The sequence below is a fragment of the Pelobates fuscus genome, chromosome 7, assembly GCF_036172605.1.
Source record: "Pelobates fuscus isolate aPelFus1 chromosome 7, aPelFus1.pri, whole genome shotgun sequence".
NCBI lineage: Eukaryota > Metazoa > Chordata > Amphibia > Anura > Pelobatidae > Pelobates > Pelobates fuscus.
In genome coordinates, this window is record NC_086323.1 from 194,036,865 (window position 1) to 194,108,953 (window position 72,089).

Below are 72,089 nucleotides of genomic sequence, written 5' to 3' on the forward strand. Positions count from 1 at the left end.
TAATTAATTTTGCAAATGCTGCATCCTTTCCGAATTGTAATTCGGTAACATTTCCGCCACTGTCTGCTTATACCGGGGGTCTAGTAGCGTGGACACCCAGAACAGGTCGTTCTCCTTCAGCCTTTTTATACGAGGGTCCCTCAACAGGCACGACAGCATGAAAGACCCCATTTGCACAAGGTTGGATGCTGAGCTACTCATTTCCCGTTCCTCCTCCTCACACAGAGCAGAATAGAGACTGTTCCCCCTACATAGGGTCACTTGGCAGATATGGATTGACACCTGTCCTCAAAACCCCTGATACACACTGACACAGAGCAGAATAGGGACTGTTCCCCTTACATAGGGTCACTTGGCAGGTATGGATTGACACCTGTCCTCAAAGCCCCTGATACACACTGGCAAAGAGCAGAATAGAGACTGTTCCCCCTACATAGGGTCACTTGGAAGATATGGATTGACACCTGTCCTAAGGATCCATGATACACACTGACACACAGCAGAATAGAGACTGTTCCCCCTACATAGGGTCACTTGGCAGGTATGGATTGACACCTATCCTAAGGATCCATGATACACACTGACACAGAGCAGAATAGGGACTCTTCCCCCTACATAGGGTCACTTGGAAGATATGGATTGACACCTGTCCTCAAAACCCCTGATACACACTGACACAGAGCAGAATAGGTACTGTTCCCCCTACATAGGGTCACTTGGAAGATATGGATTGACACCTGTCCTAAGGATCCCTGTATTGATGAACATTGTCGCCCAAACTAATTTATATGCCCATCAATTCTGAAAATCCGGACTTTTGTTTGGCAAAGATACACACTGTGCCAGAAGTTAAAAAATTCTGGGCATTGACTATGCTGATGGGCATCATAAAGAAGCCCTCCATCCGCTCCTACTGGAGCAGTAGCCCCATCTGCTCTACCCCCATTTACTCCTAATGGATGTCGAGGAAGAGGTATGAAATGATTCTGCATTTCATGCACTTCAGCGACAACAGTCTGTGTCCCCCTAGGGAGCATCCCCAGTTTGACAGGCTGTATAAACTCCGCCCCCTGATTACCCACTTTGCTGCCAGGTTTGCAGAGGCTTATACACCTGGAAGGAATATATGCGTGGATGAATCCCTGATGAAGTATAAGGAAAGGCTGGGATTCAAGCAGTATGTTCCTTCCAAGTGCTCTAGGTATGGTGTAAAGATGTATAAGCTCTGTGATAGCGAGACTGGGTATACTCAGGCCTTCCGGGTGTATGAGGAAAAGGATAGCCACCTTGACCCTCCAGGTTGCCCAGAACATATGGGAACCAGTGGCAAGATTGTCTGGGACCTGATATTCCCCCTGATGAACAAAGGGTACCACTTGTATACTGACAATTTTTATACAAGTGTCCCTTTGTTCAAGCTACTGTACTGTTTTGATACAGTAGCTTGCGGCACAATTAAAAAGAACAGCACAGGTTTCCCAGGACAACTTGCACGCACCCGGCTACGAAGGGGGGAGACCTCAGCTCGGCGCCAAGAGGAGCTGTTGGCAGTTAAGTACAGAGACAAGAAGGACGTCCTGTACGCCTGTGTACTTATGCACAAAGCGTTGTACGATCAGATTACAAACATGTGCCATGCACGGCACATGTGTCAACTTGCCCAACTTCAATGCCGCTATCAAATTTTTTACGTTGTCACACACCACTTTGCCGATATCCAGTTGCTGCGGAGTCAGCCACTTTTCCACCTGTGCGTTCAGGGCGGACAGGAGTGCTTGTCCGGTGTGACTCTCTGCTTTCAAGCAAGTCAAACCCAAGACGGTGTGACACTGCCGTATCCGGGATGTGGAATAGTACCTGGGGAGCTGGGGGGGTGCCGTTGATGTGGAGCAAGACGCAGCAGCACAAGAGGACTCAGCCGAGGAGGTTATGGAAGAGGATGGAGTAGGAGGAGTAGAGGAGGTGGCAGCAGGACTGCCTGCAAGTCGTGGCGGTGTCACCGACTCCTCTGCAATGCCACGCATTCCATGCTTGTCAGCCGTCAGCAGGTTTACCCAATGCGCAGTGTAGGTGATATACCTGCCCTGACCATGCTTTGCAGACCAGGTATCAGTGGTCAGATGGACCCTTGCCCCAACACTGTGTGCCAGACATGCCATTACTTCCTTTTGCACAATCGAGCACAGGTTGGGGATTGCCTTTTGTGAAAAGAAATTCCGGCCGGCTACCTTCCACTGCGGTGTCCCAATAGCTACACATTTTTTGAACACCTCGGACTCCACCAGATTGTATGGTAAAAGCTGGCGGGCTAATAGTTCGGACAAGCCAGCTGTCAGACGCTGGGCAAGGGGGTGACTTGGTGACATTGGCTTCTTACGCTCAAACATGTCCTTGACAGACACATGACTGTGGGCAGATGAGCGGGAACTGCTCAAGGCAGGAGACGGAGTGGCGGATGGTTGAGAGGGGGCAAGGAGGACATCAGTGGTTGACGTGGCTGAAGATGCTGGACCAGGAGGAGGATGGCGGCTTAGAGTAGGCGTGCTGCTTGTACTCATGTGTTGATCCCATAGGCGTTTGTGATGTGAGATCGTGTGCCTACGCAAAGCAGTTGTACCTAGGTGGGTGTTGGACCTCCCACGACTCAGTTTCCTTTGGCACAGGTTGCAAATGGCATCGCTGTTGTCAGAGGCAGACACACAAAAAAAATTCCACACTGCTGAGCTCTGCAATGACGGCATTCTGGTGGTGTACACAGCATGCGTTGATTGGCGTGCTGTCGGGCTGACCCCGGGTGCCGATGCATGCTGTCTGACTGTGCCACTAGCTCCTTGCGACGACCCCCCATGCTTCCAACTCGTCTCCTCCTCCTCTCTGTCTCCCCATTTGAACTTTCGCCCTGTTCTTTTTCTTGCCGAGCGGGCACCCACGTGACATCCATGGACGCATCGTCATCATCAACCGCTTCACTTGTATCTGACAACTAAGAAAAGGAAGCAGCAGCGGGTACAACATCATCATCATCATCACACCGTACCTCCATGTGTTTAATTCTGCCTGCCTGAGACATATCCCTGTTATCTACATCCTCTGTCAATAATGGTTGCGCATCACTCATTTCTTCAAACGGATGTGTGAATAACTCCTCTGACATACCAAGTAAAGCGTCTGTGGTGCTAGTTTTGGTGGTGGCGGCAGGCGGGTGAGTGGTATCTTGAGAGGTGCCTGAAGCTAAGCTGGAGGAGGATGGTGCGTCAAGGTTCCGAGCGGAGGCTGTAGAAGATTGGGTGTCCTGTGTTAGCCAGTCAACTATGTCCTCGGAACTTTTCAAGTTCAGGGTACGTGGCTTCTGAAAACTGGGCATTATTCTAGGGCAAAAGGGAATCACTGCACCACGACCACGACGGCCCCTGCGGGGTGGCCTGCCTCTGCCTGTCATTTTTTGGGGGATTAGTGGTACTATGCGTGCAAGCTACTGTGAGACCAGATATGAGTGGCAATGTGCAATGGCAGAGGTCTGCAGAGTACACGCTATAGGCCTGACACACCCGCTTGAAAACAAGTAACTGCTATTCAATCTATAACAGTGGAAAAAGTCTTTTGGTTTTAAATGCACGCTATTGTGACACCAGATATGAGTGGCAATGTGCACTGGCACATTTCTGCAGAGCACACACTGTAGGCCTGACAGAGCCGCTTGAAGGACACTGACTGGCTGCTATTAGCTTACACTAAAAACCTTTTTTCTTTGTAAAAGCACGCTATAGAGACACCAGATATGATTGGCAATGTGCACTGGAACAGTTCTGGAGAGCACACACTGTAGGCCTGACAGAGCCGCTTGAAGGACACTGACTGGCTGCTATTAGCTTACACTGGAAACCTTTTTTCTTTGTAAAAGCACGCTATAGAGACACCAGATATGATTGGCAATGTGCACTGGAACAGTTCTGGAGAGCACACACTGTAGGCCTGACAGAGCCGCTTGAAGGACACTGACTGGCTGCTATTAGCTTACACTGGAAAACGTTTTTCTTTGTAAAAGCACGCTATAGAGATGCCAGATATGATAGGCAATGTGCACTGGAACAGTTCTGCAGAGCACACACTGTAGGCCTGACAGAGCCGCTTGAAGGACATTGACTGGCTGCTATTAGCTTACACTGGAAACCTTTTTTCTTTGTAAAAGCACGCTATAGAGATACCAGATATGATTGGCAATGTGCACTGGAACAGTTCTGGAGAGCACACACTGTAGGCCTGACGGAGCCGCTTGAAGGACACTGACTGGCTGCTATTAGCTTACACTGGAAAACTTTTTTCTTTGTAAAAGCACGCTATAGAGATGCCAGATATGATTGGCAATGTGCACTGGAACAGTTCTGCAGAGCACACACTGTAGGCCTGACAGAGCCGCTTGAAGGACACTGACTGGCTGCTATTAGCTTACACTGGAAACCTTTTTTCTTTGAAAAATCACATTATAGAGACACCAGATATGAGTGGCAATGTGCACTGTAACAGTTCTGGAGAGCACACGCTGAAGGAAGGACTGACAGAGCCGCTTGAAGGACACTGATTGGCTGCTATTAGTTACACTGGAAACCTTTTTTCTTTGTTAAAGCATGCTATAGAGACACCAGATATGATTGGCAATGTGCACTGGAACAGTTCTGGAGAGCACACACTGTAGGCCTGACAGAGCCGCTTGAAGGACATTGACTGGCTGCTATTAGCTTACACTGGAAACCTTTTTTCTTTGTAAAAGCACGCTATAGAGATACCAGATATGATTGGCAATGTGCACTGGAACAGTTCTGCAGAGCACACACTGTAGGCCTGACAGAGCCGCTTGAAGGACACTGACTGGCTGCTATTAGCTTACACTGGAAAACTTTTTTCTTTGTAAAAGCACAATATAGAGACACCAGATATGATTGGCAATGTGCACTGGAACAGTTCTGGAGAGCACACACTGTAGGCCTGACAGAGCCGCTTGAAGGACACTGACTGGCTGCTATTAGCTTACACTGGAAACCTTTTTTCTTTGTAAAAGCAGGCTATAGAGACACCAGATATGAGTGGCAATGTGCACTGTAACAGTTCTGGAGAGCACACGCTGAAGGAAGGACTGACAGAGCCGTTTGAAGGACACTGACTGGCTGCTATTAGCTTACACTGGAAACCTTTTTTCTTTGTAAAAGCACGCTATAGAGACACCAGATATGATTGGCAATGTGCACTGGAACAGTTCTGGAGAGCACACACTGTAGGCCTGACAGAGCCGCTTGAAGGACACTGACTGGCTGCTATTAGCTTACACTGGAAACCTTTTTTCTTTGTAAAAGCACGTTATAGAGACACCAGATATGAGTGGCAATGTGCACTGTAACAGTTCTGGAGAGCACACACTGTAGGCCTGACAGAGCCGCTTGAAGGACACTGACTGGCTGATATTAGCTTACACTGGAAACCTTTTTTCTTTGTAAAAGCACGTTATAGAGACACCAGATATGAGTGGCAATGTGCACTGTAACAGTTCTGGAGAGCACACGCTGAAGGAAGGACTAACAGAGCCGCTTGAAGGACACTGACTGGCTGTTATTAGCTTACACTGGAAACCTTTTTTCTTTGTAAAAGCACTCTATAGAGATACCAGATATGATTGGCAATGTGCACTGGAACAGTTCTGGAGAGCACACACTGTAGGCCTGACAGAGCCGCTTGAAGGACACTGACTGGCTGCTATTAGCTTACACTGGAAACCTTTTTTCTTTGTAAAAGCACGCAATAGAGACACCAGATATGAGTGGCAATGTGCACTGTAACAATTCTGGAGAGCACACGCTGAAGGAAGGACTGACAGAGCCGCTTGAAGGACACTGACTGGCTGCTATTAGCTTACACTGGAAAACTTTTTTCTTTGTAAAAGCACGCTATAGAGATGCCAGATATGATTGGCAATGTGCACTGGAACAGTTCTGCAGAGCACACACTGTAGGCCTGACAGAGCCGCTTGAAGGACACTGACTGGCTGCTATTAGCTTACACTGGAAACCTTTTTTCTTTGTAAAAGCAGGCTATAGAGACACCAGATATGAGTGGCAATGTGCACTGTAACAGTTCTGGAGAGCACACGCTGAAGGAAGGACTGACAGAGCCGCTTGAAGGACACTGACTGGCTGCTATTAGCTTACACTGGAAACCTTTTTTCTTTGTTAAAGCATGCTATAGAGACACCAGATATGATTGGCAATGTGCACTGGAACAGTTCTGGAGAGCACACACTGTAGGCCTGACAGAGCCGCTTGAAGGACATTGACTGGCTGCTATTAGCTTACACTGGAAACCTTTTTTCTTTGTAAAAGCACGCTATAGAGATACCAGATATGATTGGCAATGTGCACTGGAACAGGTCTGCAGAGCACACACTGTAGGCCTGACAGAGCCGCTTGAAGGACACTGACTGGCTGCTATTAGCTTACACTGGAAACCTTTTTTCTTTGTAAAAGCAGGCTATAGAGACACCAGATATGAGTGGCAATGTGCACTGTAACAGTTCTGGAGAGCACACGCTAAAGGAAGGACTGACAGAGCCGCTTGAAGGACACTGACTGGCTGCTATTAGCTTACACTGTAAACCTTTTTTCTTTGTAAAAGCACGCTATAGAGACACCAGATATGATTGGCAATGTGCACTGGAACAGTTCTGGAGAGCACACACTGTAGGCCTGACAGAGCCGCTTGAAGGACACTGGCTGGCTGCTATTAGCTTACACTGGAAACCTTTTTTCTTTGTAAAAGCGCGTTATAGAGACACCAGATATGAGTGGCAATGTGCACTGTAACAGTTCTGGAGAGCACACACTGAAGGAAGGACTGACAGAGCCGCTTGAAGGACACTGACTGGCTGCTATTAGCTTACACTGGAAACCTTTTTTCTTTGTAAAAGCACGCTATAGAGACACCAGATATGATTGGCAATGTGCACTGGAACAGTTCTGGAGAGCACACACTGTAGGCCTGACAGAGCCGCTTGAAGGACACTGACTGGCTGCTATTAGCTTACACTGGAAACCTTTTTTCTTTGTAAAAGCACGCTATAGAGACACCAGATATGATTGGCAATGTGCACTGGAACAGTTCTGGAGAGCACACACTGTAGGCCTGACAGAGCCGCTTGAAGGACACTGACTGGCTGCTATTAGCTTACACTGGAAACCTTTTTTCTTTGTAAAAGCACGCTATAGAGACACCAGATATGATTGGAAATGTGCACTGTAACAGTTCTGGAGAGCACACGCTGAAGGAAGGACTGACAGAGCCGCTTGAAGGACACTGACTGGCTGCTATTAGCTTACACTGGAAACCTTTTTTCTTTGTAAAAGCACGCTATAGAGACACCAGATATGATTGGCAATGTGCACTGGAACAGTTCTGGAGAGCACACACTGTAGGCCTGACAGAGCCGCTTGAAGGACACTGACTGGCTGCTATTAGCTTACACTGGAAACCTTTTTTCTTTGTAAAAGCACGCTATAGAGACACCAGATATAATTGGCAATGTGCACTGGAACAGTTCTGGAGAGCACACACTGTAGGCCTGACAGAGCCGCTTGAAGGACACTGACTGGCTGCTATTAGCTTACACTGGAAACCTTTTTTCTTTGTAAAAGCACGCAATAGAGACACCAGATATGATTGGCAATGTGCACTGTAACAGTTCTGGAGAGCACACGCTGAAGGAAGGACTGACAGAGCCGCTTGAAGTACACTGACTGGCTGCTATTAGCTTACACTGGAAACCTTTTTTCTTTGTAAAAGCACGCTATAGAGACACCAGATATGATTGGCAATGTGCACTGGAACAGTTCTGGAGAGCACACACTGTAGGCCAGACAGAGCCGCTTGAAGGACACTGACTGGCTGCTATTAGCTTACACTGGAAACCTTTTTTCTTTGTAAAAGCACGCAATAGAGACACCAGATATGATTGGCAATGTGCACTGGAACAGTTCTGGAGAGCACACACTGTAGGCCTGACAGAGCCGCTTGAAGGACACTGACTGGCTGCTATTAGCTTACACTGGAAACCTTTTTTCTTTGTAAAAGCACGCTATAGAGACACCAGATATGATTGGAAATGTGCACTGTAACAGTTCTGGAGAGCACACGCTGAAGGAAGGACTGACAGAGCCGCTTGAAGGACACTGACTGGCTGCTATTAGCTTACACTGGAAACCTTTTTTCTTTGTAAAAGCACACTATAGAGACACCAGATATGATTGGCAATGTGCACTGGAACAGTTCTGGAGAGCACACACTGTAGGCCAGACAGAGCCGCTTGAAGGACACTGACTGGCTGCTATTAGCTTACCCTGGAAAACTTTTTTCTTTGTAAAAGCACGCTATAGAGATACCAGATATAATTGGCAATGTGCACTGGAACAGTTCTGGAGAGCACACACTGTAGGCCTGACAGAGCCGCTTGAAGGACACTGACTGGCTGCTATTAGCTTACACTGGAAACCTTTTTTCTTTGTAAAAGCACGCAATAGAGACACCAGATATGATTGGCAATGTGCACTGTAACAGTTCTGGAGAGCACACGCTGAAGGAAGGACTGACAGAGCCGCTTGAAGTACACTGACTGGCTGCTATTAGCTTACACTGGAAACCTTTTTTCTTTGTAAAAGCACGCTATAGAGATACCAGATATGAGTGGCAATGTGCACTGTAACAGTTCTGGAGAGCACACGCTGAAGGAAGGACTGACAGAGCCGCTTGAAGGACACTGACTGGCTGCTATTAGCTTACACTGGAAACCTTTTTTATTTGTAAAAGCACGCTATAGAGACACCAGATATGATTGGCAATGTGCACTGTAACAGTTCTGGAGAGCACACGCTGTAGACCTGACAGAGCCGCTTGAAGGACACTGACTGGCTGCTATTAGCTTACACTGGAAACCTTTTTTCTTTGTAAAAGCACACTATAGAGACACCAGATATGATTGGCAATGTGCACTGGAACAGTTCTGGAGAGCACACACTGTAGGCCTGACAGAGCCGCTTGAAGGACAGACTGGCTGCTATTAGCTTACACTGGAAACCTTTTTTCTTTGTAAAAGCACACTATAGAGACACCAGATATGATTGGCAATGTGCACTGGAACAGTTCTGCAGAGCACACACTGTAGGCCTGACAGAGCCGCTTGAAGGACACTGACTGGCTGCTATTAGCTTACACTGGAAACCTTTTTTCTTTGTAAAAGCACACTATAGAGACACCAGATATGAGTGGCAATGCGCACTGGAAAAGTTCTGGAGAGCACACACTGTAGGCCTGACAGAGCCGCTTGAAGGACACTGACTGGCTGCTATTAGCTTACACTGGAAACCTTTTTTCTTTGTAAAAGCACGCTACAGAGACACCAGATATGAATGGCAACTGTCAAAGTACGCTGGCACAGGTCTGCAGAGCACACGCTGAAGGAGGCCTGACACCCAGACGCTTGCAGACAACTAACTGCTCTTCTATTACAGTGAAAAAAATATATATTTTTTTAAATATAAAGCTTAAGCTATTGTCACAACAGATATGAGTGGTGGCACTGACTGTGCAAATGGGCACAGCATACAGCCTGACACAGAAGATGGCAGGCAGGCAACTGCTCTTCTATTACAGTGACAAAAATATATTTTTTTTAAATCTAAAGCTTAAGCTATTGTAAAAACAGATATGAGTGGTGGCACTGACTGTGCAAATGGGCACAGCATACAGCCTGAAAAATGGATACAAGGTGTATTAAACAACAATTATTAGGGGCTGGCAGCTACATACATTCACAAGCGTCTAAAATTGAGTGGTAGCTCAAAAGAATATAAAAAGTATGTGCGCTCAGGAATAAATATGTGGAAAAATATGACTATTGTAATTATTGAGATACAACTCCTATACAATAAATATATTTATTTAAAAGAAACATTAAATAAATAATGCCTGTAATAGAAGAGCAGTTGCCAGCCTGACACAGAAGATGGCAGGCAGGCAACTGCTCTTCTATTACAGTGAAAAAAAATATATTTTTTTAAATCTAAAGCTTAAGCTATTGTAAAAACAGATATGAGTGGTGGCACTGGGCAAGTGAGCACAGTATCCACTGTGAGCCTCACACAGAAGCTGGCAGGCAGGCACCTGCAATTACATTACACAGAAAATAAAAAAAAAAAGCAGCCTGATGTTCTAGCCCTAAAAAGGGCTTTTTGGGGTGCTGTCCTTACAGCAGAGATCAGATGAGTCCTTCAGGATTGTAGTGGACACTGAATACCCTAGCCTAGCTATCAATTTCCCTATCTAATCAGCAGCAGCTAAACTTTCCCTCCTCTCACTAAGCATGCAGCTTCAGAATGAATCGAAAATGGATGCTGGGAGGGAGGTTGGAGGGTGTGGAAGGGAGGGAGTGCTGCTGATTGGCTCAAATGTGTCTGCTGACCGAGAGGCACAGGGTCAAAGTTTGCTCAATGATGACGAATAGGGGGCGGATCGAACCGCGCATGTGTCCACCCGCCGCGGCGAACGCGAACACGCTAAGTTCGCCAGGAACTATTCGCCGGCGAACAGTTCGGTACATCACTAGTTCTCAAGGCTGAGAACACAGATTACCAAACAAAAGACAAAACCTAAAAGTAAAAGAAGCTTCACTTAGGAGGTTAAACGATTAAAAGAAAAATATATATCCTCTAATGGGAGGAAAAGAAACCCCATTTAACACCAAACTTGGACTTTAAGGGTAGACAGACTAAAACCCTGAGAAAAACCACCTCAACCCGGATAGTAACGATAGGAAAAGCACGTCCAAATTCTTTAGTAGACAGAAGAGGCAGAGTACCTGGTAGAATTTAACAGTAACTGAAACCTCACAACTTTAATGCCTCTACCATGTAGAATAAGTTAAGCCAAAGCCAAGCCGTCAACCTGAACATGTTAAATAAAAACCAAGAACCAGTTGTGGTTTAGTCAGTACGGCACTATGGCCAGCATCCGAGCTCAAGCTGATGTCCCCTTCTGCAGACCCTTGGGACAAGGTTCACCAGGAAAAAACTGAAAGCAAGGTGAAATACCCTCAGTATCGAAAGACCGTCCATTACCCTAAGCTCGTCTACCTTGAAGAGGGAGGCAAACGACCCTACCTTTGCATATGATCAACTTGCCATAAGGTATAAGACTGGCAGATTGAATCTCCTCACCGCCAAGCGAAAAAATTACTAGATCGAGGGACAACTTGTTCTGGGACCACTCTGAACTGCTGAAATTGTCCGCTACAACGTTGTCTATACCTCTAAAGGGAATGGCGGCAATGAAGTCCCGATGACTTCGAGCCCAGGACACAAACCTTGAGCCAAGGAAATAAAATATTACAACCTCTGTACCGCCTTGTACGTTTTAGGTAGGAGACCGTAGTCTGAATGCCTAACCACAGCTTTACCGCCTTCCCTACAAAGAAAAACTGTGAACTACTGAAAAGCATAGAGAACCGACAACAATCTTTGGAATAATGAAGATTATTCTGTATCCTTTTATGACCCAACACCCTGTCATAAGCGATACAGGCAACCCGTATTTGAAGAGACTGTAGAAATCACAATCCAAGAGCCGTGACATATTGCATGAGCTGATATACTCATTAAAGAATAGAAGTCTTCTAACTTCCTAGACTATAGGACAACATTTTTCATTGTAAGAGACTCAAATTTGCTCAGGCCCAATCAACCGCTGGGATTGTAGAGGTCAGTTGACCTAAAACCTGCAAGGCTTTCTCACCGAACCTACAGACAGCCGAAGAAGGTGCATCAACAAACCTCATCTTCATACACTTTCTCATGTGAGATGAACCTACCGAGTCCCTGACTCGATCAAAACCCAAGAAACAGGACAGACCTCGTAGGGGCAAGGTGAGATTTTACTAGGTGATAAACCAAACATATTCTTCCAGGATTTCTAGCGTATAGATTTTATAGCGCCTCTATACTGTGACTCCTAGTAACTTAAAAACAAACTGTCAAAAGAGTGAGGACCTAAAAAAAAAAAAACCTGGGTGCTGAAGCTAGCCCGAATAAAAGGTCTCTGAATTGTAAGAAAATGAACCCTTTTCACCTTCCTCATAGCAAACCTCAGGTAAAATATAGACTTCACATAGGAAAAGGCAGGTAGGCATCTTTATATCTAAAGTTGCCCTGAAGTATCCCTTTTTTAAGGAAATAAACGACAGACGCCATATTCTCCATTTCGACATGTTGGTGAAAAAACGAGTTCGTTCAGGATTTTTAGATCCAAGATTGGTTGAAAAAAACACATCCGGGTTGGGACTAGGAACAACCGGGAGAAAAACCCTTTAATATACTCGGGAAGATGGAATCCTTCCTACCACACCTTCCTCAATAGGGAGACCCAGTAGAAACAAAGGTATGGTTTTATAACCTTACAACCTTCCGCCCCCTCTGGCGACATCTTTGAACTGGAAATTCCTATACCTACATTTCCAGGCATATATTTCTGCCATGCATCTTTACTTATGATGCAGTGTCTGCTGTCCAGGTTTCAAACTACAGTGCCCCTTTGGGCCACAGAAGTACAAACCACGCAATGAGCCGAAAAAATCACCACCGTGAGGAAAAACATAAAAACTCTATAGACAATCTGAATTCCAGAAGGGTTCTTCCAATTTCTGAATATAAAAACCAGCATTACTTGTTGGACTGGAGGTGCTTTACCCCTGGTATACCAACCATTATAAAAGAAAGGAGAACATAAACCTCTTTATTCTTCAATAAACTTTCTCAACTCATTTAAAACAAGGGTCAACTCAATGCACCCTCTTGTTGAGCTAGGAAGGGACCACCGTCCAATTCTACAAGTCACATTTTAGTATTTAACCAGGAAAGGTACATTCAGAATACACTGGTTTCCAGATACGTCCTGGGGATGTTACTATCCCCCATTTAATGGTACTCATTTTATCTACCTCGGAAGGATGAAGGGCTGTTAACCTTGCCGGGATTTGAACCTGCGACCCAAGGGTTAGAACAGATTCTGCTGATGCAGTAGCCCACTGAGCTATTTCACCGGCCTTAATCTGATGGGATTGAATCAGTGTCAGCATAGACTGGTCTCCCATACCAGTTTAAGCCATAGCCAGGTCTGCTAGCTTAGTATATTTGACATGGACAGTGCATATCATGCTAGAGTAGTCTCAGCTCAACCTTTGTAATAGAAACATCGATAGAGGATTCTGAACAAGGAAAAGAACAGTGTGAACTAGACGGAGTTCATCTCCATTTAGACTTCTGTTTAGTAGCATATACCGGAGAAGAAAGAGCAGGCTATTAAAAGACTCAAACGTCTGTGTCAAATATCCTGAAACCAAGGCAAAAGCGATTACATTCCTTGTAGCCAGGATTTTACTAGCATCAAAGTAGGAGCAATTCGACTCATATTTAATGAATTCAGGTTAAATATATTTAATGAATTATATTTATATTTAATGAATTCAGGTGATATACCTGCCCTGACCATGCTTTGCAGACCAGGTATCAGTGGTCAGATGGACCCTTGCCCCAACACTGTGTGCCAGACATGCCATGACTTCCTTTTGCACAATCGAGTACAAGTTGGGGATTGCCTTTTGTGAAAAGAAATTCCGGCCGGGTACCTTCCACTGCGGTGTCCCAATAGCTACAAATTTTTTGAACACCTCAGACTCAACCAGATTGTATGGTAAAAGCTGGCGGGCTAATAGTTCGGACAAGCCAGCTGTCAGACGCTGGGCATGGGGGTGACTTGGTGACATTGGCTTCTTACGCTCAAACATGTCCTTGACAGACACATGACTGTGGGCAGATGAGCGGGAACTGCTCAAGGCGGGAGACGGAGTGGCGGATGGTTGAGAGGGGGCAAGAAGGACAGCAGTGGTTGACGTGGCTGAAGATGCTAGACCAGGAGGAGGATGGCGACTTAGAGTAGGCGTGCTGCTTGTACTCATGTGTTGATCCCATAGGCGTTTGTGATGTGAGATCATGTGCCTACGCAAAGCAGTTGTACCTAGGTGGGTGTTGGACCTCCCACGACTCAGTTTCCTTTGGCACAGGTTGCAAATGGCATCGCTGTTGTCCGAGGCAGACACACAAAAAAATGCCACACTGCTGAGCTCTGCAATGACGGCATTCTGGTGGTGGACACAGCATGCGTTGATTGGCGTGCTGTCGGGCTGACCCCGGGTGCCAATGCATGCTGTCTGACTGTGCCACTAGCTCCTTGCGACGACCCCCCCCTGCTTCCAACTAGTCTCCTCCTCCTCTCTGTCTCCCCATCTGAACTTTCGCCCTGTTCTTCTTCTTGCCGAGCGGGCACCCGCGTGACATCCATGGACGCATCGTCATCATCAACCGCTTCGCTTGTATCTGACAACTCAGAAAAGGAAGCAGCAGCGGGTACAACATCATCATCATCACACCGTACCTCCATGTGTTTAATGCTGCCTGCCTGAGACATATCCCTGTTATCTACATCCTCTAGCAATAATGGTTGCGCATCACTCATTTCTTCAAACGGGTGTGTGAATACACAGAAAAGGAGACCCTTGGAACAAGGGGATCCTGAGAAGCAGCTCTGGACACAGAAAAGGCACTTGAATGCCAGGTAACAGGAAAGGAAGAGAGAATAATAGGTAGGGGAAAGAGAAAGGATAAAAAATAACCCTGTACAGTCCCCCAACCTCCTTGATACACAGCTTCTTACGGAGTAGAAGTAATCAGTTGCCCATCATAGGCAATATTAGAAAGGAGGATCCCAACTCTCAAAATGCCGCCTAAGTAATACTGCTCGTGGATAACACCCACCAGGACCATGGCCGGCTGTCCTAAAAATCTGAATACACTGGATAACTCAAGAATCACCACATACTAACTGCCTAAGTGTTACCTAAACAAAGTGAAAAATAAACATAAAAAAGAAAAGTAAACGCTCAACGCGCGTTTCAGCGTGGATACACGCCGTCGTCACGCCTGCCTGAGACATATCCCTGTTATCTACATCCTCTGTCAATAATGGTTGCGCATCACTGATTTCTTCAAACGGATGTGTGAATAACTCCTCTGACATACCAAGTAAAGCGGCTGTGGTGCTAGTTTTGGTGGTGGCGGCAGGCGGGTGAGTGGTATCTTGAGAGGTGCCTGAAGCTAAGCTGGAGGAGGATGGTGCGTCAAGGTTCCAAACGGAGGCTGTACAAGATTGGGTGTCCTGTGTTAGCCAGTCAATTATGTCCTCAGAACTTTTCAAGTTCAGGGTACGTTGGCTTCTGAAAACTGGGCATTATTCTAGGGCAAAAGGGAATCACAGGGAATCACAGCACCATGACCACGACGGCCCCTGCGGGGTGGCCTGCCTCTGCCTGTCATTTTTTGGGGGATTAGTGGTACTATGCGTGCAAGCTACTGTGAGACCAGATATGATTGGCAATGTGAACTGTAACAGTTCTGCAGAGCACACACTGTAGGCCTGACACACCCGCTTGAAGACAAGTAACTGCTATTCAATCTATAACAGTGAAAAACAAATTTGGGTTTTAAAAGCACGCTATAGAGACACCAGATATGATTGGCAACTGTCAAAGCACGCTGGCACAGGTCTGCAGAGCACACGCTGAAGGAAGGACTGACAGAGCCGCTTGAGGACACTGACTGGCTGCTATTAGCTTACACTAGAAACCTTTTTTCTTTGTAAAAGCACGCTATAAAGACACCAGATATGATTGGCAATGTGCACTGGAACAGTTCTGGAGAGCACACGCTGAAGGAAGGACTGACAGAGCCGCTTGAAGGACACTGACTGGCTGCTATTAGCTTACACTAGAAACCTTTTTTCTTTGTAAAAGCACGCTATAGAGACACCAGATATGATTGGCAATGTGCACTTGAACAGTTCTGCAGAGAACACACTGTAGGCCTGACACACCCGCTTGAAGACAAGTAACTGCTATTCAATCTATAACAGTGAAAAAAAAATTTGGGATTTAAAAGCACGCTATAGAGACACCAGATATGATTGGCAACTATCAAAGCACGCTGGCACAGGTCTGCAGAGCACACGCTGAAGGAAGGACTGACAGAGCTGCTTGAGGACACTGACTGGCTGCTATTAGCTTACACTAGAAACCTTTTTTCTTTGTAAAAGCACGCTATAGAGACACCAGATATGATTGGCAATGTGCACTTGAACAGTTCTGCAGAGCACACACTGTAGGCCTGACACACCCGCTTGAAGACAAGTAACTGCTATTCAATCTATAACAGTGAAAAAGAAAATTTTGGTTTTAAAAGCACGCTATAGAGACACCAGATATGATTGGCAATGTGCACTGGAACAGTTCTGGAGAGCACACGCTGAAGGAAGGACTGACAGAGCCGCTTGAAGGACACTGACTGGCTGCTATTAGCTTACACTAGAAACCTTTTTTCTTTGTAAAAGCACGCTATAGAGACACCAGATATGATTGGCAATGTGCACTTGAACAGTTCTGCAGAGCACACACTGTAGGCCTGACACACCCGCTTGAAGACAAGTAACTGCTATTCAATCTATAACAGTGAAAAATAAATTTTGGTTTTAAAAGCACGCTATAGAGACACCAGATATGATTGGCAATGTGCACTGGAACAGTTCTGCAGAGCACACGCTGAAGGAAGGACTGACAGAGCCGCTTGAAGGACACTGACTGGCTGCTATTAGCTTACACTAGAAACCTTTTTTTCTTTGTAAAAGCACGCTATAGAGACACCAGATATGATTGGCAATGTGCACTTGAACAGTTCTGCAGAGCACACGCTGAAGGAAGGACTGACAGAGCCGCTTGAAGGACACTGACTGGCTGCTATTAGCTTACACTAGAAACCTTTTTTCTTTGTAAAAGCACGCTATAGAGACACCAGATATGATTGGCAACTGTCAAAGCACGCTGGCACAGGTCTGCAGAGCACACGCTGAAGGAAGGACTGACAGAGCCGCTTGAAGGACACTGACTGGCTGCTATTAGCCTACACTAGAAACCTTTTTTCTTTGTAAAAGCACGCTATAGAGACACCAGATATGATTGCAATGTGCACTTGAACAGTTCTGCAGAGCACACACTGTAGGCCTGACACACCCGCTTGAAGACAAGTAACTGCTATTCAATCTATAACAGTGAAAAATAAATGTTGGTTTTAAAAGCACGCTATAGAGACACCAGATATGATTGGCAATGTGCACTGGAACAGTTCTGCAGAGCACACGCTGAAGGAAGGACTGACATAGCCGCTTGAAGGTCACTGACTGGCTGCTATTAGCTTACACTAGAAACCTTTTTTCTTTGTAAAAGCACGCTAAAGAGACACCAGATATGATTGGCAACTGTCAAAGCACGCTGGCACAGGTCTGCAGAGCACACGCTGAAGTAGGCCTGACACCCAGACGCTTGCAGACAACTAACTGCTCTTCTATTACAGTGAAAAAAAATTATTTCTTTTAAATGTAAAGCTTAACCTATTGTTAAAACAGATATGAGTGGTGGCACTGACTGTGCAAATGGGCAAGGCATCCAACCTGACACAGAAGCTGGCAGGCAAGCAACTGCTCTTCTATTACAGTGAAAAAAACATAAATTTTACTTACCGAAAATTTCCTTTTCCTGAAGATTAGAGGCAGTGCTTATACCACAGGGATATCCAATCTGGAGGGAAAAAACAGGCAGGCAAATCTCCAAACATTTAAACCCTCCCCTAATTACCTCCTTTCCAATAAGTAGCAGCTCCTCCTGATCATACCCAGAAAATACATAAGCCAAAAAGCTGCAAAATTACTGAGTATATTAGAAAAAGGGGCGGGAATTGTAGCACTGCCTCTAATCTTCAGGAAAAGGAAATTTTCGGTAAGTAAAATTTATGTTTTTCCTATCAGATTAGAGGCAGTGCTTATACCACAGGGATATAATAAAGCAGATCCTGAGGGCGGGTTTCAGTTAACTACTGCTTGAAGCACCTTGCGCCCAAAAGCTGCATCCTCCGAGGCCAGTATGTCCCACTTGTAGTGTCTTGAGAACGTATGGAGAGAGGACCGATTAGCAGCTGAACAAATCTGAGAAGGAGAAGCAGCTGCTCGCAGAGCCCATGACGTCGAAACAGCTCTAGTAGAATGTGCCTTTATAGGGCCTGCAATTTCCGTGCCACTCTTAGAATAAGATAACAGAATACAATCCTTCAGCCATCTAGCCAGAGAACTCTTCGAAACCTTCATACCTTTTCATTGTGCCTTTGAACAAGACAAACATACCGTTATCCTTCCGGAAGGATTCCGTAGCTTTTAGATATTGCAAAAGACATCTCATTACGTCTAAGCAGAGAAAATTACTTTCCAAGGCATTAGACGGATTCCGACAAAAGGTCGGCAACACCACTTCTTGGCTGACATTCGCAACAGATAAAACTTTAGTGATACATGAAGGATCGAGCTTCAGAACCTCCTTGTCCTGATGAAAACCAAAAGGGGAAAATTTGCCCGAAGAGCTTGGATCTCACATACTCTTTTAGCTGACGTAATAGCCACCAAAAAAAAACAAAAAACGGTTTTCAACGAAATAATCTTCAGGGAAGCTTCTTCCAATGGTTCAAAGGGCGGTTCACAAAGCGCGGAAAGGACCAAATTTAGATCCCAGGGAAGACAGGCTTCCCTAACATAGGGCACCAAACGTGTCAGAGCTCTGAAGAACCTTGAAATCAGAAAATTCGAGGCTAAGCATCTGAGGGAGAAGAAACTGATAGCAGAAACTTGTAATTTCAATGAAGCAGGTTTAAGACCTTATGCAAATCTCATCTGAAGGAAGCTTAGAATCTTCTGGATGGACGCGGAAACAGGGTTGACTTAAAACCTACAACACCGCTGATAAAAAAAAACTTCCAAATCCTAGCGTAGATCCTTGAAGTCGATTCCTTGTTAGATGCCAACAATTTTTATAACTTCAGGATCCAGACCTTAACTCTCTAAAATCTGGAGTTCAGAAACCAGGCCGTCAATCGGAATCTCCGAAGGGTCGGAATAGGCACCCTGGCGTCCTCTAGAATTCCTCCTGAAAGAGGAAGCTTCCAAAAGGTGGCCCCTGGAAAGTTCAGAAGAACCGAGAACCAACTTCTTCTTGGCCACCAGGGAAGGGTTAGGATAATCCTTACAATATCCAGCCTACTATTTGAAGTATTCTGGGAAAAAGAAATACTGGCGGGAAGATATATGCCAGGTTGAACTTCCGTGGTACCGACAGGGCATCTATGATATCTGGCTGGACTGCTGGATTTAGGGACACAAAACGTCTTGTCCTCCTGTTTATTCCGGAGGCCATCAGGTCGATCTCCGGAACACCGAAGCGGTCTGGAATGAGCTTGAAAATTCTGCATGACAAGGACCAATCTGCTTGTTTCAAATGATGCCGGCTCAGGGCATCTGCCACCACATTGAATTTCCTAAAACGTGAACTGCTGAGATCGACATAAGGTGAACTTCTGACCACAGCATGATCATTGAACAAAGGCTTTCTACATTTGTTGATCTTGTACCTCCCTGTTTGTTCAAATATGCCACTGTCGTTCGATAGACTGAACGAATTTGAATATGTTGATCTTTGGTGAGAAACTGAAATGCCAAGAGCGCCATCCATACGGCCTTTAATTCCCTGAAGTTCGAGGAATTTCTCATATCCTTCTCTTGCCAACAACCCTGCTTCATTATGTCTCCCATATGGGCCCCCCAGCAAAGTGCAGAGGCGTCTGTTGTTATTATCGTGAAGGACATCATCCGGAATGAAAGACCTGCGTGCAGGAATCGAGAAGAGGTACACCACTGCCGACTTCTTAAAGTTAGATTGTTGAACCTCTTAAGCTCCTCTAGGCCGAGTTCCTGTCGATTCCAGACTTGCAGAATGTTTCTCTGTAGAGGTCTCATCCTGGCTTTTGCCCAACCGACAGCCGGGGTTGAGGCTGTAAATAGACCCAGTAGGCACATGGCTTCTCTGATCGAAAACACACCTTTTTCTCAGAGATTCTGGATAAAACGCTTGATCTTTAGATTCTTCTCTTCTGGCAGGAAAACTTCATAGCGATAGAAACCAAACTTAGACCCAAGAACCGGATCCTTTGAACTGGCACCAGATCCGATCTGTTGACATTTATTAGCCAGCCATGTTTTCCAGCGATTATATAGCTGTCTCCAGGACTAACTGTAGCTGATCCTGGGACTCTGCAATCAACAGCCAGTCGTCCAAACAAGGAATGACAGCGATGCCCATACCTCTTAGAAAAGCTGAGACGACTACTAGAAGCTTTGTGAATAACCTGGGCGCAGATGACAGGCCGAAAGGCAGTGCTCTGAATTGGTAATGTCTGGTTTACCGATTGGCAGCACACAGCAAACCTTAGAAGACTTTTGCTGGATTCTGCTATGGGTACATGAAGATAGGCATCTTTAAATCCAGGGACGCAAACCAACTTACTGGATGAATAAGTAGAGTCGCTGATTTTATTGATTCCCTGAGGAATTTTATTTTGATAATCCGCCTGTTTACGGCTTTAAGGTCTAATATGGGTCTGAACGATCCATCTGGTTTTGGCACCAAGAAAAGTCCTGAATAGGTGCCTTGATGTCTTTCCTTTAGAGGAACTTCTTCCACCACTCTTATTTGTAACAGACTGATACTTCTCGCATCAGAGAGAGTTCCATATCCAGAGAATGAACCTCGGAACATAGAAACATTTTCTCTGGGGTTTGTGATAATTCTAGAGCGTATCCCTGCTTTATCACTGCGAGGACCCAGTGATCTGATGTTGTCTCATTCCAGTGATCTAGGAAATGACTCAACTTCTTTCCTTCTTCCTATAATCAACGGCTCTTTTATGTTGACCCCTGAAATAGGTTCTACGAAAGGCACTTCTAAATGAGGGAAGCGTCTCCGAATTCCGGCTTGGAAACTGCTTCCTATCCGACTCTGTCATCTGTTTTAACAACTCATCCAATTTTGAGCCGAACAGTCTTCCTGGTTCAAAGGCTAGTTCACACAGTGAATTTTTAGGTGCCGCATCCGCTAGACCAATTTCTAAGCCTTGCAACCAAAGTTATTGGGCCTTGGCAACGGATGCCCCCGCAATCAAAGCTTTAGCTTGGGCTGCAGAAGAGATGAACAACTTTTTTAAAGAGGAGTCCATGCGTATCTCCATGACATCCTTCAGCCCGCTTGAGTCTCCAATCGGTAATGTAGTCTTCTTACCTATTTGAGCAATAGGAACGCCCACTAAAGGGACTGTATCCAGCTTACAGTCTTGTTCCGCTTCTATGGAAAAGAGAGATTTAAAAAATGTTTAGAAATAAACGGCTTGTGACTTGGGAATTTTCCATTCTTTTAAATCAACTCCCTAATCTGTGGGTGAAAAGGAAACATTTTGGACTTCTTCCCTGTTTCCTCAATTTCAAATGCACTGCACTTCTTTAATCAATTTCCCAAATGGATTCTTCTGGGAATGCAGATTCCTCATTTGATGATATAACTGGTATGTGAGCGCTCCAATTAATTATGCAGATCTACATAAAAATCAAGATGAAAATATCAATAAACTTAAAAATGACCAATCTCGCCGAGATCACCACAATAACCACCATAAACCACAATTGAATGTACTGGGTGAGTCTTATCTGAATCAGAATACTCTACACATATATATAAGAGTATAACAAAATATCATTTATTGTATAATAAACTAATCATAAAAAATGAAACAACATCTCAAAACGTCCAGTATCAGATGTAATCGTGATGAATAGTAAGGGGCCCCTTATTCATATTCTTGTCGACAAAGGACTGATGTAAAAAATCCGAGATGTGCACATTAGCATAAAAACTATATGTGAACTCAAAAAAGTTCAAGCAGTAGGCTCCAGTCCAGTCCGTGAAAAAAAATATATAAGTGGATAAACGGATAGTGCCCAGACGACCAAGCCGTCTTACGGAGAGGGAGCTCAAACACCAGCCAAACACCCTGGTCAAGACTAAGAGGGAAGCGATAGGGATGGCCCCAAAGGTGAAAAATCACATCCAGATATGGAAAACTATGGGGATATCACTTCAACAACTTACCCTATCCGTCCGACCATCGGGTGAGAAACTGGGAGCACATAAACTCCAAACCGTGAGGGCTGCAGGAAAAAGGCCGTTCTCGCCAGGTCGCTTGCCGAAAATCAATGGCGGGTCGTAAAGGACGAATCGGCTGGGAAGTTCAAATCCGTCGGCGGTGTGGTGAGGTAGCAGACAGCACGTCTACGCGTTTCGTCCTAGCTGGAGGACTTTTTCAAGACAATGTCTGCTGTCTAAGAGCCGGGTTTATATACCCACTCTTAATTGATTCATAGAATGGTCATGATTGTTAATTGATTCATAGAATGGTCATGATTGTTAATTGATAAACTGAGATCCCCATGGTCTCTTTAACACTTATATGAATCCTATATGAGTGTTCAGCATTTTTTTCCAATGTTCTTTTTCTTAATTATACATATAAATATATATACAAAAATATAGTGCTCAACATTTATTTTAATGTTCTTGTTCCTAATCTAATATATATAAATAACAGATTTTTATAAAACAATTGAACTATATTATCATTATTATTATTTTTAAAAAAAGGCTCACAAATCAAGATTGATTAATTATCTCTGTTAAACTTGAGATTGAAATACTTTATTAGTAAAAATAAAAGTAAAAATAAAAATATATTTTTAATCTTTATTTTATGTCTATATATATAAAATTTTTCGATGTTAATAATATGAGATTGTCCTAATAAGGATATATGTTTTCATTTATTATATTTTGTGTTTTTCTATCCACTTGCAGCATATTTTATTTTAGATCGGTAATGATCTCAGTTTATCAATTAACAATTATGACCATTTACTTTAGATCTGTAATGATCTCAGTTTATCAATTAACAATCATGACCATTCTATGAATCAATTAACAATCATGACCATTCTATGAATCAATTAAGAGTGGGTATATAAACCCGGCTCTTAGACAGCAGACATTGTCTTGAAAAAGTCCTCCAGCTAGGACGAAACGCGTAGACGTGCTGTCTGCTACCTCACCACACCGCCGACGGATTTGAACTTCCCAGCCGATTCGTCCTTTACGACCCGCCATTGATTTTCGGCAAGCGACCTGGCGAGAACGGCCTTTTTCCTGCAGCCCTCACGGTTTGGAGTTTATGTGCTCCCAGTTTCTCACCCGATGGTCGGACGGATAGGGTAAGTTGTTGAAGTGATATCCCCATAGTTTTCCATATCTGGATGTGATTTTTCACCTTTGGGGCCATCCCTATCGCTTCCCTCTTAGTCTTGACCAGGGTGTTTGGCTGGTGTTTGAGCTCCCTCTCCGTAAGACGGCTTGGTCGTCTGGGCACTATCCGTTTATCCACTTATATATTTTTTTTCACGGACTGGACTGGAGCCTACTGCTTGAACTTTTTTGAGTTCACATATAGTTTTTATGCTAATGTGCACATCTCGGATTTTTTACATCAGTCCTTTGTCGACAAGAATATGAATAAGGGGCCCCTTACTATTCATCACGATTACATCTGATACTGGACGTTTTGAGATGTTGTTTCATTTTTTATGATTAGTTTATTATACAATAAATGATATTTTGTTATACTCTTATATATATGTGTAGAGTATTCTGATTCAGATAAGACTCACCCAGTACATTCAATTGTGGTTTATGGTGGTTATTGTGGTGATCTCGGCGAGATTGGTCATTTTTAAGTTTATTGATATTTTCATCTTGATTTTTATGTAGATCTGCATAATTAATTGGAGCGCTCACATACCAGTTATATCTTTTCAGTTTCATTTAATAAGTCGCTCCCTTGTATGTGACGCAGCCCTACTGTTATTTCATCCCATTGGGTATATTTATTTCTCACTGTCAGTCCATATTACATTTACATTTTGTTTCCTCATTTGATGAGTCACTGCCTGAATTATCGCCATAATCAGAACCATTAGTTCCTAAACTAGTATCGGAACTTCCCAAGATCTCAGTCTTTTCTTAGCATGTATTACAATCTGTGAATCCTGGGCAACCGACGCCTGGACTGTCTGTAATGCTGCCGACTGCATATCCACAACTGTTTGCTGCATACTTTGTTGCAACCAGCTGAGAAAGTGGACATTTCTGTTCTTTTTGCTTCCTCTGAAGCTTCTTTTGAACACAATGAGCAAAGTTTCCTTTTAACAACCATCTGGCATAGGATGGCCACACACAGAGCACATTAAATGCTTGGCTTAGATGTACATTTCCCCTTCTCCGCAACTTTATCCAAATTTTCAGGATTACATACTGGGAACAGAAAACAAGAAAGGGAAAATAAACAAAATTTTCTCCTTAAAGATTCAGGCTAGAACCATTTAAATAAAAACTTAATCAGTCTTACCTTAAATGGCCTGAGAGTGTGTTGGAGGGCAGGTGAGAAACACACTTTGCAACCGTTCTGAGAGCTCCTGGCAAACAGAGGTTGCTGCTGGTAATGCTCCTTTTAAGTCCTGTAACCAAACAAAAACGCCAAGTTCAAATTTGGCGCCTGAATCCAGGTTCGCATTGCGCATGTGCATAGCGCTCTGCGACTCCCTGGTGGAACGCAACACAACCTGTGCGTGCGTTCCACCGACAGGACCTCCCAGCCGACGCACGCCTGCGTCCTTCGTCAGACCGGCACCTGGCACGGCAAGAGACGGAATAAATTCTCAGGGACCACGCCGTCCGGCGTGTTAAACGCTACTTACCCGGACATCAAGGAAGCAGAGCCTCCCGAGCCTCAGCCCTTCTCACCTGCTTCCTGGAGAACCTCCTGTCTAACCTCCCCTGCCGAAGGCAGGCAAAGAACTGGTTAAGGCCCTGGGGAGATAGCGCAGCTAAGCGGACAAGGGCACATGTAGGAGTGTGGGGATAGATGCATGGGATTGGTTGGGAAGAGTCTGTGGGTGTGATTATGTTCTGTGTAAGACAGTGTGGGGGAGGTCTTACCTCAGTGCCACTTGGGATTCGGGCCAGCAAACAGCTTCCTGTCTCCTGCTCCTGTTTGCCTGGGCCTGCAGGTTACACAGCCTGATGGTTGAGGCTTCTGGCTTCCCTCAGGGCTGCTGCAGCATGGATGGTGGCCGGCACCTGTGGGGACAAATGGCAGGCATTAATAAAGGTATGGCTACCGGTGTGGGCCCCCCCCGCGGCCTGCCTCCCCCTGGAGCAACCCCTGCGGTCTCCCCTGCTGCCTCCCATGCGGTCCCTGCCCCTGGGGGCCGCAACAGCACTGTCCCCTGATCCCACTCCTCGGGCCCGGTTGCTGAGGTGGAACCCGGGCCCGAGGCATCAACAGGACCCCCCAGACACGCGGCCTGACAACTGGGGCCTGGATTTGCGGCCTTAATGCGGCCGCGCGCGTGGCACGGCCTTCTGCCACGAGGCCTGCCACTGCCGCGCGGCCTGCCGCATCCATTGCCGCCCGGCCTGGTACTCCCAGGCCGGGGATGCGGCCTCCTACCGCCGCGCGGGCCCCCACTGCAAGGCCGGGGATGCGGCCTGCTAATGCCGCGCGGCCACCTGGGGCGTCTGCCGCGCGGCACACACATGGGCCCCCTACCACACCATCCGCCCCGGCCGCCAGCGCTGGATTGCGGGCGGGGGCGGTGGGCGGCGGATTCAGCTCTCCGGGCGGCGGGCGGCCGCCCGGCACCAGTCCAGGTCCCCCCGCGGCCGGCGGGGGGTTGGGGCAGTGAGTAGGCCCCCGCGGGCCGCGCGGGGTACCTTAGTACCGCCGTTGGGGATAGGGGGGGTCTCTTTGCCTATCGGGAGCCTCCTCTGCCAATGAGGAAGGCTCCCAGGGCTCTGTCCCCCCTTCTTCTCCCAGGGGACCCAGCTTTCCCTGTCTTGGGCCCCCTGGTCCACCCTCCTCGTCCCCATTTTCTGCTTCCTTCCTCTCCTCTAGTGGGCCTGTCCTCTCCCCTCCTTTTTCCCTCTTCTATGTTTTCTTTCCCCCTCCCCTGGGTCTCCATTCCCTTTCTGTCTACCCCTCTATGTCCCCCCCCTCTATCTAGCCTGGTCCCCCCCTTTCCCCTGTTGGGCTGTCCGTTCCGCTGGGGGGCCCCTTGGCTGGTCCCCCCCCCCCTCCTCTTGCCTGGTTTCCTCTCCTCTCTACCCCCGGTGGCCCCCTTCCCCCCCCCCATCTGCTCTCATTCCCCCTCCTGTCCCCCCCCTGTTCTGCTTTAACCCCCCCCTTCTCTGTCTCTCCCTGTCTGCCTCCCCTCTGTCCCCCCCCCCTTCCTAGCCTGCCCCCCCCACCCTGTGTAGGTCACTTACCTCGCCCATCTCCTCTGGGGCGTGGGCTCTCATCTTCTCTGCTGCTTCTTCTCAGGATACTGCTGCACTTCATGGACCGTCCAGCAGGTGGCGCCTGGATCACAGCTGAGGTCTTCTGTGGATGCTGGGACTGCTGTTTCTTCGCCTCAGCCTTCTGTGAGCGCAGTGCCGGGCTTGGATCGCCAGGCTGCGACCGGTGAGTACGCTTCCCCCCTCCTTTTCGCGCTTCGCGTGCATACGTTGTTCCTTCCTTTATTCAGTCTGGTCCTCTTGCACACTCAAAAAAAAAAAAAAAAAAAAAAAAGAATGCACTGTAAATTGCCAACTGGAATAAATTATCAACAAAAAAAAAAAAAAAAAAAAAAAGAGAAAAGTAAAGTGCATACGACAAAAGTGCTATGACTTATACAAGAAGATTGATCGTTCACAAAAAAAAAAAAAAAAAAAAAAAAATAGAAAAAGAAAACTGAAAAGTAATAAAAAACAAAACATATATAAAAGAACAGCAAAACAACAATTATAAAAAAAAAAAAAAAAAAAAAAAAAGAACGAAACGGAAGTAAACAACTGAAATAGAATACAAGTACTTAGGTGCATGGCCGCCGCTTCCCCCTCCCCCTTGAATTTCAGTATGCATCGTATGTTTCAGTGCACTTTCCTGCAGCGTCCCGAGTTCGTGTGACTCCGGGTGTTGCTGGGCTTATAGGGCCCGCTTGGCTTGCGCGCAATGCTAGGGAGCAGATGGTGGGGAGGGGCTTTTATTGCAGGGACGTTCCCTCCTGCCACGGGGGTCCATTGACTAAGAGGGACATTAGGGGCTCCAGGAGGGTCGTGGGGAGCATGCTCTGGTCGGTTACACCCCATGGCACATGTTCAAATGCACCCTGTGTTCTGGTTTGCATGGTCGGGGAGAGGGCTACCCGGGCATGCGCTGCGTGGTTCTGCGGTCAGGACACTTTCCGGACGTGTATCGTCCGTGGGAGGAGCTGGGTTGGTGGAGGTACGTTTTGCACTTTAGTTGGCGGTGCAACCCTTCTTGGCCTGGGGCCGGATGGGCTCCGGCCTCTGGTTTTGCTTAGGTCTCACCTGGTGCCTCAGCATGGTGCGTTTTTCGTCCTCTCTGCGATCTGTCGGGATGGGGACGTGGGTGCTCTCGGTGCTGGACCCCCAGTCCATGGGAGAGCTCCTTCGGGTGGTGTGGGTCCAGTTTCCCAGACCGCTCGATTAGCTTACTTCCCAATCGTTATAGGTGCCCGTTTCCTTCCGGGGGCTGGGTTTGAGTTGGTGGCTCGGCGCAGCGGTATGCGTGGGTGGGGTTGCGGGGCCTGGGGCCTTGCTGACGAAGGCGGCGGTGGAATTGGACTTCCGGCTGCTGCCGGTACGCCCGTCGAGTTGTTGTTTCTGGGCTGTGTTCTGATAGTCAGAATTGGGTGGCTATGTGCCTCCACGTAAGTTGCTCCCGATGTCGCTTATGTGGGGCCGTCAGTGTCGCATGTACGCACTCTGCTGTTGCAGTGTTTTTTTTGGGATGGTGTTTTGGAGTTTCTGAGTTCCGTGGCCAAGGCCTTATTCATGGGTCGGGATGTGTGCTCTTGTCTCCTGGATAGTGGGATCAATTCCTGTGAGGGAAACGCCGGTGCCCCTGGCTGCGGTTTGGGCATCAGGCAGGAGGCGTCGGGGGCTTGGAGGGGCGTTGTGGGTTTCGGCTGCGCTACCCGTGGGCTCTCCGGGGTACGCTGGGCTTTGCCTGTTGGGGTTGCCCTTGGGACGGTATGGGGTTCCTGCTGGGCCTCCTCTAATGCTGGCTTGTGCAATCTGGCCCCCTGTGTCCTTTTCTGCTGGCTTCCAACTGTTTCGCCGCCGCAGCAGGTTTTGGGCCATTTGGGCTCTCGGGGGTGTGCTGCCTCTTGCCAATACGCTGGCTCTGGCGGACGCTGGTGTTCTTGGAGGTCCCCCTTTTGGTGGCATGTGGTACCCAGCTCACGAACAAGGGGGTGGGTTTTCCTTGGGGACCATCGTGGGGTGATGCTGGCTGTCTTTCACATGTTACAGTACCCTATACCCCGGAGGTACTCTGGTACTCTGGCTCGGTGCTGTTTGAGGCTAGGGGCGGCTGGTCAGGGTTTGTCCGGTGGTTACCGATATGATGGCCGATGCTCTGTCTTGTTCTTTATAGAGCGCACTCGGGTGGAGGTGTCACGGGGTCGATTTGTATGGCAGTGGAGGTGTGGTCACTTGGTCCAGCGGTCTGCTGAAGCTGGTCTGTAGGCAATCTCTGGGGCGGCGTGGGGCCCGCTCCAGTGAGGTTGGAGGGTTCGGGACGGATGGGTACGTTTCTTTTTGGGTTCCGGGATTTGACTGCTCATATACATGTTTGGTTCCGTTGAGTAAGCGTTGGAATGGACTTCCTTCAGGTTTCGCAGCTCGATGGCTGTTGTCATTGGGAAGGGTAAGTTGGTTGAGGTTGGCTGTTTCATCGATAGAATCTGTGCAATTCTTGGTGTTGCAGGGTTGACTTTCTGCATCCTCCTGGGGTAGGTGGGATGCACGGGGTTATGGTTGGGCTCCTACCAAGCTGTGGAAGTCTCTACCTACCTCTATTGAAGTCTCATTCCGTTTTTGGTCCGCTTGGAGTTCCAGTGGAGAGTGGAGACGTCCAGCCGCCCAAGCTTATCCGGGCAGGCACATGTTCTGGTGATTTATTCACTTTGATATTGTGAGTGCAATCTTGTTTCAGCGCATTATCTTTTCTTTTGCGGTATTACACTAGGTAATTTATTTTTTTTTTTTTATTTTTTTTTTATTTTTTTTCTGTTCCTGTTTTAGATTATGTACAGCCGTATCTCATTCCCCTCTGTGTCTATGTATATGTTGTAAAAGGTCAGGAACTGGGCCACGACCTTGAGAGGCTGTTGTAACTACACCAGATAAGTGTGGGTATATCTAGATGCCATTGTCACTAATTTGGAGGTATCATATGTAGATATACTGTTTGTATTTTGTCCTGGCAAGCTGTAATGGGTTTCCAGGATGGTCTGTATTATACCGTTCCGATCGGGGGCGGTGCAGGGTTCCGTCATTTGCCTGTTTTCGTTGGGAGTACTGTTCCGTCCCTGGGATTGTTCGTCCTCCTCCCCGGTTTGTTTCTCGGAGATGGGTTTTTTCACCCCCGCGTCCATCTAGTTGGGGTGTTCCTCTTGGGGGCTCGACTTCCTGGATAGGGATGGTGGGGAATTCAAAGGGCATTTATTTTGGTTGGGGGCGGCTACAGACACCGCCAGGCTGGGCGTGCCTGCGCCGATGGTTCAGAGGGCTCGAATGGCGGAGGTTCGGTGGTCTGGCTCCGGCTACGTGAAGGGGGTGGGGCTCCTCCTCATACGGGGTCAGCTGCCCCGCCTCATGGGGTACCAGGGGTTTTGTCATCCCTGGGTGGAATGACGTGGGTCGGTGGTGGTTTAGGACTTGGGTGCTCTTCGATCGGGACATGTTACGCATTCTGTTTCTTCCCTGAGGTTCCCAGGGGCTAGGCTGCGCCTATCGCCCTTTCCTGTTGGCAGTGCACTCCGCAATGTGAGTGCCCTGGTGCGCTGCCGTCGGTCATCAGAATGGATGGGTTTCTAGGTTTGTCATGGCCATAACAAAAATGACTAAACGTATAACGGACAAAATGAATAACTAAAACATGAACACTTCCAGTTCGCCTTTTGGGTTTGGCCAAAGGTGGCCTGGGTATCTTGAAGGGAGGGGTGCGCTTGCTGGAGGTCGGACTTGACCTCTGTTACTCTAGCGCTGCGTGAAGTGGTGGAACAGGCCATGGCTGGTTGTGGTGGGGTCCCCCGCTGATTTAGGCGTAAAACAGCGGGGTTGTGGCGGGGGTATGTCCTTGCCAATTGAGTTTGAGGTTACGTTTAAGTAGATGGAATGAGATGAACAAGTTTTTTAAGGTCTCAAACCTCCCCTGCTCTAAAGGTTTAACTTTAGGTTGCCTGAGGTCTCGTGCCCATCGAGCGTGGATAAGGTCGGCTGATGGCAGGCATTGGAAGGATTTTTATGACGAGGGGGGAGGTGAGAGGGAGTGGTGATTAGGAACCACTCCATGTTTTTATTGGCAAGGACGGTTGGGTCACTGTATAACACTATGGGTGGAGTTATATATGTATATATGTTAATTTATGCTTATTTATGTCTAATGTTTTGGTTACAGAAAAGAAGAGATTTAATAAATAAAGTTATGGATGTGTTATGCAGTAATTTAGTTGTGATAATAAATGCTGTGGCCTGTTTCATCCATACTAAGTGGTCTGTCGTTATTGGGGGGTTTAATGGGGTAGATTTTGTTCTAGGCTGCATCGCGATTCCCCACTACGTACATACATGATCAGGAGGAGCTGCTACTTATTGGAAAGGAGGTAATTAGGGGAGGGTTTAAATGTTTGGAGATTTGCCTGCCTGTTTTTTCCCTCCAGATTGGATATCCCTGTGGTATAAGCACTGCCTCTAATCTGATAGGAAAAAATTATTTCTTTTAAATGTAAAGCTTAACCTATTGTTAAAACAGATATGAGTGGTGGCACTGACTGTGCAAATGGGCAAGGCATCCAACCTGACACAGAAGCTGGCAGGCAGGCAACTGCTCTTCTATTACAGTGAAAAAAAAATATTTATTTTAAATGTAAAGCTTAACCTATTGTTAAAACAGATATGAGTGGTGGCACTGGGCAAGTAGGCACAGTATCCAATGTGAACCTCACACAGAAGCTGGCAGGCAGGCACCTGCAATTACATTACACAGGAAAAAAAAAAAAAAAAGCAGCCTGATGTTATAGCCCTAAAAAGGGCTTTTTGGGGTGCTGTCCTTACAGCAGAGATCAGATGAGTCCTTCAGGATTGTAGTGGACACTGAATACCCTAGCCTAGCTATCAATTTCCCTATCTAATCAGCAGCAGCTAAACTTTCCCTCCTCTCACTAAGCATGCAGCTTCAGAATGAATCGAAAATGGATGCTGGGAGGGAGGTTGGAGGGTGTGGAAGGGAGGGAGTGCTGCTGATTGGCTGGAATGTGTCTGCTGACCGAGAGGCACAGGGTCAAAGTTTGCCCAATGATGACGAATAGGGGGCGGATCGAACTGCGCATGTGTCCGCCCGCCGCGGCGAACGCGAACACGCTAAGTTCGCCGGGAACTGTTCGATGGCGGACAGTTCGGTACATCACTAATTAACACTAATCATCAGCACCTGATCTGAATTGAATAGGTGTCCCACACCAGTCTACGATAGAGTCAGATCTAAATTGTATATTAGCCATGCACAGAAAGTAAGGAAATATAGAATACCAACTCTATACAAAACCAACAGATCGCAACACGTTACTCCATTACGAGAGTGCACATCCTAAACACGTGAAAAATTCCTTACCTTTCTCGCAATTTTTAAGAGTAATGAGAAACAACTCCAAGGAATCCCAATGTGAGAAACAGCTACAGGAAATGTATGACAGGTTTCTACAGAGAGGGTATACTAATAAAGTGTTGAATAAGGCACTGACTAAAGCAAGAGATCGAAGGGGGGAAACAGAAAATAAATCTCATGAGAAGAGCTATAGGATTCCATTCCCAATGACTCACAATTCAGCAACAACTAAAATTTGCCACTCGATAACCAAAAACTGGCACATTATGGAGAAAGATAAGAGTCTCCCTAAGGGTTTACATAACAAACCAATGTTCTCATATAGAAATAATAAGATAATAATAAGAACTTAAAAGATCTATTGGTCCACACTGATCCAATCAAGAGTTACACTTCTACAATTAAAAATGTGGCAAACTATGGGTGTGTAAGATGTCTAGGCTGCGTGACTTGTGGACACCTGATACCCTGTAAGAGCTTCAATCATCCCCATACGGGTCAATCTTTCAAAATACAACATAGAATCAGTTGCCGCACAGAATATGTGATTTACAAATTATCGTGTCCCTGCGGATTGAACTACGTAGGCAAGACGGAAACGGCCTTATGTGAAAGAATAAGAGGACATAGGTCCAGTATTAGACTGGCCTATAGGGATACAAAATCAGATAAACCAGTGGCACGACATTTCCTAGAGAAAAACCATCCGCTATCATCACTTAAATGTATAGCGATTGATCATCTTCCAATCTCCCGAAGAGGTGGTAACAGACAACAACAATTACTACAAAAAGAGACTTGGTGGATCCAGAAGTTGGGGACTTTGGCTCCCAATGGCTTAAATGAGAAACTTTCATACATGTCTTTTCTCTGATACTATATGCGCTATAGGAAGCCTAAATATAGGCTAGTTAGGGATAGCATATAGGAAGAATATGGTAGAAGAATTGGGTTTTCCTTTATTTTAAATTTCATTATTTTTGGATTGATTCCAATTTTTAATTTTTTTGAGAGATCAAATGTATTTCATTATAGTAATCTTGAGAGCTCCAGTTATGATGGGGAAGGAAATAGAAATCATGTTGCACTGTGCTCACTACGAATAGTTTGAAGAGCATATAGAGAGAGCATTTGACCCATACTCAAAATAATCCTTCTGTTTTTTTACTCACCGAACAGGGTTGACACAATGCACAATATTGTATGCTCCTTTATAGGAGTTTGTAGCATGTTCACATCAGAACACATATTTTTGAATACTGTATATCATTTTAAAATATGATGCAGTATCACTTTAAATTTTCACTTTTCGACACATTTTTGTATTTGCACACTTATTTTTGTAGACACAGTAATATAGCAGTGTCACACACAACACTGATTGTGGCGAAACCAACCTCGCCACTGGGCCCTGGAGAAGCCTGTTTGCTAGCCTCCTACCTACTGACTATGGCCCCTGGGTTATTTGGGGCATATTGTACTGTATATTGCTGCTACTGGCCCTTTTAACAGCATCTATGGACATATTGGGACTTTTGGGACTACTGTCCCTTTAAGACTGTGAAGCATATTCAAGTGTACTGCCTGTAATATTATATATGTATTTATAGATGTGTTAAGTTTATCCTGGGTGATTTGTATGCAGCATTCTGATTGTTCGGTAGAATCACTCCATTCAGTATATTGAGTGAAACTACCGAACAACCAGACCACCCAGGAATGAGTGTGCCTCCAATTACCGTTTGCAACAATGTTGCAAACGGGTAATTGGCAATCATGTAATGTGTTCTGTGTCCTCTGGGTGGCCGCCATTCAGGAAACAAACACGTGGCGGCGGCCATCTTAAACTACCGAACAGCGGTGTTTTGCCGTCGAGTGTCTGGAACTAAAATCGGACACTTGACTAGGCAAACACCGCTGAGACCTCCATACTTCCAGAAATTCGTATGGAAACTACCGAATGACCCGCCGTTCGGTAGAAAGAGCCCCATAAACAAGGGAATTCATTCAAACCCTCTCCAGGCTCTATAACACAGGCAATTCACCTGTTTTCATTCCCTTGTTTGTGACCGACCGCAGGGCCAAAATGCATGGAACTGTTTTCGGATACTTTACCCATGCGGTCGGTCAAATCTTTGGAACCCCATATTTCACGAACCATTCATCCGAATTACTTGAATTTTGGATATGTTGTCCCCCTGAATAAGGGCTATCCAGCGATGCTGGATTTAAAGGTGTACCCCCGGGTTTTGGGGTACATCCAGAACTTGGCTGAAAAAGTGTACCGGATAATTGAGTTTAATGTTATCTGAGGGGAGGGGATGTGTGGGCTGAACCATGTATGTGATTGGTTATTTTATGCCTCCCCCTGGGTGTGGCCTGTATGTGGATTAGTGTAATAAAAGCCAGGCTGGATGAGACAGTCCTGAGTTCCTGTTTTAACCTCAAAGTGATGTGTCGTCTCATTATTGGGGGAAGGATTTATTGTATGCTGTTCCAGTTGACTGCTAGGAGTACAAGCCTATTCGTATGGTTCCTATTCAATGGTCTACAGCATTCATACGCTTGGGAGAATTTAAAGGTTTCTTGGATTCGGTGATTATGGTGTCTGGTGGAGTGCTTGGAGTCCTCAGGAAGCACTAGGAGCATCCATTAACGGAGGTACCCGGTCGGGGTGCCAGGTGATCCGTTACATTGGTGGCAAGCGGTGGGATGGCGTCCTAGTGCGAGGTAAAGCAGCTCGGAGACACAGTTCGTTTGGATTACAAATTGAGGGCAACGCTAGCAGTCGTGCAGCGCCCCTGGGAGCAGACAAGTATGGAAGGTTCTGGCTCTGGAGATGATTGGCTGGCCGAGGTGAGGCAGCGAGTGGCCGAGTATGGGGATGATATACCCATGGAGACACGCCGGGTGATCTGGAACCAGGTCATGGCTGAGCGAAACACAAGGCTGGACCGAGAATTCCGGTTGGCAAAAGAGAGGAAGTATGCTCAGCAGCAGGAGCGGTACAGCAGCCGAGTAGAGGCTGCATCCGAGGAGGTTAGCCGTCTTTCCCTGAGGCGGCGGGAGGAACCCGAAGTGGGGGTCCTCATAGACTGGTCCTGTGAGGAACCACAACAGGCAGGTAGAGATGGGACCAAGGTCTCTCCACCGGGCCCTTACTCACAAATGTTGCGGGGCCTCACGGATTGGTCCTGGGAAGACCCACAGATGGCAGGTGGAGATGGGACTGCGGTCTCTCTACCGGCCCTACAGGGATGCTGGGCAGTCGGCCCAGATCCCCAGCGGCAGTGTGCGTTACAGGGAGCTGAAAGTGCCGTTCTTGCTCCCCAGCGGCAGTCTACGGTGCAGGGAGAGGAGCCTGTTATCCCCTCTCCCCAGCGGTTGAAGGTGTGTAAGGGAGAGGAGTTTGTTACCCCCTCTCCCCACCGACAACCTAACCCACCAAGGGGAGACAGTAAACCCCTCACCAGCGCAGATGGGACCGTGGTCTCTGCGCCCAAGTTACAGGGAGCTGAAGGGGCCGTCCTCCCTCCCCAGCGGCAGTGTGATTTGTTGGGAATTGGGAGCCCAGTCTCCATTCCCCAGCGGCAGTGTGAATTGCAGGGAATTGGGAGCCCAGTCTCCATTCCCCAGTGGCAGGCTGAGTTACAGGGGACAGAGGTAGTTGGTCCTACCCCCCAGCAGCAGAGTGATATGCCGGGAAGGCAGTGTGAAGTGCAGGGAGAGGAGAGCAGCGTCCTCCCTCCCCAGCGGCAGGCTGAGTTGCAGGGGGCAGAGGTAGTTGGTCCTACCCCCCAGCAGCAGCGTGATTTTTTGGGAATAGAGAGCCCAGTCTCCGTTCCCCAGCAGCAGGACACTGAATTGGGAGGAGAGACAGTCGGTCTCCCTCCACAAAGACTGAAAGTAGGCATGGGAGAGGATATTGTTACCTCCTCTCCCCAGCGGCAGATCATCAATGGGCAGAGTGTTCTAATGGGAGAGGAGATTGTTACCACCTCTCCCCAGCGGCGGATCATCAATGGGCAGAGTGTTCTAATGGGAGAGGAGCTGGTTACCACCTCTCCCCAGCGGCAGCTTAATGTACCAGGGGGAGACTGTAGATATTTTATTTAGTTTTGTAAAATGCTTCCAAAATTAAACAGAATAACAAAATAAATAACAAAATAACAATAGCAACCAACTCAAACATAATACCAAATGAAACATAAATACCCAAAAATTAAACATAAATACTGAAATAAACTCTGGAAGGGGCACTATTAGGGGAGTAAACCCATACCAAAATTAAATAACTGGGAAATAACAGGGAGAGGGATTAACATAAAGGGGGGGGGGACTAAATCATAAGGGGAGAAATTTAAAAGGCGGGGGGCTCCATTACATCATGGAGCACTGGGGAGGGGAGGAGAAAGGCTGAAAATTTCTCTAAGGGGGTCTACATAACAAGGGGACCAGGGGGGGACAGGACCCAATTGACCTCAAGTCCACAGCCAGCTAAACATAACCACATACCAAAACATAATAATAATAATAGACATAATAATAAACCTAGTAAAACCCACCACCCACTTGGAGTCCATTTCTCTGTCCATCACCATAACCCACCACCCACATGGAGTCCATTTCTCAGTTCAAAACAGTTCAAAACCACACAACCCACCACCCACCTGAAAACAAGTCCATAACCCACCACCCAAAAGGAGTTCATTTTTCTGTTCAAACCACATAAACCCACCACCCACATGAAAATTCTTGTCCATAAACCCATCACCCATAACCCACCACCCACATGAAATCAAGTCCATAAACCCACCACCCGCACGGAGTCCATTTCTCAGTTCAAAACACACAAAACCCACCACTCGCATGAAAATTCTTGTCCATAAACCCACCACCCACATGAAAACCATTTTGTTCAAACCCACCACCCTCAAGGAGTCCATCCCTCCGTCCATAAGACACCCTTAGTGTTTTACCCCCCACCCAAAAGCAGAATGTTCAATTGTCCATATTACAAAATCACACACAAAACCCACCCTAACCCAAACAGTACCAAAAACCGTGCAAAACCATTACCATAACCTAACTACCCTACACTACCCTACCTATACGCAGAGGAAGGTACTCGTCTGCTAAAGTGTGGTAGCCTTCCATGAAAAGGAAAAAAAACAGTTCAAAATCTAAGGGGGAAAGGTGAAAACAGATTCGGAATTCCCCTTACCAAGACAAGGGCGCCCATGGAGCGGTTCAAGGCGGGTGGACCTTGAGATTTCGCCACAAACGCTGCCAAATGGACGAATCCATAGAGGCCCTTTCGGTGGTATAGATCCCACGAACCGCCCTCAGAATGTCTGCTACCACCACCTGACAGGAAAGGTCTTTACGTTGAAGGGAAACCTGACACCGTGCCATCCAAGTGAAATACTTAACCACTGAACTGACTACATAAAGAGTGCCCAAATCAAAAGCCCTCCTCCGTGAGTTGGACGTCCCGTACGCCCACTCCGCGTAAGTCCAGCGGGATAAGCAGGGGATGCCCAAGGCGGCTGAGACCTCTTTGTAGACCTGTACGTTAAAGGGGCACTCGAGGAGGAAGTGGTCCATGGACTCCACCTCCCCGGAACATTCCACCCGAGGACAACCGCGATCCGTTATGTTCCTGTACTTCAAGTTCCCTCGAACGTAAAGTCTACCGTGGAAGGAGAGAAACGCCACGTCTCGGTATTTCTCCGGAAGGCGCCTGGAGTTGATGTTTTTCAACCCCGAGGCGAGAGTACTTGGCGGGCAGTCCTTCAAAGCAAGCTGAATGCCAAAGTGGGTGGCCAGGACCCTCCCGTCGAGAAGCTTCTTGGGAGTGTCCCGAACCTCCTCCACCGTGACGTTCCACCTGCGCAGAATTCCCACTCCCTCGATGACCGAAGTCGGAAGATAGCTAGAATGTCGAACTCTCATGCTCTTCACCCTCCCACCCTGAAACCAGTCTACCAGGAAAGGTGTGACCCACTCCCTGAATATACATACCCAGCCAGGCGGCTCATCCTTCAGGAGAGCCCCAAAGTTCCTTTTCAGGAAGTTGTTAGTTAAAAAGACGATGGGGTTGACCATGGCCAGACCCCCGTCTTTTCTGGCCAGGTAAGTGACCTCTCTTTTGATGAGGTTCAGCCTGTTCCCCCACAACATGCGGAAGAACAGCGCAAACATCCGAGCGTGGAGGGACCTGGGCAAAAGGAAGATGTTACTGACGTAGCCGAATACGGTCAGAACATAGGTTTTGATCAAGTTCACCCGTTCTCTGAACGTCAGTTTCCACCTGTGGCTCTCCTCCACCTTGCTGGACGCTATGGCAAGCCGTTCGGTCCAGTTCCTGAGAGCCAGATCCCCTGGTCCGAACACCACCCCCAAGATCTTAATTTCAGGCTGGGCCCTCGGGAAACCGTCTGGAAGAGGGAACTGGTCCCCCTCCTTCCCGCACCAGAAAACTACGCTCTTGTCCCTGTTGACACGAGAGGCTGAAGCGGCAGAATACGCTAGGATTAAATCATCCACCTCCGTGGCCTCCCGAGTATCGGAGACCACTATGGAGATGTCATCAGCGTAGGCAACAACCCGTAAAGGCCTCTCCGGATGAAGGGATCGACTGCAAACACGTACAAGAGTGGGCTGAGAGGACAGCCTTGCCGGACCCCGGATCGGATCCTAAACGTCCTGCCCCTCCACCCGTTCACAAGAGCGAAGCTTTCGGCCCCTCTGTACAAGGTGATTATCCAATTGATGAATTTTCCCGGCAAGCCATACTTCCGCAAGACTGACCACAGATAACGGTGATCTACCCGATCAAAAGCTTTGGACTGATCAAGTGCCAGAAGGTATATCCCCCTTTCTCCGGCCCTGCACTTCTCGAGGGCTTCCCTGACTTCGAAAACGGCATCAAAGACAGTTCTGCCCCCGATTGAACAGTACTGGGAGGTGGATAGGACACGCCTCGCTAGGCCCTGCACTCGTTTCATCAAAATCTTTGCCAGGACCTTCCTGTCGACATTTAACAGGGATATGGGGCGCCAGTTCCCCACATCCGCTGTGTCGAGCACGTTCGGCTTGGACAGCAAGATCAGGGCAGAAGTCCTCATCGAGGGTGGCAATAATCCTTGAGCCAAGCTCTCATTAAACACCTCGGTCAGATGAGGGGCCAAGAGGTCGCAGAACTGTTGGTAAAACTCAGCCGTCAGACCATCAGGACCTGGCGACTTACACTTGTTCTGCTGTTGGATACTCTCTGTGACCTCTTCTATGGTGATCTCGCTGACCAACTCGTCAAAAGAGAGGTCGCTATGCTCAGGGAGCGTGAGCTCGCTTAAGAAGTCATCCACCCTTCTCCCGTGGGAGGTTCCCGCCTCGCTACATTGGGGGCTGCCCTTTCCAAAGAGCTCAATATAGTAGTCGCGGACCACCTTCAGAATCCCGCGAGGAGACTCCTTGAGGGTCCCGTCGGTGCCCCGCAGACTAGGGATGGACTTGGTACCTTCCTTCCGCTTGCAGCTAAGATAAGGATCGGGCGAGCGGTACGGCCCATGATCCCTCTCTTTTACAAGGGAGGCGTACCTGTCATACTGATAACTCCTCATCAGGTCTTTAACCGCCGCAATGTCCTCGGGGTCACCTCCCTGCGAGATCAGGATGTCTAACCTCCCAAGCAGGCCCAGATACATCTTGTACCTGGAGGACTGCATGTTTCGGGCGAGATTGCGAAACAGCCGTTGAGTTCTGGCCTTCACCATCTCCCACCACTCAGACTTCGTTTGGCCTAAGTCGGCCAATGTCATCTGATCGTGAAAGAATTCCATGAAGGCTTGCTGAACTCTCTGTTCCACCAGGAGGTCTGAATTTAGCCGCCAGATCCCCCTACCCTTAGGTGGGGTACTATGGACGTTCAACTCGCAAGACAAAATGTGATGATCGGAGAACTCCACCGGTGTAAGCACGGGTGCCGCCACCAGGAAATTCTCCTTAAAGAAAAACCTATCTATCCTACTCTGACAGCTACCTCTGTGATAAGTGTACCCACCCGTGGGATTGGGAGTGTGATGAAGGTACACATCGACCAATCCAGCCTGACTAACCATCTTATTTAAAAAAAATAGGAGTCATACCCCAGCCTCTGAGTGGCGTCTCTCCTGTCTTGAGGCCTAGTTATGGTGTTAAAGTCACCGCCAAACAGGATTTGCTGGGATGTATAAAGGTAAGGCTCTATCTCAATAAACAGGCGCTTCCTCTCCCACTTAGATTGGGGGCCATAGATGTTAATTATCCTGAAAGGTTGCCTGCCCAGTGAGACATCTAAAACCACACACCTTCCTTTTTGCAACTCAATAACCCTGTTGATGCTAACATCAACGTCCTTAAATAGGATGGCGATTCCCCCATATCTCTCTGTGGCTAGAGAGAAGTAGGAGGGCCCCCATCTCCAGTCCCGCTTTGCAGCGTGCAGGGCCGCAAGGGTTTCCAGCCGGGTCTCCTGTACCAAGATGACATTGTACGGAGCCCGGCTGAGGTGGTCGTAAACCAAAAAGCGGGCCCTGCTGGACTTAATGCTGTTTACATTCACCGTAGCCACAGAGAGTACAGGAAAAGTCGCCATAAGGGCATTAAGTATAAGGAGACTTTCCCTTCCTTCTGCGATACCCCTCCTCCTCCGTGTCAGAACCGAGGAACCTCTTCACTGAGACTCCGGGATATAGTGGCCCGTCGTCTCTCAGAAGCACCTCCTGTCCCACCTCAACCTCTGCCACCACCTCGGGGAGGTTCGCCATCTCCTCCTCGAACTCACAGTCGGCCCAGCTGGAGGACAGTGCCTCGTACCTGTTAGATACGGGCACCGGGGCCTCCTGCAAGCCCGAAGAGGAGGATGACGCCCTTGCCACACCACCCTTATAAGTTGCGTCTCCCCCTTTCGGGGGTTTCGCCGCAGGGGGTATGGCGGTCTTCCGGGGTGAGGGCAGCGTCGAGGTCTTGGAGGGGGGGGGTTTCTTACCTTTCACCGTGCTCCACTCAAGGGACTGTGCATCTAAGGAACGTGCATCTGGGGACTTCTCAGTGGGGGTAACCTTCACCGTGGAGAGTTTAGGAGGGGGGGGCCTAGGGGGAGGGGGCCTAGGGGGAGCCATAATGGCTGTGGAGGTAGTGCTTTCTCTACGTATACTTTTTGTGAGGGGACGTGAATTTGCTGCCTTCCCAGGGTCCTGAGATGGTGCAGAGACCGAGGGGAGGATGGGCTGTTGCTGGGGCAGGGAAACCCCTGTGCCAAAGATGGGCACCGTATTCGAACTCGCTACCTGAACCCCTAACCCAGCAGAGTCCATCTCCACCGGCTCCTGACTCCAGATGGACTCGATATTGTGCTGGGCTTCGGGGCAGGTGCGGTACGTGTGACCCATCTCTGAACATAGATGACACCGGATCTCCCTGCAGCTGTCCCGGAGGTGCCCCACAGCGCCGCACATAGTGCATTTGAGGACCGTACAGGCATTGCTGTAATGCCTGTACGATCCGCACTTGTGGCATACCCTGGGCTGACCAGGGTAAAAACAGGATACCCGGTCAGCCCGATAAAAAAACTATTAGGCATATGCTGTGTGACACCTCGAATCTCTCGCAGCAACACTGAAACAGTCCATCCGCCTGTCCAAATCCCATCCTCATCTAAAATCTTAACTGGTGAGGATTTAACATCCCCAAACCTCTTAGTCCAAACAAGGATGTCTGCTATGGGGATGGATTCATTTCTCACCAGGAAGGTGACCTTCTTAAGACCCTGGCGAGAAATGGCCACAGCGGTGAATCCTGCCCACTTTGTACCTTGTGCAGACCTGGCCGCTTCCCACCCAGCCCAGAAGCGATCCAGGAGCTGCGACGTCATAAAGGAGACGTCGAACTCCCGGGTGCCCGAGGCATGGATGAGCGCGTACAGGTCCACGGGCGCAAATCCCATATCCTTTAGCCGGGTCACCAGCCACCGTCTGTCAGGCACCTGGGTCTCACCCCCACAGACGAGCCGTACCACGTTCCTCCTGTTCCCAAAGGAAACCTGAGGACGCGTAGCAGGCCCGTCCGCAGATAGGCGAGGTGGCCCAGATGCCCAAGCATTGGGCGCACCGGGACCCGCCGTCTGGGAATGATTCGGGCGGACTCCCCTCGCTGAACCAGAGGCCTCGGTCACACCAGAACCCTGGGTGACAACCTGGGAGTGCCTAAGGGGAACCCGTGTACCTGCTTGTGCGTCTAAACTATTTATAACCGCGGCACCCTTTGTTAGGGTGCCTGTACCCGTGCTCGTGCCCGCCACCTGTGTATCAACTAACTCCAGTGAACCAGGGGCAGGGGCAACATAACCTGAGGCGGGGGCAACATAACCAGGGGCAGGGGAAACAATACCAGGGGCAATAGTACTGGGGGCAGGGGCAACATAACCAGAGGCAGGGGCAACAACACCAGGGGCAGGGGCATCAACACCATGGGCAATAGTACCGGGGGCAGGGGCAACAACACCAGGGGCAGGGGCAACAACACCAGGGGCAGGGGCATCAACACCATGGGCAATAGTACCGGGGGCAGGGGCAACAACACCAGGGGCAGGGGCAACAACACCAGGGGCAGGGGCAACAACACCAGGGGCAGGGGCAACAACACCAGGGGCAGGGGCAACAACACCAGGGGCAGGGGCATCAACACCAGGGGCAATAGTACTGGGGGCAGGGGCAACAACACCAGGGGCAGGGGCAACATCACCAGGGGCAACATCATTAATACAAACAGGCTGGCTGTGGACCTTTTTACTAAGGTCAATGGGTCCCATCATTACATTTACAGTTACATCCATACTCCCATCATCCTCAGCCATCCCCAAACCACCAGTGGAGTCAAACACAATGTTAGTCATACTTTTCTTACCTCCACTGGCGGTTTCCTCAGTATGGACTGCTGGCTGAGGATGATGGGAGTTTCCTGCAGTCCTGTCTTCCATAGCGCCAGTGGCACCCGCGGCACCGGTACCCGCGGCAACAGGGGCACCAGGAACAACAGGGGGACCAGTTACACATGCAGACATAAGGGGAACACATAGGGAAGCAGGGGGAACAGACTGGAAGACAAACTTGGACACATCCAGGGAAACAGACTGGGAGACAAACAGGGGAGGAGACTTGCTGGCAGGGGAGAGCAGTGGAGCTTGCTCCAAGGGAGCAGAGGGAAAAGGAGGGCCACTACTCAGAAATGTTTGGTGCTGCACAGCCCCAGCAGCTGCAGCAACCTTCATGGAAGGTCCAACAGTGCCGCTATTCCCCCCACAGGGACGCCCCGCTTCAGGAGCAACCACCATGGAGGGTCCAGCGACACCGTCTTTCCCCCCAACAGGCCGCACAGCGCCGGGAACTGCGGCAGCACCTTTCATGGAGCAGCCATCTACACCCTGCTCCAGACTGTTCCATCCAGTGCCATCCTGCCCAGCAGCCGCCTGAGGACAGGAGGCAGAGGTACCAGCCACCCCAGGGGACGCAACCACACGGAGAGGAAGGTCAGAGGGAAGGCAGGTAAGGGAGGGAGTGGAAAGGGAGTAAGGGAAGGGCCCCTCCATGGGATCACCGGTACACGCCATAGTACCGGCGGGGATGGTCTCCCTGTCACCATGGAGGGCGGCGGGGGGCCCAGATACTTCCACAGAGGCAGGTTGTGCAGGTTTCTGGGGCATACAGGTGTTGCCACCTGTAGGGTTAGTATCCCTGGCCCCAGGCTTCTGCAAGGCCTGAACATCATCATTGTACATATACTCAGTATTTGAGCACTCACCCTCCTCTGTGGAATCTCCAGACCCCCTGACAGAGGTCTCAGGCTGACGCCGGGCGATGTTTTTCTTATTCTTCTTTTTCTTCTTTTTGTCCTTTACGGAGCCCTCCCCAAGTTCGTTTCCAAACTTGAGGAGAGACTCTTTAATCAGCCCTCGACCTCTGTCCTGCACTTTCATCTGCCACTCTTCACCTTTCTCTCCGTCCCACTCCTCTTCACTGTCCTTCTCTCTGGCCCTCCTCTCCGTCTCAGCAGCGCCCCCTGGAGTAGCAAGGACAGAGGTACATGGCTCCCCAGGTGAGTGATGGGAGTTGGAATCCAAGTCCTTGCTGGACTCCTCACCTGGGGACATGTCCCTCCTGCCCTCCATAGCCCTCTGCCTCCTGGACCTCGCAGCGTCCTTGGCTCTCTGTTGCAGGATGGTCTGGATGTCTGCTATTTTCTTTTCAGTCTGGAGCAGGGTGTAGGATAGATGCTGCTCCACTAATTTTTTCTCAGCTATAGCGGCCCTCAAAGGACCTCTTTTGTAATTAGAGGTCCTGTTTGATATTTCCCTCTGCTCCCTTAGCTCCGCCTGGACCCCAGCTAGGCCCGAGTCTGCCTCGGCATGCTGGGCCTTCAGGGACACAAGCAGACCCCGGAGCCTGTCAGAAGGTAGCCCCGAAAAGACCCTAGCCTCAACCCCCTCACCTTTTGCAGCCTCAGCATAGGTGAGGGAGGCCTGAGGGGCCTTGCTGGTACTAGCCACCTCAGGGGGGTCTCAGGGACTACATTCTCCTCGGTACCCTCTCCCACCTCCAGGGACGGGGGGGGCTGCTCTAGGAAGTGGAGGCCACTGCTGGCAAGTTCACGGCACTCAGCCAGCAGCCCAGAGAGCAGCTGGATATCGGCCCTGGTGTGGGCCGTGGCTCCCTGGGGGACCCCCACTCCCCTTTTCCATGCACCAAGCTTCCTGGACATCCCCCCCGCCAGTTCCTCCAACAGGGAGACCTGGTTCCGGACTTGCCGGGAGAGGGCCTGGTGTTCAGTCCAGGACAGGCCCCTGGTATCTGCCTTACCTTCCCCAAAGGCCAGCTCAGCCTGCAGCTCGTCCAGCCTGACCTTCCATCCCCAGGCTGGGGAGGAAGGCCCGAGGGCCATGCTGCCTAGGCCCAGGCAGAGCCCCCTGCTGCAGTAGTCCTTAGCCCAGTAATTGAGCTCAAAAAACGGATACAAACACACTCAGAGTTCCTGGGAACACCCAGAGCAGGCAAGCACAGCTCCACTCCCCAGCAGCAGTAGCGAAACTCCTCCCACCCCAGTGGGAGGAGAGACTGTAAGCCCCACACCTGTGCAGATGGGACCGTGGTCTCTGCACTTCCAGCACAGGGGGTAGGGATGGTCGGTCCTGCCCCCCCACAACAGGGCTGTTTAGCCAAAGGGGAGACAGTCTGTCTCCAGCAGCAGAGCTGTGTAACTAAAGGGGAGACAGTCGGTCTCCAGCAGCAGAGCTGTGTAACTCAAGGGGAGACAGTCGGTCTCCAGCAGCAGAGCGGTGTAACTCAAGGGGAGACAGTCGGTCTCCAGCAGCAGAGCTGCGCAGCTAAAGGGGAGACAGTCGGTCTCCAGCAACCAGGCTCCAACCAGACTACTCCTGTAGTAGTGCTGGCACCAGGGCAGAGTACCGCTGGTCTCTGCCCACTCAGCAACCCACCAAAACAGCCTACCAGTCCCCCACACAGCCGGGGTGAGGCACCTGGACCTGGACAAGTTTTTCCATTACTCAGGTGTAGTAACCATTCATTGTGGGTGGACTGTACTGCTGTTTCTGTTTTGTGGGTGGGCTGCTGGACTAACAAGGGCACTGACCGGCAAGAGGTCAGGTACCCTGTTAGTATGTTTGGAAAAGGGGAGAAATGTGGCGAAACCAACCTCGCCACTGGGCCCTGGAGAAGCCTGTTTGCTAGCCTCCTACCTACTGACTATGGCCCCTGGGTTATTTGGGGCATATTGTACTGTATATTGCTGCTACTGGCCCTTTTAACAGCATCTATGGACATATTGGGACTTTTGGGACTACTGTCCCTTTAAGACTGTGAAGCATATTCAAGTGTACTGCCTGTAATATTATATATGTATTTATAGATGTGTTAAGTTTATCCTGGGTGATTTGTATGCAGCATTCTGATTGTTCGGTAGAATCACTCCATTCAGTATATTGAGTGAAACTACCGAACAACCAGACCACCCAGGAATGAGTGTGCATCCAATTACCGTTTGCAACAATGTTGCAAACGGGTAATTGGCAATCATGTAATGTGTTCTGTGTCCTCTGGGTGGCCGCCATTCAGGAAACAAACACGTGGCGGCGGCCATCTTAAACTACCGAACAGCGGTGTTTTGCCGTCGAGTGTCTGGAACTAAAATCGGACACTTGACTAGGCAAACACCGCTGAGACCTCCATACTTCCAGAAATTCGTATGGAAACTACCGAATGACCCGCCGTTCGGTAGAAAGAGCCCCATAAACAAGGGAATTCATTCAAACCCTCTCCAGGCTCTATAACACAGGCAATTCGCCTGTTTTCATTCCCAAAGTGATGTGTCGTCTCATTATTGGGGGAAGGATTTATTGTATGCTGTTCCAGTTGACTGCTAGGAGTACAAGCCTATTCGTATGGTTCCTATTCAATGGTCTACAGCATTCATACGCTTGGGAGAATTTAAAGGTTTCTTGGATTCGGTGATTATGGTGTCTGGTGGAGTGCTTGGAGTCCTCAGGAAGCACTAGGAGCATCCATTAACGGAGGTACCCGGTCGGGGTGCCAGGTGATCCGTTACACTGATCACTTCTCCAGTGATCTTTTTTTCAGCAGTTATAAATAGTATATATAGATTTTCTCACTATATGTGGATTTAGATTTTTCGACTATATGTATATTTAGATGGAGTTTGGAGTATTGTTGATAATTATCCAATGTATTAATATTTCACTTTAAATATGGTCACTGCGTTTCAGATGGTCACTTTAAGGCTATTGGTGTACCTGACTTATGGAGATTTTTTTTCCTATTGAGGAGGATATATCCATGTTCCCCCGGAAAGAGGGAGTCTATTAATGTAGAATTTATGATTTTGGGCGCTCTCCTGCCTCCGTGCGAGTGGTAGGGTGCAGAGGACGTTTCCATCTGCAAGTACGCATGCGCCCGACGTCTCCATGGTGATGGAGGACGCACGCGCCCGACGTCTCCATGGGGATGGAGGACGCGGGCGATCAGAAAGCAGAGGAAGACTTTATTAAGCAATCGCGCATGCGCCCGACGTCTCCATGGTGATGGAGGACGCGGGCAATCAGAAAGTAAACTGAACGCGCGCTTAGCTCTATTGAACCGCCCTGCACCCGCCCAGAAGCTCGGAGGATAGGTTGATTGATTCCTTGCAAACCTGAACTGTGAGTAAAGTTGATTACTTCCCTTATTTAATTCGATTGATTTTATTTGTATTTTGTATTCTGTCCTGATGAAAGTTCCCTAGAGGAACTGAAACGTTGACTGTTGGAATAAAGAAATAACATTTCACTTTGGATAAATCCTGGGAGTGCTGATTTTTCTTCGCTTGTATATATATATATATATATATATATATATATATATATATATATATATATATATATATATATATATAGAGAGAGAAATATATAGATATACATAAATATATCAAACATAAAAAAATCCTTCACTCCAACCAAAATGAAAAGGTGATATCTGTTGCTCTGGTCGCTATAACAACATACCCAAACAAAATACCGGCACTCTATGAATTTCAAATCTTGGATATTCTTTTATTACAGAACCGACGTTGGTTCTGGAATAAAAGAATATCTAATATTTGCAATTTCTAGTGTGACATTATTTTTTTGGGATATATTTATATATTATTATTTTTTTAATTTTTTCCTTCCTGAAAGCCGCTCTCTCTCTCTCTCTCTCTCTCTCTCTCTCTCTCTCTCTCTCTCTCTCTCTCTCTCTATCTCTATCTCTATCTCTATCTATATATATTGAGAGAGAGAGATAGAGGCTGTCAGGAAGAAAAAAATATATATATAGAAAGATATATATATATATATATATATAAATATATAAATCCTAAAAAAATAACGTCACTCTAGGAATTTCAAATCCAATCTTTCCAATCTTAGATATTATTTTATTACAGATATTATATAAATTTATAGATATCTGTGTTTGTGTGTGTGTAGATCTAATAGGTCCGATAAGGATGAAAAGTTGGATGGCTATTGGTAATCTCTGAGAGGAACGTGGGGGAATGGATTCCTGAAAACCTCTGAGTATATTCTTGTCTGGTATGATAGCATGAAGTTATGGTAGTTTTGGCCATAGGTTATCCTGTGTTGTTGAATGCCTGTAAAATATATAATTAATGGTGTGTGAGATAGTTTAAGGTGGCAAAAAGAAGCAAAACCTAGGAGAAATGTTATGACACAGGTTGAGCTATGTCGTGTTCCAATGAGATTCTTTAAGCCAGGTGAAAAGCTGTGTTATGTGTTCTACAAGTATGGGACGAAAGTGCTAGGTGGGATAGTGCATGCTATGCTGCATGAGTATGTCTAAGCCATGATTTTGTCTCTGGAACGAAAGAGTGGCCGTGACTGTATGGGCGGCTGTAGGAAGCGTATGATGAACATGCCTGGAATATAAATGAGACAGTTGTCGGCAGGGATGTGTACCCCCGTCTGGTACATGAAAGTGAAATGTGATAAATGGCCAACCAAGTGAGTTCCCCAGAAATATCATGACCTTATGGATGAGTAGTGGCGTTTGTTGATGATATGACATGTGCTTAGTTGTCTGAGTAACAACGGATTGATGACCCTGACCATGATTTACCCCATGCCACAGCAGCTGCTACAATGGGGTAGATCTCCCAAAGGGGCTGAGGTGGTGGAAAAATTTCCAAACCTGGATGCCATGGCCAACAGCTCCAAAGCAATTGTTCCCGGTAGATCACTGCCAAACCCGTGGTAGACGCTGCATCTGAACATCTGGTTGGAGAAGTGTCAGACAATCCTTGAAGGAACATGCTTTTACCATGCCAAGTGGTTAAGAAATCCCCCCCCATGTGCAGGTCTGCTGTTGCTGAGGTGTCTAGGGACATCCTCTGATCGTCATTTTGGAGGTGTGGAAAAAAGGGGAAAGTACTCTGGATGTGAAAGCGTGGTCTGATTGGCATGGCAAAATTAAGGAACCTGGTATGTATTGTAGTTCCTTGCAGTTGTAAGTACTAAGCAGGAGGTAGTGATTGATGTAGTTGAGAATGTTCCCTATTTGTCTCGTGCTAACTTGCGTGTATAGATGCCGCCTCAAGTCATATGCCCAGTAATGTGATGATAGTGCCTGGGCCTTCTGTTTCTTATGGGGTACTGGGACGCCCAAGTGGTCAACCAGACTAAGCTGCAGTGAGGCTTCTAGTGAAAAATATGCTTTCTTTGATCAACAAGAAGTCTTCTAGATAGTGTATGACTGTAAGGCCTCTGGATATGTTATCATAACCAGCACAGAGTATCTGCGAATATCGATAGTAGGCTAATTTGTAGCTATAAAGTTGAGCGGGGAAAGGATTGCCCAATTTATGCCATGTAAGTGCCAGTGTGTAGGGTAGATGGTAGCCGTTTACTGCGTTGATCATATTGGTCTTACTTAATCAAGCTTCAACCCATGCTTGAGTGATAGCAGTAAAGGTATATCAATGGTGTTCTATAGTAAGAAAAATCCTCGGAGGGTATGAGGGAGTTGAGAATTGGGGTAGCGGAGGTGTGTGGTGCCAATAAGTCTATGGTTAGTCTTTGTTTAAGGGAAGATTCCTTGTGACAATACCAATGTGTTTGTGTTTGGTGCCATGCTGTAAATGGTGGAGATTGGAAGACCCCTCTGCAAATCTTGGCTATGAGTGTGTTTACAGCCAATGGTTTTGTTGTGCTGACTGTAAGTGAGGGCATGCTATATTCCTTGAAGGTGTGTTTATGATACCTGTATGGGAGCCCTTTGAAGCTCCAGAGCTTTAGTAAATCTACTACAAGTCTGGAAGGGTGATGAGTCAGTAGTGTTGAAAATGCATTGGAGTGTACAGATGGTGAGTACGTTATTTGTAAGTTGTATTGGGACACATGGTTTGTCATGTGCCCTGAACCATTGAACATATATGCAACAGTCTATATGCAATGCAACTACTCATATCAATGGTCTCTGGTAGTTCAGAGGTGCTGGAGCCTGAGAGTGCTCGTCCATTTGTTTGGGACAAAATCCCTTCTGTATGGGTACCTGCACCAATAAACATCTCTACATATTCCAAATGCCAACTCAACCAAGGGATGGTCAGTTCCCGATTTACCTGGAATCCCTGGATCTGACCATCACAGATACATCATCATACATATATATATATGCCTTGCTTCCCCAATGTGCTGGGATCATACGTGCAGGGTTAACATCTTGTGTGTCATATAAATTGATTGTACCAGGTAACCGAGTTTCGGTTGGTGCTGGTTGTACAGTAGCGTGAGGCCCAGCCTTGGGAGGGCTGTGGTGACCAATTTGAGATTGCCAGTCTGTCAGAAATTTTTTGGCTCATGAGTTTGAGTGAGGCTAGCATAGCCTGGGTGTCACCTGAGTTGATGTAGCTGGGCCTTCCCCTGCCTCCGTGTTGTCCATTGATGTATGGAGGAGTTTGAATAACTCTGCTTTCCTTGCTGTAGCAGGGTAGGGGATTTGTCACCTCCTTAGGTTGGTGGTAATGTGTGGGATCGTCCAGGATCTGATTGCTGCTGGACTAGCAACATCTCCTCTGCTTGAAGGTGTATCAATTATTGCCAGGGTGCTAGGAAGAGGTGATTCTTCACCATCTTTTTGAGAAATACTTAAATAACAATAAAGATTGCAATTATTATTTGTACCCAGGGTTCTTGTACTGGCTTGCTAGCTAAGCTGTAAGGCGAAACGATTAGGCTTGGTGTTTTTTTGTTTTTTTTTGGTGACTGGTGAGGCCCTGCTAGTTGCCAAGTGGCTTGAGAGGCTCTATCTATGCTTGGCGCAAGGGGATTTTGTGTGGCCACCGAACGTTGTGGCAGGATGTTGGCCTCTCGGTGACAGTAACCAGAAAATAGGAAGGGGAGTGACAGGTGAGGCCCTCTCTATGATACAATGCGAGGCGGCTAGCTCACGAGTGACCCGAGGGGTGTATGCCCCCGAGTGTGAGGCGGGGTGTTGGCCTCGCGGGACCACTAACCGAAGCATAATGCAGAGAAAAAAGGGGGTAATACCTATTGGGCCCTAGAACCCTAATTGCCAGTACACTTTTACTATTCCAGGGAAGGTAAGAGATGGATAACTACATGAGCAGGTGTATGTACCTGGTAGTATTGTATTGAACCTGACAATCCGTATAGGTTTTTTAGTAGTAACTGTAACCTGAATTTATAAAAACTTCCGTGATGTGTGTGAAGTGCGAGAATTATGCTAGTTAAAGATATATGGGAAGAGAATATTCATTAATAAAACCAAGTATTGGAATGGGCGTGTAATGTATGAATAAACATACTAATCCTGCATGTTTATTCATACATTACACGCCCATTCCAATACTTGGTTTTATTAATGAATATTCTCTTCCCATATATCTTTAACTAGCATAATTCTCGCACTTCACACACATCACGGAAGTTTTTGCCCACACTTGGTTCCCTGGGTTACCTAGACGCACGCTCACGTCTTTTTTCGCTCCGTCGCACTATTGGTGACGTCACCACTCACCGACGGGATCGCCAGTGCGGGTTTGGCAATCACAGTTCAGTGAGCACACATGGCTTTCGGGTGCACAGCTTATTCAGGGTAAGTAATCACTCTTTAATCTTTTAGGGTATATAAGGACACGGTTGTACTTGGTTTTGTATCTTGATAAAGACCTGCGGGTCGAAACGTCGATTTTCTTCACGAAATAAATTGCTTAAAACAAGTCCTCTGGAGTGCTCTCCTCTCTTCTTGGATATACATTTACGCTGTGCAGCACCGAGGCTTTTTTCTGTTGTTCTATTTAAAGGTAGAGTGCCAGACTTTGAACATTTTGTATATATAGATATATATTTTTTTATATATATATATATATATATATATATACACACATACATACATTTATATTTATATTTAATACAGGGCCGGATTAACATAGGGGCTGATGGAGCTGGAGCTCCAGGCCCAGGCCCATGGAATAGGCCCATTTAAAAAAAAAAAAAGTATTTTTTTTTACACACTACCCTTAGGTTTGCCACCTGACTGGTATTTTACTGGCACAGCTGGTATTTGAGGCTGCCTGGCCAGTGCCAGTATTACAGTTATACAGGAATACAAATGCAGGTATTTTTCTCAGTATAAACGGAAATTACTCTGCAATACCAGCACCGGCCAGTAGGAGTCACTGTGTGTGGATAGAGGCAGGGATAGGAAGTTACAACATATCCCCCCTGCCTTTCTCTACTACTCACTGATCCGTGGGGGAGCAGCTACACAGCACAGAGAGTCCAGAGAGGAGCTCTACAGCTCAGGTAAGTGAGGGATGGAGAGAGAGGCAGCAGGGAGACATGGGGACACTGAGACACTAGGGGACACCGAGAAACTACGGAACAAATGGGGACACAGACACTAGGGGATACTGGAAGACCTGGGCATACTGAGAATTTTCGGGACACTGGAAAACACGGGGACACTGAGAGAAATGGGGACACTGAGACACTGTGAGGCATAGGGACATTGGGACACGGAGACACTAGGGACACAGTGTTCCCATGTCTCCCAGTGTTCCCATGTCTCCCAGTGTCCCCTAGTCTCCCAGTGTCTGTGTCCCCATGTCTCAGTGTCCCTAGTGTCTCAGTGTCCCCTAGTCTTCCAGTGTCTGTGCCCCCCGTGTCTCCCAGTGTCTCTAGTGGCTCAGTGTCTCCATGTCTCCCAGTGTCCCCTAGTGTCTCAGTGCCCCATGTCTCCCAGTGTCCCCAAGTGTCTCAGTGTCCCTGGGTCTCTCAGTGACATGGGGACACAGGGAGAAATGGGAACACTGAGACACTGGTAGACTAGGGGACTGGGCAAAATGGGGACACTGACACTGTGATACATAGGGACACTGAGAGACTGGGTGACTTGTGAGACTGAGACACTGGGAGTAATCCATCTATAAAGCAGAATCAAACTGTGAGTAGTTTGTTGGTGATTTTTCAGAATTTTCTCGTATGTCACTCCTTGTGATTTACATCATGTGATGTCACGGATAACTAATTAATTATTCAAATGTATAAGGCTGGTATTCTTTTTCAAGAAAGGTGGCAACCCTAACTACTCTTCACACACTCTTGCTTAAAGGAACACTAGAGGTTCAGGAACACAATCATGTATTTCTGACCTTATTATGTTAAAACCACAATTTAGCCCCCCTGCCCCCCTCTTGCCTCCCTAAATATAGTAAACTCTTCCTTGTATTCAAGTCTGTGGCTGCTGGCTCTGTCCCTGTCTGCCTCTGAACTGACTCTGTCTGCTGACATCATCAGAAGTGGTGGTCTGCGCAAATTACAATGCTTCCCCATAGGATTGGCTGAGACTGTCAGCTAGGCAGATCAGGGGCAGAGCCAGCACAAGTCAAACATAGCCCTGGCCAATCAGCATCTCCTCATGAAGATAAACTGATTAAATGCATCTCTATGAGGAAAGTTCAGTGTCTGCATGCAGAGGATGGAGACACTGAATGGCGGTGCTGCACACTAGGCAGTACTGCCCCAGGAGGCACCTCTAGCAGCCATCTAAGGAGTGGCCATCAGAGTTATTTTCTCTGAAAAGATAGTGTTTACTGCAAAAAGCCTGGAGGGAATGATTCTACTTACCAGGACAAATACAATAAGCTGTAGTTGCTCTGGTGACTATAGTGTCCCTTTAAGTTTGGAAGCTTAAGAGGGATGCATGAGAACAAAACCTGTGTGGACTGGCTGACAATAAAATAAGTTTAGATAATGCAGACTTTGGTCTCTCTAACACTGTGGCATGTCCTCTTTCTTCTACACTCACTACATACACCTTTTCTCTGTCTCAGACTATATACCAGGAACTTCTGCCTGCTAGTAAGAAGGTAAGGAGACAAGTGGACATGTGAGTGCTAGGGGATAGTCCTTAGAAAGCGTGGAGTAGGCACATCATTTGATGCATTTATGTCAAGCTCAGGGTACTGCCTGCCCCTTTGTTGGACAGCCTGCATGATTGGCAGGCAGTCTGGCATGCATTCATGCCAGGCTGGCCTTTCAATTCTTTGGACAAACAATACCCCCTTTTTGGGCATTTTCACCCCTTTTGGCAGGTCTGGTCACGTGATTTGCGCCAGTGGCACACTCTTTTACCCTGCACATTGACTTCCTGCTTCACTGGACACTGCTGTTAGGGGATATCATGGGCGTAGGAACCGGGGGGGATGGGGGGGACGCATCCCCCCAGCAAATCATGCGGGGGGGACAGGTAATGGGGAAATCCCCCCCACCTCCGCCGGCCCCCCTTTTGCTGCAGCCGCCCGAGCGCTCTGCAGAAAGCCTCAGGCGGCTGCAGCTCTGCCCGGGCTAGTGCGTCCATGAGGGCGCACCGCCTGGGCGCAGCCAGAGGAGAGGGGCTGACAGGAGGGAAGCGCTCAGCACTCCCTCCTGTTACTCCCTCAATGTAGCGTGGCCGAGCGCTGTATAGTCCGCCGGTACAGGGAGCATCTGTCTCCTGTACCCGGCCGGACTAAAAGGAAGTGAACACTGAGTGTGCACTTCCTGTTAGTCCGTCGGGTACAGGAAACAAAAGCTCCCTGTACCCGCGGACAGTACAGAGCTCGGCCACGCTACAACACAGGTAGGGGAGGGGGGGGGATAAAGAAACAGGGAGGGGGGGTAAAGAAACAGGGAGGGGGGATAAAGAAACAGGGAGGGAGGGGGGATAAAGAAACAGGGAGGGAGGGGGGATAAAGAAACAGGGAGGGAGGGGGGATAAAGAAACAGGGAGGGAGGGGGGATAAAGAAACAGGGAGGGAGGGGGGGTAAAGAAACAGGGAGGGAGGGGGGGTAAAGAAACAGGGAGGGAGGGGGGGTAAAGAAACAGGGAGGGAGGGGGGGTAAAGAAACAGGGAGGGAGGGGGGGGTAAAGAAACAGGGAGGGGGGATAAAGAAACAGGGAGGGGGGATAAAGAAACAGGGAGGGAGGGGGGGATAAAGAAACAGGGAGGGAGGGGGGGATAAAGAAACAGGGAGGGAGGGGGGATAAAGAAACAGGGAGGGAGGGGGGATAAAGAAACAGGGAGGGAGGGGGGATAAAGAAACAGGGAGGGAGGGGGGGATAAAGAAACAGGGAGGGAGGGGGGATAAAGAAACAGGGAGGGAGGGGGGATAAAGAAACAGGGAGGGAGGGGGGATAAAGAAACAGGGAGGGAGGGGGGGATAAAGAAACAGGGAGGGAGGGGGGATAAAGAAACAGGGAGGGAGGGGGGATAAAGAAACAGGGAGGGAGGGGGGATAAAGAAACAGGGAGGGGGATAAAGAAACAGGGAGGGAGGGGGGATAAAGAAACAGGGGTGGAGGGGGGGGATAAAGAAACAGGGAGGGAGGGGGGATAAAGAAACAGGGAGAAAGAAACGGAGGTGGGGGAAAAAACAGGGAGGGGGAAGAAACAGGGAGGGAGGGGGGGAAGAAACAGGGAGGGGGGGGAAAAATACAGGGGGGGGGAAGAAACAGGGAGGGGGAGAAAGGGGAGAAAGAGTGACAAGGGAGGGGGAGAGAGGGGGAGAAAGAGAGTGACGAGGGAGAGAGATTGACATCCATCACACACACACACAATCACACAATCATGCCACCCTTACACACACAGAAACACACAATTCATCCTTACACACACTCAATGCACCCCGTGCACACACACACAATCATGCAATCCTTACACACACAGAAGCACACAATGCATTCCTTACACACACTCAATGCACCCAGTACACACACTCAATGCACCCCTTACAGACGCACACACTGCATCCCGTACATACACAGAATCACACCTTGCAGCCCTTACACATACAAACACAGATTCACACAATGCATTCCTTACACACATATCAGGACATCCCCTACACACTCCACCCCCTGTGAACAAACTCATTGGTGGAACGTGAAGGTGGACCCTGGGTCCCAGACCTTGAGCTGTGTAAAGGGCCCCCAAAAAATGGAGCTGCTTCCCGTTCTCACAGAACATTGATTTTTGGGACCACAGTTACAAACAGCCTCCAGAGAGCCTGTTCTACACCAGACCAGTGGAGCCAGACTGCAGCTAGAGCCCATCATCATCCTCATCTGGTTGTAAGTAGGCAATCTAGCATATTATTCGTGGCACTAATCTCTAATTTACCTCACATTAAAGAAACACTATAGTCCCCAGAAGCACTGCAGCTTAATGTAGTGGTTCTGGTGTCTATAGCCTGTCCCTGCAGGCCTTTTAATGTAAACACGGCGGCACTCCAGCACTGGCGTTAGTTAACATGGCAGAAAAATAATTGGAAAGGGTTAGGGGGGCTACTAATAAGGATAGGGGGAGAGGGGTAGGTAGAAAAATAATTGGAAGGGTTTAGGGGGGCTACTAATATGGATGGGAGGAGGGGGGAGGTAGAAAAATTATTGGAAGGGGTTAGGGGAGTACTAATATGAATGGAAGAGGTAGGGTGGGTTCTAATATGCATGGAAGGGGTTAGGGGGTACTCATATGCATGGAAATGGTTAGGGGGGTACTAATATGCATGGAAGGGGTAGGGGGTTAATATGCGTGGAAGGGGTAGGTGGGGTTCTTTTGTGCATGGAAGGGGTAGGGGTGGTTCTAATATTCATGGGAAGGGTAGGGGTGGTTCTAATCAGGAGGATCCCGGCGCTGTATCCGGGTAAGTAAAATCCCTTCCTTGTAGTGACCCTTTAATGTTATTATTTAATCATTTATATAGCGACTGCAAATTCCGTAGCGCAGTACAATGGGATAAACAACTCCTAGTTTACGGAATAAGAATATACCCGGCTAGTAAAAATGCTATCCCCCCAGATTTTTTGGGGTTCCTACGCCCATGGGGGATATGGATCTACTTCCCGTGCAACACCACGGAAGGCGAGCAAGCCTCATGTGCAGCAGAGTCACTCACACACAGGCTTCAGGCAAGCCATCCAAACTAGGCACAGCAGAAGGGGTCCCTTGGTGGCGTCGAGCCCCGGAAAGAAAATCTACATGTCACAACACCCTGACCCTCATCTACAGGGAGACAGGCTGCAACATGGAGGAGGCCCTGAGTGGAACCCAGAAAGCAACCCCCTAGACATCTGCATGACCCAGATGGTGAGCATAAGCGGCTATCACCGAGCGGAGCCCAGCCAGGGCATTGGGTGAAGACACCACGACAAGGGGACTGCCTGTCACCGGGTGGCCGACAGATGAGACGAGCTTGACATACCTACCACTGCAATCTGAACGAGGTGCACCGCACCTGCCTACTCACGTGACTTTCTTTCGGTTTTACGTTGATTCTTAAGCACTTGCTTTCCTTTTATTTTCTTTTATTTTCTTAAGCATACCTTACTTAGCCAATTGTGTGAGCCTGCAAATGTTGAGCTACTGCCTAGTCTTGGGACTCATATGCTTACTGTTCATTCGATGTTACCTGATAAGTACCACTAGCATGCCTCTGTGCTGCACCTTAAAAGTGTGACACAGGACTTAGTACTACACAAGACATATCCTGACTATGCAATCACCATGTCTGCTATATTTTCTGTTTATATGACCCACTCATGATTCTAATATAGGAACAAGCATTTATATGTTCTCTTCAGTCCACTCTACATAGCTGTACTCAGTTTAAGTTAGTTGATAACCTGTCGTGAAGAAACCCTGTCTTTAAGCTCTGTTTCAATGTATTAAGCAACCTCTATGCCTTAGATTGTATTAGATTACTGTCATGGCAACATAACTACAGTCTGGTGTGCAACTAGTTAAATCAAACGCAATCTTAGCATGTTATACCATATAGCGACATCGATTAGCTTGATATTTTTATGTAACATCAAACAAAAACAAAAAGTGCATTGTTTATCTACCCACCACTGTTACTAATGTCTTGAAATCAGCATATGGAATGCCGTTGGGGTACCATATGTATGCATGTAACCAATATACGCACCGCAAAAATAAAGAATTAAAAAAAAAAAAAAAACACTCACGGTCCATGGGATACTAGATGCATGGAGGACGCTTAATCCCCTAAATAGGGACTATACATGCCACTCCTTAAGCCACACATCTTACTTGCGGATAGATAGATTTTTACTCCCTAAAACGCAAATAGCAAAGATAGCTAAAACACAAATAGGAGACATCACATGGTCCGACCATGCCCCTATCACATTAACACTCACAATGCAATACTCTACCCAAGGCAGGAGGACATGGCGCCTCAATGATGCACTATTAACGGACCATACACTGGTCACACAAATTAAGGGAAAAATAGAAACATACTTCTCACTCACAAGTTATTAAACACTCCAGCTACAACAAAAAACATCGCCTCTTACAATACACAGATATACTCACAGAACTCACCACGCTAACACACACAAACAAACAATCTCCATCCCATGATACCACGTCAAAAATCCTCCAACTCCAGGCAAAACTGAGAGATATGGAATTAGCAAATGTAACAGATCACCTGGCACCCCGACTGGGTACCTCAGTTGAAGGATGCTCCTAGCGCTTCCTGAGGGCTCCTATCACTCCAGCCGACACCATAACCACCGTGGACTCCTTCAGAGAGCAGGACAGGAACAAGCTCTTACAAGAGCTTACCAGTGAATATAGCAAGAGAGTATGCAGAGCATAGCAATCCCTTGTAGCAGATTCTCCCAATAAGAGACTCCAAATTGAGGGTGAAGTAGAACTGTCTGTACTGGCACATACAGCCTCTTTTATTTACATTTTACACACATAGTACTGCCCACAGGATTTTGCAGAACAACCAATCAATACGTACGATACACTCAGACACTCCCACACAAACCCTCCCCTCTGCCTGTGATACAATTACCTTATACAATGGGTTAATATAATTATCACAGGCAGGACAATACACAGTTTTACACAATATTCATAACTTTAAAAGTATGCATCACATTCACATAAAACATATATTTTCAGAATCAGCATACTCCAAATACCAACATAACTCATACAAATTGGTCCAGTGGGTCAAAAGTTAGATCGACGTCCTTTGTGACCAAATAAAGCATGGCTTTTCTGCCCAAAACCAGTTTCACAGAGACGTCTATCCTGGAGATAATTGGGAAGTAATCCAATTATCTCCAAGGACAGAGGCAAAACACCATTAGCCACATGGAAGCAAAATATAATAAAATACATAAAAATATATAACTGTGCAGCTATTACATAAAACAGGTACATTCAACATATCCCCAGATAGCTCAGATCTGAGCGCACATTATTACTGAATGGCGCTCAGATCACACACATACAGTTCAATTGCCATGGAGCCAAAGTCTTTCCCATAGCCTTTCGTTATACGAATGGGCGCCATGGCATAGCTATCTGGGGTATCACCGCTCAAACAGGGCAAGCACCGAATGACCCGGCTTTCATGTCTTTGCAGGGGGAAATCAAGCATTTCAACAAGGGGCCATAGTCTAAAGGCAGCAGGCGGGACACCAGGCTCCTCCAAAGCAACGTGGCGAGATTGGTCTTGTCACATTCAGTGTCAAAATACAAAAATAAAAATAAAACAAAGCTGGTAGTGCAGGCGTGCTAAACTAATAACAAAAATAATTTGGCCCACTTGACTGTAATGTACGAGTTTAGAGGCTTATCCTAGTTATGAAAAAAATATATAAAAATACATGTTAAGGTCCTCTAAAAGCTGGAACTGTATTTTTCCTGAAAGAAATAAACATGTTAAATGGTTGGTCTTCTCACAGGTCTATATTTTTCTTCCTTCACAATTGGCCTCATCTCCATATTTTTCTAAAAAAACAAACTTTAAAGAAAAGTTAATATCAAACAAATCAGAATAAGTCATTCAACAGCGGTTATATCTGTCCTACATGTTTAACAGATTCTTTGAAATGTACTTAATTGTGCCTTGAGACAATCCAGTTTTTCTTTACATTCACTTCGTTCAACTTTTAGAGAAATATGTTCTGCCTTTACTTCTCTATTCTGTGCTTTAGGCACATGGTAGGGAATCCAAAGTTCTAGTGATTCCCACCTAGTATTAATTTGATTATTTTTATTTCCCTGTGTCCAGCTATTCCTACTCATAGTTTGAGACTGATTCATTTGCAAAGAGTTACAGTTTCTTGCCATGTGCCCAATCTTACCACAACTATAGCACTTAATACCTCCTCTTTGTTGTTTAAACAATTTGTTTTGTTCATTAATATTTACTGCAGACACTCTCTGTATTAATTTTGTGCTGATTTTTTATAATCACCTCCACTTTCTTTAACATATTTAACATGTTTGGAAATGGGTTCTGTGTTGACACAGATAATCCAACAAGTTCCTGAATTGAAGGCAGTGCTTGGCTCAGTAGGGCCCTTTTTATATGCAAAATCGTCTTGACTTGTTTGTTGTCCAGCTGGGAGTGTTATCTTGTAAAGCATGAACACCCTATCACTATATTCCTGTACAGATTGCCAATTTCTTTGAAAACAGTTTGCAAATGAAGCATGGACATTTGTCTCCTTCATGCCTAGGGCTTTAAAGATTTCATTTGCGAGCAGATCTTTTGTTTCTGGGCTCTACAAACACTTCAGGGGGTAAACTTGCCTTTAAGGCGTACTCAAGACTACTCAAAAGTACCTCAAATTTGTCTGCATCTAATAAATTTGATTTTACTTTATAAAACTGCCGAATCTTTATGAACATTTCCACTGGGTTATCAAGAAAGCCAATTTTTCTAAACTAAATAAATCTCAGCCATGGACAAGGGTTTGGACACTTTTGAGAAATGAAAAGTACCTGAGAATCCATTTTAGTTTTAACTGAAATTGGTGCTATTTTTGCAGGAATGCTGCACTCACAGTTACCATAAACCTCTGCAAAAACACCACACTTTGTTATCTACAACATTTGTATCGGGTTCTGCAGCATTGCATGCAGCTACAACAGTATTTCTATTTTGTAATTGTGATTTCAATGAATTAATTTGATAGATGCTATCTGAATGATCAGCCTCTTTCTGGCTGCTGGAAGCAAGGATCCTAATAGCACCCTCTGCATCCTTCAGCCTTTCTACAAGCTGCTCATTACTACTGCGCAATTCCTCATTTTCTAGACGCGTTTGCTGACTACCTACGCACAAAGCAGCAGCATTTTGCGCAGACAGTTTAAACGCTTCCACATCATTGTTTAAACTCAAAGCATTTGCCTCTAATTTCTCTTTTTGCTTATTTAAAGATTTATACTTCTCTGCAATCCAACGGGCAGCATAAATCATAGCAATTTTACCATTAGATTTGGACAATTTCTTTTCAATAATTGCCCTGGCCACATAATCCTGAGCATTAAGCCACGAATCGAATGCCCCTTCAATCATTTAATTATTGCTTCTGGATTAGACACCTTAGCAATCTTTTTCAATAAACTCTCCATCATTGACAACACACAATTCACTGAAATGTCTATACACAATGTCTGAACAGTATCCAAAAGTAAATATAGAATCACTTCTGAATATGCTTATAAATCACACTAAATCCCTCCTACCTTGGCTCGCCACTTTGTAAGAAATTATGACCCTCTTACAAGGATATTCTTTTAGGGAATGTGTGACAAATAAGACACAAACAAAGTGTAATAAAATGTTTTGTAAATATTATTAACGTAAGGATACTGTTAGATTTTAAAAGGATATAGGCATTACCCATTATATCCAGTACATAATCAAAAGACAAATCGTAAAAGGGCAATACCTAAACATTTAAATGGAGGTCTTTCTCTTGATCCTTGATCTTCATAGTAATCTGGGACAGTCTCTCCAAAAGAGAGAGAGAGAGAGCGCAACCTCCTTGGCTGTTGTCCTTTTAAAAACTCATTCTTACTGTCATAAACTACAATTCCCAGAATCCCATTCCCCTCCCAAAAGTGGTTTATCCCGCCCAGGGCCACCACTAGAAATTTTGGGGCCCCTAACGCAGCTCAGGATCTGGAGCCTGCCTCCAAGCCCGCCCACAGGGATTGCCTCCAAATCCCACCCATAGGAATACACACACACAGACACAAACACACACAATGATGCATAATAACAGACACACATACTGAAACAGACATACATGCATATAGAACACAAACAGAATATAGGCGCTCACTATAGTGTAACAAGTGATATAAGATGGGCAGCAGTGATCAGCACAAGGATTCCCCACCTTATGAGAAAACAATAGTGAACAACAATAAAAGAAAACCGCGCCCTTATTTTGATACGAACATACGTACTCAAGTCCTTTTGGCCTTACAATTTCAACGGTATACCTCAAAAAAAGAAGAATATACAAAATAATAGTGTAACCCTGTGGGTAATCCGAGAGTGATAAAGAAATATATGGTTATACACTCACATTTGGCAGAGCTAAATACAGAGCTCTGCTGTCTTAGCGCATAGACGGAATGATCCCCGTCCTAGGATATATGTGAAGTAGTCCACGTCTTGATGGTCTCAAACAGAAAAAACAGACAGGAATATCCACATAGTGTAGTAAGTACCAATATTAGTATGGGTGATAAGTGAATAGAAAGTATCGTACTCACATTTACCAGAGCGTACCTCGCTCTAGTTAGTAGCGCATAGGTGGTATGATCCCCACCAAGGAATATAGACGAAAACCAGGAACAAAATATATCATGGAGATCTCAGAGTAATAAAAATTAATAAAAAGTATATTAAAACTATTTATTTAACATATATATTAATAAAAAACAGGATGCATAAAATACTCAATGAGAAAGTCCATAAAAAATCCACTTTACGCGTTTCACCTATGGAGGCTTCTTCAGAAGTGTGGGCTTACATACTGACACACACATACTGAGACATACACACATATACAGACACATACTAACATACATACAGATACACACATACAATCACACTGACATACATACAGACACCAACATACGTTCATAATGACATACATATATACATTCATACAGACAGACAGACATACATGCATACACACATACATTCATAATGGCATACAGACATACATGCATACATACACTGACATCCATACATATATACACAGACATACAGTCATAATGGCATACAGACATACATTCATACCAGGGCTGCCATCAGAAATATTGGGGCCCCTGACACAGCTCAAGGTCTGGGCCCCCCGGTGCCTGCCCCCCCCCCCCCCCCCCCTGGAGTCCGCCCACAGGGATTCAGTGTCTGCAGGGCCGGTGCAAGGAATTTCGCCTCCCTAGGCAAAAGTAAAGTTTGCCGCCCCATGTGACATCACAATGCCCCACCCATATGATCTGCCATGTTAACTAACACAGTGCTGCAGTGCACTGTTTACAATAAAAGGCCTGCAGGGACAGGCTATAGACACCAGAACCACTACATTAAGCTGCAGTGGTTCTGGGGACTATAGTGTCCCTTTAATGTGAGGTAAATTAGAGATTAGTGCCACGAATAATATACTAGATTGCCTACTTACAACCAGATGAGGATGATGATGATGGGCTTCAGCTGCCGTCTGGCTCCACTGGTCTGGTGTAGAACAGGCTCTCTGGAGGCGGTTTGTAACTGTGGTCACAAAAATCAATGTTCTGGGAGAACGGGAAGCAGCTCCATTTTTTTGAGGGCCCTTTACACAGCTCAAGGTCTGGGTCCCAGGGTCCACCTTCATGTTCCACCAATGAGTTTGTTCACAGGGGTGTGTGTGGGGGGGGGGGGGGATGTCCTGATGTGTGTAAGGAATGCATTGTGTGAATCTGTTTTTGTATGTGTAAGGGCTGCAAGGTGAGTTTGTGTATGTATGGGATGCAGTGTGTGTGTCTGTAAGAGATGCACTGAGTGTGTGGAAGGGGTGCATTGTGTGTTGCTGTGTGTAAGGGATGCATTGCTTGTGTATGTGTGTCTGTGTGTAATGCATTGTGTGTTTTTCTGTGTGCAAGGGGTGCATTGTGTGTGTGTGTGATGGATGTCAATCTCTCCTCCTACCCCCGTCAATTTCCTCCTTCTCCCCCTTTCTCCAATTTCCTTCTTCTCCCCCCTCTCCAATTTCCTTCTTCTCCCCCTCCCTCTCATTGCCTTCTCCCCCTCCAATTTCCTTCTTCTCCCCCTCCCTCTCATTTCCTTCCTTCTCCCACCCTCCAATTTCCTTCCTCTCCCCCCTCCAATTTCCTTCCTCTCCCCCCAATTTCCTTCCTCCTTCCCCACCTCAAATTTCCTTCCTCCCTCCCCCCTCAAATTTCCTTCTTCTCCCCCCCCTCAAATTTCCTTCCTCTCCCTCCCCTCCCTCAAATTTCCTTCCTCTCCCCCTAAAATTTCCTCCCTTCCTCTCCCCCCCTCAAATGTCCTCCCTTCCTCTCCCTCTCCCTCAAATTTCCTCCCTTCCTCTCCCCCCTCCCTCAAATTTCCTTCCTCTCCATCCTCAAATTTCCACCCTTCCTCTCCCCCCTCAAATTCCTACCTCTCCCTCCCCTCCCTCAAATTTCCTTCCTCTCCCCCACAAATTTCCTTCCTCTCCCCCCCTTCAAATTTCCTCCCTTCCTCTCCCCCCCAAATTTCCTTCCTCTCCCTCCCCTCCCTCAAATTTCCTCCCTTCCTCTCCCCCTCCCTCCCTCAAATTTCCTCCCTCCTTCCTCTCCCCCCTCCCTCCCTCCCTCCCTCAAATTTCCTCTCTTCCTCTCCTCCCTCAAATTTCCTCCCTTCCTCTCCCCCTCCATCAAATTTCCTCCCTTCCTCTCCCCCCCATCAAATTTCCTCCCTTCCTGTCCCCCCTCCCTCAAATGTCCTTCCTTCCCTCCCTCTCCCTCCCTCACTCCCTCAAATTTCCTCCCTCCTTCTCCCCCCCACTCAAATTTCCTCCCTCCCTCTCCCCCCCACTCAAATTTCCTCCCTCCCTCTCCCCCCCTCACTCCCTCAAATTTCCTCCCTCCCTCTCTGTGACGGTCCAATCCGTTACTCCGTCAAGCATTCCCTTCTTCCCATAAAATAAAATCACCAAGTAATCCACAGAGTAATATATCGCTGGTATCGCCGAATAATCCACACATGAGCCAAAGCTTAATGCTGGAACAAGACTGACTTTTAATGACACACACTCTGCTTTTATGCAATTCTCCCATGCAAGAGAGATGCCCACAGACAATTATGAATTACCCAATCACATAATGGTTACATCCCACACATCTCCTCCCCTTAGCCTGAGCGGTAACCCAATTACACATACAGTTTAAAACATACTTTTTACCTAACATTCATAACTCTAAAACCATACATCACATTCACATAAAAATTACATATTCACAATCAATCCATTCAGGGGAACAACATATTACAAATTGGCATGAATCAGACCAGGGGTTCAAAAGTTAGTAAAAGTATCTTTTGTCCCTTACTGGCAGCATGGCAATCTGGTTTAAACAGGTTTTACAGAGGCCTCTATCCTGGAGACAATGGGGAAGTAATCAAATTACCTCCCAGGGCAGAGGCAAGACTCCATTAACCACATGGTTACAAAAATACATAAAATCCTTTAAAAATACATAAAGTCACCTTTTACACATAACACACAGACATTTCACATATCCCCAGATAGCTGGGATCTGAGAGCACAAAAATACCGAATAGCGCTCAGATCCTATTCACACAGTTCAATTGCCATGGCGCTAAAGTATTTCCCATAGTCTTTCATTATATGAATGGGCTCCATGGCATAGCTATCTGGGGTATCACCGTTCACACAGGGCAAGTACTGAATGAGCCCACTGTATTTAAAGGGCCAGAATGAGTGACATACACTCTGGTATGGCCGAATACTGTTTTTAAAGGGCCCAATCTCCCAGGGCCATAGTCCAAAGGCAGCAGGCGGGCAGCCAGGCTTCTCCAATGCAATGTGGCGAGATTGCTCTCGTCACACTCTCCCCTTCACTCCCTCAAATTTCCTCCCTTCCCTCCCTCTCCCCCCTCAAATTTCCTCCCTTCCCTCCCTCTCCCCCCTCACGCCCTCAAATTTCCTCCCTCCCTCTCCCCCCACTCACTAAAATTTCTTCCCTCCCTCTCCCCCCCTCACTCTCTCAAATTTCCTCCCTCTCCCCCCACTCACTCAAATTTCCTCCCTCCGTCTCCCTCCCACTCAAATTTCCTCCCTCCCTCTCCCCCCCCTCACTCCCTCAAATGTCCTCCCTCTCCCCCCCACTCACTCAGATTTCCTCCCTCCCTCTCCCCCCCACTCAAATTTCCTCCCTCCCTCTCCCCCCCTCACTCCCTCAAATTTCCTCCATCCCTCTCCCCCCTCACTCCCTCAAATTTCCTCCCTTCCCTCCCTCTCCCCCCCTCACTCCCTCAAATTTCCTCCCTTCCCTCCCTCTCCCCCTCACTCCCTCAAATTTCCTCCCTCCCTCTCCCCCCACTCACTCAAATTTCCTCCCTCCCTCTCCCCCACTCAAATTTCCTCTCTCCCTCTCCCCCCCACCCCCACTCCCTCAAATTTCCTCCCTCCCTCTCCCCCCTCACTCCCTCAAATTTCCTCCCTTCCCTCCCTCTCCCCACTCATTCCCTCAAATTTCCTCCCTTCCCTCCCTCTCCCCCCCTCACTCCCTCAAATTTCCTCCCTTCCCTCCCTATCCCCCCCTCACTCCCTCAAATTTCCTCCCTCCCTCCCTCTCCCCCACTCAAATTTCCTCCCTCCCTCTCCCCCCACTCAAATTTCCTCCCTCCCTCTCCCCCCCACTCAAATGTCCTCCCTCCCACTCCCCCCCACTCAAATTTCCTCCCTCCCTCTCCCTCCCTCTCCCCCCCACTCACTCAAATTTCCTCCCTCTCCCCCCCACCCCCACTCACTCAAATTTCCTCCCTCTCCCCCCCACCCCCACTCACTCAAATTTACTCCCTCCCTCTCCCCCCCACTCACTCAAATTTCCTCCCTGACACCCGGCGGGCACGCGAGGAAGCACTCTCCCTGGCTGAGTGCTTCCTCTTCAGCTCCCTCGCGCGCCGAGTACTGATGCCGGAGCCGGAAGATGACGTCATCTTCCGGCTCCGGCATCAGTACGGTGCGCGAGGGAGCTGAAGAGGAAGCACACAGAGGAGAGTGCTCCCGCACGCGCGCGCCCGCCGGTTGTCAGCAGAGCCAGCCTCTGGGGGGCCCTGAGGTGACCGGCTGCTGGGCCCCCCAGGAGAAGAGGCTGGCCCATTGGGTACATACCGGGGTCGCAGGGCCCCCTGCGACCCGGTATGTACCCACTGAATGTGGGGCCTGGACGACCTGAGCAGTCCGGGCCCCCCAGGACCGCCGGGCCCATGACAACCATTGCGGTTGTCATGCCCTGATGGCGGCCCCGATTCATGCATATATACAGACTGTGATCCTTGTATGCAGATAGCACGGTCCTCTAGGGTAAACAACAGGCACAGTCCTTTTATTTTCATATAATCCAGGCACTTTATTTGTAAGTCCACACAGGAGACTGCAGCAAATGAAATCATAAATATAACACAAATCCCTGTAAACAAAAACCTAGCTCGTCTGAGCACTTACTAACATCAGGTTCCCTATCTCTCAGGGGTTAAACTAGAACAAAACTGTGGCAAAACAAGCCACTGAAGAATGTATTTTCATGTACCTGTTACTATACCTTTAAAGACTGTAAGAACCAAGGGAATATCTGTATAAGCAAACTGTGCGAACGAGAGCATTCGCATGCTGACGGCAAGAAAGCCACCAGCATTCATACAGTAGTTTCACGAACAGGGAATTTCACCACTGTCCATGAAACTAATTAACTACCAAATGGGAGACCACACACAGGAGGTCGTGTGGCTCCCATTAAGTGTTGCAACAATGTTTCATTCCGTAACTATAGAGATTCAGGGTGGCCGCCGTTAAGCAACCGACCACGCGGTGGTCGGCCATCTTGGATCCTTTGTTAGCCCAGCGGTATTTGGTCGTCGAGCGCCTAGAACTAAAATCAGCTACTCGACGGCACGAATACCGCTGGACTTCCAGGCCGTTCGGTAGCACCAGGCATTCGGTAGTTTGTCCCCCTACGGACAATTAGCACTTTGAATGCGAATGTAAAATAAAGTGATTCGTGCGGAGTTCGGTTAGTTATGCAGGGATCTGAGCGGTAATTGCACGAAATGTGTTCTCAGACCCCATTTATCTACCGAACGTTCATTTGTTTAAATAGGGTGAATAACGCCAAAGTTACATATTTTTAAGTGAAATACCGGGCCTGCTGCACGGAGGGATAATCCACTTAACTGGATATTCTAGTGGGAGTATCCCTCACGTACAGCAGTGCATGGTGGGAGAAATGTCAAGGTTGTTAAGTTCCCGATTTAGTCCTCTACTGTACAACCCCTGTAATGTCAGTAGGGAAACCCCTTGCAGTGGGAATCCCATAAATACTGTGACCTGGGATTAAAAGCTCAGTTGACTCCCAGCCTATGTGTCGTCTAGTTCTTGGGAAGGATTTATACAACACTACTTATTGCATGCTGTACTCATTTTGCTTGATGGATTCTATGCTGTTCCTGTTACCCAGCGAAGGTACTGTGGATTATACTACCTCTCCACTACAATTGGTGGCAAGTGACAGGATTTTAAACACCCAACAAACCAGAGTTCGGCAGTAACCACACGAATAAATAAGAGAAGCAGCAGTTCGCCGGAACAAGACATTCGGATAAAATCAGAGTTCGGTAGATATGTCAAAATATATGAACAACTGGTGAATGGAGGCGAATTATGCAACATTGAAAAGAACTACACTAAAATAAATATTGGAAGCAAGGGGAAAAAGCGCCAGCAATGAAACTAAGGCAACCCTTGTGGCAGAACTCATGGAGGGAGACCAAGAAACCACTGCAGCAGCTCCACAGGAAATTGACCAAAATGAATTTAACAAGGAGATGAGGAGCAAGCTCACCTTTTATCCAGAGACACCCTGTGATTAGACCAATCTCGCCACTGTGCATTGGAGGAGCCTGGTTGCCTGCCTGCTGCCTTTAGACTATGGCCCCATGTTGAAACGCTTGATTTTCCCCTGCGAAGACACAAAAGCTGGGTCATTCGGTGCGTGCCCTGTTTGAGCAGTAATACCCCAGATAGCTATGCCATGGAGCCCATTCGTATAATGAAAGACTATGGGAAAGACTTTGGCTCCATGGCAATTGAACTGTATGTGTGTGCTCTGAGCGACATTCAGTAATAATGTGGGCTCAGATCTGAGCTATCTGGGGATATGTTGAATGTACCTGCTTTGTGCAATGGCTGCACAGTTATATATTTTTATGTGTTTTATTGTCTTTTGCTGCCATGTGTTCAATGGAGTTTTGCCTCTGTCCTTGGAGATAATTGGATTACTTCCCAATTATCTCCAGGATAGAAGACTCTGTGGAACTGGTTTTGGGCAGAAAAGTCATGCTTCCTTTGGTCACAAAGGACTACGATCTATCTTTTGAACCACTGGACCAATTTGTATGATTTTGACATATGTTTTGACATATGTTTATATGTTTGGAGTATGCTGATTCTGAAAATGTAAGTTTTATGTGAATGTGATGCATACTTTTCAAGTTATGAATAATGTGGAAAAACTGTATTTCTCTGGCTGTGATAATTATATTGTGTAAGGTAATTATATCACAGGCAGAGGGGAGGATTTTGTGTGGGAGTGTCTGAGTGTATTGTACATGTGTATTGGTTGTTTTAAAAAACCCTGTGGGTGGTACTAATGTGTAAGAATGTGTACATAAGAACAATAAACCCACAGCTCTAGAGATTCTGCTTAACCCTCAAAACGAAGTGTCGTCTCGTTATTGGGGGAATTGGATTGTATGCTGACTGCCAGGAGTGTAAGCCTTTCGTATGTTTTTTCCTTTTCAGCTGTTTCCAGTATTTGTGAGTTTCCTGTTTGGGAGTTGGAGAATTCGTGTCGTTTGCAGTTCGGGAGATTGGTGATTGCAGTAGCTGTCTGTACATCTGAAAGGGGAATATCGGTTTTTAACCTCTTGTGTGCAAAACGGTCTATTACAGTTTGGTTGAAATTATTGCTGCCAAAGGAGGTTCCAGACAATTGGAAGTTAGCAAATGATGTGCCCACACACATGGATTTCAAGATCAGAGACAACATGTGTTTACTACTTTTGATTGGGTAACTAAAATAATAGATCAGTGTGGTGCAGTAGACATTGCTAGATTTCAGTAAGGCTTTTGAAACTTTTGCACATAGATGGCTTACCAATAAACTGCAATCTTTATGTTTGGAATCCAATATTGTTGAATGGGTATGGCAGGGGCTGAGTAACAGGTAACAGAGGGTTGTAGTCAATGGAGTATATTCAAAGCATGGGCTTGTCACCAGTGGAGTATCTCAGGGTTCTGTACGTGGACCCATTCTCTTTAATGTTTTTATTAGTGATATTGCAGAAGGTCTTGATGGTAAGGCATGTTTTTTTGCTGATTATACTAAGTTATGTAACAGGGTTGATGTTCCAGGAGGGATAAGCCAAATGGCAAATGATTTAGGTAAACTAGAAAAATGGTCAGAGTTGTGGCAACTGACATTTAATGTGGATAAGTGCAAGATAATGCATCTTGGATGTAAAAACCTAAGGCAGAGTACAGAATATTTGATAGAGTTCAACATCTGAGGAAAGGGATTTGGGGGTTAAATTTTTCTGATGACTTAAAGGTAAGCAGACAATGAAATAGAGCAACAGGAAATGCTAGCAGAATGTTTGGTTGTATAGGGAGAGGTATTAGCAGTAGAAAGAGGGAAGCGATCATGCCATTGTACAGAACACTGGTGAGACCTCACCTGGAGTATTGTATGCAGTACTGGAGACCATATCTTCAGAAGGATATTGATACCTTAGAGAGAGTTCAGAGAAGGGCTACTAAACTGGTTCATGGATTGCAGGATAAAACTTACCAGGAAAGGTTAAAGGATCTTAACATGTGTAGCTTGGAGGAAAGACAAGACAGGGGGGATATGATAGAAACATTTAAATACATAAAGGGAATCAACACAGTAAAGGAGGAGAATATATTTAAAAGAATATCCTCTCCCTACACTTATAAGAGCTCATGTGAAGTGCAGCACTACGTGACTCCAGCTTATATATAGAGGCTGGGTTTCATGCTTGTCAGGGTATTTATATCGGTAGACATCTTGTGCTATGATAGAAATTAAAAGGGTATATGCAGGGCCGTCTATAATATGATTAGGACCCTGGGCAATGCATTTTCTTGGGCCCCCTGGGCCCTGCCCATCCCACCGCCTCACCCCCCAATTACGCCCAACACACTGACAGACGTACTGGCACATACACACACAGACAGACAGACATTAAAACATTCACAGATACATACTGACACACACAGTCACTGACACACAAATATATACTGGCAGACATACTGACACACACACAGACATACATACATACACAGACACATACACTAACAGACGTACTGGCACATACACACACAGACAGACAGACATTAAAACATTCACAGATACATACTGACACACACAGTCACTGACACACAAATATATACTGGCAGACATACTGACACACACACAGACATACACACACACACAAACAAACACATACGCTGACAGATATACTTACACACACAGACACATACACTGACAGATGCATTGACACACACACACAGGCATACTGACATACACACTGACACACACACACAGGCATACTGACATACACACAGACAGACGTACTGCAGATACACACAGACAGACATTAAAATATTCACAGATACATACTGACACACATACACTGACACACAAATATATCCTGGCAGACATACTGACACACACACAGACGTACATACACACACACACATACACATCCACTGACAGAATAACTGACACACACACAGGCCTTCTGACACATACACACACACACACACACAGGCATACATACACACACAGACATGCTGACACACACACAGACATACTGACATACACACTGACATACACACAGACAGATGTACTGGCACATACACAC